Consider the following 72,089-nt stretch of genomic DNA (forward strand, 5'->3'; position numbering starts at 1 on the left):
AACATATAATTCACTCATGTAAAGTGTACAATTTAATGGCTTTGAATATATTCACAGAGTTGTACAACCATCATCATCATCAGTTTTAGAAGATTTTCATTATTCTGAAAAAAAGAACCTCATACCCATTCGTAGTCACTCTTTATAAGCCCCTCTCCCAATTACTAACAAGCACTGGTCTGCTTTATGTCTCCATAGATTTTTTTTATTATGAACATTTCATATAAATAGAATCATACAATATGTGAACTTTTCTGTCTGGCTTCTTTCATTTAGCATGATGTTTTCAAGCTTCATCCATGTTATAGTACGTGTTAGGACTTCATTTCTGTTTATTGTCAAATAACATTCTATTGTCTGAATTTGCCACATTTTATGTATTCATTCAGTACTCAATGGACATTTTTCCACTCTTTGGCTATTATAAATAACAATGCTATGAATATTTGTGTGCAAGTTTTTTGTGTAGATGTGTTTTAATTTCTCACAGGTGTACACTTAGGAGTGAAATTGCTGTGTCATAGGGTAAGACTACATTAAACATTTTAAGAAATTTCCAGCCTGTTTTCCTCCTTGCTTATTGATAGTAAGAAGTCCTTCTTAGCAGTTTTTGCAAAAGTGACTTTTCTCCTCTATAGAAGCACCTTGACATTAGAAGGCAAGGATGCCAGACCTTGTCTTCAACAAATATTCAACATCTGGTGGACTATAAGTGGCCACTTTTAGTAACAGAAACCAAATGGAAAATGTAGAATAATCTTGAGTAACTACCCCAACCCCTCTTAATATTAGGTCTTTTAAGTGACTGTATGAAACAAATTTAATAAATGATGAAAACCATAGTAGCATCTGTTAAACACTGTAGATGTATCAGGAGGTCTATGAAGCATTACAAGTATTTTATCATTCAATTTTAGAACCACTAAAATATTTTAGAATCTTTACATTCTAGAGAGTAAGATTAAAGCAAAATTATAAGAATGACAGAGCCATAGTTTTATCTATACTGATCACTAGGTAGCGGGAAAAGGTTTAGCTTGAAGTAAGAAAAACTAAAACAAAAAGATGAACTTCCCTGAATGGAAGACTATTCAAAAGACACTCACTTAGCTGGGTCACTGAGGCTGTTTTCAGGAAGCAGGAAGTAGAATGAGTTACTGTTATCTTTTTCTGGGTCTGTGTACTTATGATGCTATCTTATGGTTTAATTTTTCTATAGGTACACAGGATGTGTGGGTGGCCAAATAAAGTATTACAGAAGCTGGTAAATATTAACAGAAAAAAGAAAAGAGGAACTGTTCTATTAAAACATTTTATTAGCTTTTGTTAAAAAATTTTCCATTTGCAAAGTGCCCATCTCTTGCCTACTATGAAAATTTGTTTGAATAGGTTTATCCACCTAAGCCTACATGAGAGACCAGTGAGTAGACACAAAGTTAAACACACAAGAAACAACTCTTATGCAGTATTTTGTTGTGATGTCTTTTAAGTAAAAATTGGGAAATTTATATTTATTATAACAAATGATGGCCAAATGATAGCCACGAAAGCCATTGCTGGCAAATAATTATAATTCATACGGTAATGACATTTCCTGTGAAAAGAATTACAATATATGTCGTGGGATCCACCACTAGTCTTCCTTCTGGAAATAAAAATCAAACGGATCAATTTGCTTCAGTATATTAGGTAAGAAAAAAATAATGGTGTCTAACTGCAGAGGGCGTTGTGTTGATTCGGATTTTGTATAGAGGTGTCCATATAGAAACTTTCTAATGTGGATTCTGATTATACAACTATGAAAAAATTTGAAAGTATTATTATTCTCAATGAATTCTAATTTGATTTGAAGGCCATGGGAAGAATCCCTGTCCTACATTCTGCTTTAGTCCTTAAGATCCAGTTAGAAGCTGCTTGCAGTCGTCCTCATTGCTTGGGAAGACTAGGCTTTTCTATTTAGCAACCAATCCAGGAACTAGATTTCACCACACTAACCACATCTTCCTTCTCTGTGTCATACTTGTATGTTTTTGGTCCTGAAAAGAAGTAAATGTAGCCTAAAAGAGACAAAGTTGAAATTGTGGTTACTGAAGATGACCAGCACATATATAAATGGAAGGATTTGTCATTGTCACTTTCTTAAGGTGTCACCAAAGAGGAATTGTGAATTTGTCAGGTGGCAGTTAGCTTGTCTTCTGTCTTCATGCCCTAGAACCCGACTCCTCAACTTCTCAGTCATTTCTGAGCTTTCTCCTTGTTCCAGCTAGGGTAAGGCCTTCTCGTTGGGGTCATCCAATGTGTCATGCTCAGTTATGTGCTATGCTTCTGCTCAGGCTGTTCTCCAGGAAGCCCCTCCCCTTCTCTTTGCCTAGTTAAGCCTCTGGCCAATCTTCAAAACCCATCTGAAGTCTCACTATAAAATTTCCAATGATTGCTGCCGATTCTGATCTTTTAATTCTCAGATCGGCTCTTGCAATTATTGTGAGGTCTACCACATGACTCAATACTAAATTATAGATGGTCTGTTTTCCAGTCATTTCATCTGTGTTGGGTGAACCATTTTGTGAGAGCAGAGGCCACGTCTGGAATGGTCTTTGCACTTCTGAACAGTGTCCAGCCCTGTGCTATTTTTTTTCAGGAAGAGTGTGCTGACTGATTCAGAAGATTCAATTAAATTTATTCGACAAAGTTCTATTCAACTTTCCTAGCTATGTGTTAAATTGCAGGAATTGGATGATGGAGTGGGAAAAAGCACTGAGAAGCTTGAGAATATTTTTTTTTTTTTGAGACAGGGTATCACTCTGTTGCCCAGGCTAGAGTTCAGTGATGCAATTACAGTTCACTGCAGCCTTGACCTCCTGAGCTCAAGTAATCCTCCCATCTCAGCATCCTGAGTAGCTGGGACTACAGGTGTGTGCCATTATTCCCAGCTAATTTTTTCGTAGAGACAGAGTTTCGCCATATTGCTCAGGCTGGTCTTGAATTTCTGGGCTGAAGCGATCCTGCCACCTCACCCTCCCAAAGTGCTGGGATTACAGGTGTGAGCCACTGCCCCTGGCCAAGACTATGTGTACTTTAAAGATAGAAAAGGTAATCTTGACCCAGGTAGACTTTATGATCTAGCTGACTAATCGATTGAAGCTATACTTTAAAAACTTTCCGTTAGGTGGTCAACATGGTGAAACCCCATCTCTACTAAAAATACAAAAATTAGCTGGGCGTGGTGATACGCACCTGTAGTCCCAGCTACTTGGAAAGTTGAGGCAGAAGAATCGCTTGAACCTGGGAGGCAGAGGTTGCAGTGAGCAGAGATTGCGCCACTGCACTCCAGCCTGGCCACAGAGCGAGACTCTGTCTCAAAACACTCACACACACACACACACACACACACACACACACGAAAAAAACAAAAAACAAAAAAGGTTTCCATTAGGAAAAAGAGAACTACAATACCAGAACTTTTATAGTTACTCTTTCTAGTGGATAATCTGTTTAGATAAACTTATGAAAGGACCTAAGACCAAATATAAGAATCAATGACTGCCACTTGGAAATCCACTTTCTGTTGTGTTAAAGCAGAGCCCAGACTTCTTATGATAGTTTTCATGAAGAAAGTTTACAGTGGAAACACTCACCATTTAATTCTACAGCAGCATCGATTTGGCCATTTACTCCTGAAAATTCTTCTTCAGTATTCTTTGGATAGTCTTTTTCCATTTTCCTTTTCCGTTCATCGTAGCTAGAAAAAGTATTATTTCATAAATAATATTACTAAGAGGTTTTTACTGGTTGTAAATGACACTCTACTGATCAGGCATATGCACACTTATAACTTATTTAGGTTTCTCCCTCTGTCATATACTCATACACATGCACTTATGTTGTTGTTTGTTTATTTTTTCTTTGTTGTGTTTTTGTTTCTTTTGAGATGTGGTCTCACTCTGTTGCCCAGACTGAAGTGCAGTGGTGCCATCATGGCTCACCACTGCCTTGACCTTCCAAGCTCAAGTGATCCTCCTGTCTCAGCCTCCTGAGTAACTGGGAATACAGGCATGTACCACCACACCCTGGATAATTTTTTTTTTTATAGAGACAAGGTCTTGCCATGCTGCTCAGGCTGGTCTCAAACTCCTGGTCTCAAGCAATCCTCCCACGTCAACCTCCCAAAGTGCTAGGATTACAGGAATAAACCACTGGTCCTGGCATTTGTTGTTTAAATTGGGCTCTTAAAATACCTAAAAGAGATTATAGACCTTTATCACTATGCTCACATGTCCCTGAGATTCTGGTACCACAAGCTTGGAAGTCACTTGCTTAAAGCAGTCTCCAAAAAATTTCCACATACATTGTTTAGAATTATTCATTCTACATATTATAGCAACATGTTCTGTTAACTCAAAAAAACCTTGCCATTTGAAAGGAACTCTCTATATTTTTTATTGCCTTATTTATTGTTGTAATTAGTTCTCTCTCTCAATTCCTTGGTTCATCAAACAATTGAAAGCCTTTCATAGGGGCTTTTATTCATGAACTTATGCTATGTATCCATGCAGAAAGGGTTTAACAAATAATGCACATTGAACAAATAAACAAATGTGTGAACAATAAGTAAATAAGAACCAAGTAAATATGTAATAATTGAACTTCTGCCTTTTAAACCAATTTACTTGAATTTTGTTGCTTTTGTTTCCTGGAAAGCTTATATGACTGACTGAATAGTAGACCTGATTTCTTTTTCTGGATCAGCAACCAGCATTCAATGATAACTCTGAAGATTGATTAATACATCTCTTTGTGATCTAAATTACTCATTGTTAAAAAAGACTGTGACCGTGTGAGTCAGCATGACTTGTATGAGAATCAGACTTCATTTAAAGTTTGAGAAAGTCCCTTCTTCATTAGCACAGAGTTCCAAATGGGGACACTCCCAGGTGGACACCCCACTCCTTTCCCACCAAAAGGTCAGACAATTTCTCCCAGTGCCTGGGCTACTGAGAAATTTCCTGTGGCAGCAGATCCCACCCACCGTCTCTTGAAATGTGCCTTTTGTGTGGCTATGACTACACAGGACAGGGACAACTCTCTAGTGATGTTGAGCCGGAGGCAAACATTGAAAAAGACATACTCAGGCTGAAACTAAGTGCAAGTCTGAGCTGCTCTACAGAATGTCTGGAGCTAGGGGTGGAAGCTAACTGTCCCAGCATATTATCCATATTAACTATAACAATTAATGTTTCATGTGGACCTTATGTATAGACATTATGCAGTGGCCTGCATAACAAACACAAGGTTACCTACTTTTCATTTCACTAAGTGAGAACGTTACCATTTAACCTTGATTACCTTGATTACCACCTGTTTTCATAATCATTTCACAAAGAAAAAGAAACGTTAACACCAAAAAGGCAGAAAGGACATAAACTCAGAATAAAAGATGGTTTTCGCCAATAATCTGTTTTTATGCTGACATAGACTGCAGCTCCCTGATTTATAATATTGTGCTGTTCTTATTTAGCTGTGAACTGGTGAGAACTTTGTGATGATCTAGCCCTTTGTTTCTGGAAAGATATTTAAGGATTCCTGTTATAGTCCAAAGAGCTCAACATGTACAGTCTGATGGTACTGGGTTTGAATTTCTGACTCTGTTACCTGCTGACTCCGTGATCAGGAGAACGTACTTTGAGCTCTGAACCCTGGTTTTTCTCATCTGGAAAACAGTGGTCATGAGGGTAAGAGACAATTTACACACACACACGCACACGCACCACACACACACACACACGTGGCACATGTAGCACCAAGAGCAGACCCAAGCCAGCCGACTTTATCATTTATTTTGGCCCCAAGAACAATTAACTCTAACTTGTCAATATAAGGTTGAGTGAACTTTGTGGTTTGATCTGGGATCCTAAGTCATTAAGGAGTTTAATCTTTAAACTTACTTTACAAGGTAATATTTGTGGTGGTAGGCAAGGTTGAGAAGGGGTGAAAAAGGAGGGCTAAAAAATGTGGGAGGCAGTCTGGAGAAGCAAGTCAGAGAGGGGATTAAGATGAAGTAGGTCTGCTGGTGTGGTGAGGATTTTGCTGAGAAAGTAACAGAAAAGGAGATTATGTGATAGGATGAAGATCATGGGCATTTTGACTAACAACAAATAAATGATGAAGAGAATTGAAGAATGAACATATGTGGTGGTTGGGAAGGCCCACTGAATTTGGATTCAGAGGACACGAAATGCAGCTTCAGATGGACCACTGTAGCTGTGTGATCTTGAGTGAATCATGTAACCTCTCAGAGACACAATGTTCAATGGAAATAAAAGAAATACCTACTTCTCAAGATGGTTGCAAAGGTAGATGGGACAAAGAGAGAATATGAGAAAATGCTCAGCATGATTCCTGGCACATAGTGAGCCAGTCGTCAAGAAATAGTAACTGAATTTCAATATTAAGGAAATAAATGCAATTTGTATTGAGAATCAACTATATCTTGAGTATCTGCTAAAATCATTGCATATATCCTCTCATCACTTAGGTCTTATTTGTGAAACCTAAATACCAAACTAGAAATAGTGATCTGAATTATGTTTATTTCCTTTGTGGGCATTTGTTACATCATTTAATATTGATTCAAGGTATTTACATTTAATATATATTAAATAAATCATTGTCTACAACAGATATGTGATGTAGTTTTTCAAATATGTTATCTTACTCTCCACAATTGTATTCTAAGGACTCAGAGTCTGTTTTGATAAAGTGCCTGCATTTTTGTTTAACCTCATCTGTATGCTTAGAACTTAGATTTGTTAGGTATTTTTGGTGTTTTGATTGTGCTGATTTCAGTCATATGTCAAGGGCATAACTGACTCCATTCCACCCTCTTAGAAGCACTAAATGGGGATCTGAGTTTGCAAAAGGATGCTTAAACAGAATGCAAGAAAGGGCGGCAGAAAGGGGAATTTATTGATAAGGTTTCTGAAATGGTTTCAGGGAGTTTTCTCAAGGTGACCTTTCCAGTATGGGTCAGGAGGGACAGGGAAATAGAAATCTGAAATTCCAGTTTGAAGTTAATGATTTCAGCCAGACATCACATGACTTTCATGAATGAAGTGGCCTTTGTGATCTATACTAGAGAAGGGCAGGTAGGAGAGTGATCGAGAACGAAGGGAAGGCAGGAGAGGAGGAAGTTGCCATGTACAATCCCAGATGAGAGTCCGGAAACAGGACCCCATGAGGAAAATGATTGTGAGGAGATTCTGGGACAAATAATTTATAACAACATAGAAAAATATGTATCCTACAATATTAAGTAGAAGAATGTCAGGACACAAAATTGCATATGTAATTACTTAAAAATGGGGAAAACTGCCAGGAAAAAACTAGAAGAAAAACATTAAATGAGGATCAAAAGATGTTGCAGGTGTTGGCCATTGAAGAATTTCTTTCCCTTTCGTATATTCTGTGTTTTCTGTAACAAACATCACGTGCTGCCCTTGGACTCCATCTTCCTGGGCAGGCTTATATCCTCACATGGCCTCAATCACCACCTGATTACATGATGAATTCCAAGCTTATCTTTCCAGCCTGAGTGCTCTTGAGTTCAAGACCTGTATGTCCAAATCTCTTTTTGATATTTTTCTTCTCAGTTCTCACCAGCATGTCAAACTCCATATGTACAAAATGAAACTGCTTCTTGTTCCCCTAAATCTGCTTCATTTCTTAAGTTTACTGTCTTGATAAATGCCAAAATTGAAAACCCATTTGTTAAGGAAATTACCCCCAACTAGTCAGTCACCCACACCTATGTTTTCTACCATTTGAAGAACAATCAAATCTCCCCCAACTCCCAAACTCATCATCTTTGGCAGAATTCTTGCAATAGTTCTCGCTCTTATTTAAACAATTCAGTGGTTTTTTAGTGCACAGTCATTTGCCATATATTGACATTTCAGGAAATGACAGACCATGTACATAATAGTGGTCCCATAAGATTATAACACTGTATTTTTACTATACCATTTCTATGTTTAGATACACAAATACTTACCATTGCATTACAATTGCCTACAGTATTCAGTACAGTATCATGCTATACAGGTCTGTAGGAGCTATAGGAGAAATAGGGTATACCATATGGCCTAAGTGGGTAGTAAGCAATACCATCTAGGTTTGTGTAAGTACACTCTATGATGTTCGCTGATTGACCAAATCACCTAATGACACATTCCTCAGATCACAGCCCCACTGTTAAGCAAGTGATGTATGACTATAGTCACAAAATTGTGCTACCATCAACACAATCAATTTTAGAATGTTGCCATCACCTGCCCCCACAAAAACCTTATACCTTTTCACTATAAGTCCCCATATCCCACACCCCCATCCCTCCATCTCAACCACACCTAGACAATCACTATCTACTTTCTGTCTGTTTAAACTTATCTATTATGGACACTTTATATAATATGCAGATTTTCATGACTGACATCTTTCATTTAGTATAATGCTCTCAAGATTCATCCATGTTGTACCGTGTACCAGCACTTCATTCATTTTTGTGGGCAAATAATATTCCATTGTATGAATTTATCACATTTGATATATCCATTCAACACTTGATGGAGATTCGGGTTGTTTCCAGCATTTGTCTATTATGAATAATGCTGCTATGAACATTTGTATACAGCTATTATGTGGACTTATGTTTTTACTTCTCTTGGGTATATCCTCAAGAGAAAGTGGAATTCTGGGTCAAATGATAATTCTATTTTCTACTTTTAAAGGAGAAGGAGACTGCTTTCCAAAGTGACTATACTAATTTGCGTTTCTGCTACCAATATATGAGGGTTCTGATTTCTCCATATTCTCACCAACACTTATTATTATCTGACTTTTTGACAATGCATTCTAGTAGGTGTGAAGAAGTATTTCACTGTGGGTTTCATTTGCATTTTTCTCATGACTGTTGATGTTGAAGCATCTTTTCATGTGCTTACTGGCCATTTGTATATCTTTGTTGGAGAAATGTCTATTTAGATCTTTTGCCCATATTTTAACTGAGTTATTTTTGTTATTAATTGAATAGTCCTTTATATATTCTAGACACAAGTTCTTTATCAGACATATGACTTACAAACGTTTCTTACCATTCCCTGGGTTGTCTTTTTACTTTGTTGATTGTGTGCTGTGAAGCAGAAAAGTTTTTAATTTTGAGTAAGCCCAACTTGTCCATTTTTTCTTTTTGCTTATGCTTTTGGTGTTGTATCTGAGCATTCATTGCTAAATCCAAGCTCATGGAGATTTATCTTTATATTTTCCTTTAAGAGTTATGTTATATTAGCTCTTATATTTAAGAAATTTGATAAATTTTGAGTTAATTTTTGTATATGTTGTGAGGTAGGGGTCTAAGTCCATTCTTTTGCATGTGGCTATCCACTCCTTCCAGCACCATTTGTTGAAGGTACCATTTTTCTCCATTGAATGACTTTATATATTTGTCAAAAATCAGCTGCCCATAGATATATGGATTTATTTCTGAACTCTAAATTTTATTCTACTAACATATACGGCTATCCTTATGCTAATATCACAGTCTTAGTTACTGTTTCTTTGTAGTAATTTTTGAAATTGGGAAGTACGAATCCTCCAACTTTGTTCTTTTTAAAGATATTTTGGCTATTCTAGGCCTGTGAGTTTTGAGTTTCAAGAAAAACTTATGAATTTCTACACAGAAACTAGTGGTATTCTGATAGAGATTGTGTTGATTGATACAGATCAATTTGGGGACTACTATCATCTTAAAAATATCCTGATTCATGAACATGAGATATCACTCCATTTAGATCTTGCTTAATTTCTTTCAACAATGTTTTGTAGTTTTCAGACTACAAAACGAAATTTTCCATTTCTTTTGTTAAATTTATTTCTAAGTATTTGACTCTTTTTGATGCTACTCCAGGTGGAATTGCTTTCTTAATTTCATTTTCAAATTGTTTGTTGAGGTGTATAAAAATGCAATTGATTAAAACATTGAACTCATTCCTTTCAACCTTTCTGAACTCATTTATTATTTCTAAGAGTTTTTTTAGAGTATTCTCTAGGGTTTTTCTATTTAAAAGATAATACCATATGCAAAAAGAAATAGTTTTACTTTCTTTCCTATCTGGATAATTTTTATTTCATTTATTCTTGTTTAATTCTCTTGTTTAGGTCCTCCAGTACAATGTGAATGGAGAGATGAGAGCAGAAATTTTTGTCTTGTTTTTGATTTTAGGAGAAATGCATCCAGTCTTTCACCACTGACTATGCCATCAGCTATGGGTTTTCATAGATGCTCTTTATTGATTTGAGAAGGGATTTTTTTATTCCTAGGTTGTTGAATGTTTTTTATTATGAAATAATGTTGAATTTTGCCAAATGCTTTTACTGCATCTATTGAGATAATTATATGATTTTTGTTTTTATTCTATTGATATGGTACATTACATTAATTGATTTTTGGATATTAAACCAATCTCGAATTTCTGTGACAAATCCCACTTGGTCTTGGTGTATAATTCTTTTTATATGTTGCTGGATTTAGTTTGTTAGTGTTTTTGGAGGATTTTTGTAGCCATATTTATAAGATATTGGTCTGAAGCTTTATTTTCTTGTGATGTTTCTCTCTGGTTTTGGTATAAGGATAATGCTGACTTCAGTGAGTTAGGTAGTGTTTTCTTCTTTTCTATGTTTTGGAAAAGTCTGTGAAAAACTGGTATTAATTCTGTTCTCTTCTAAGGTTTGGAGGACTTTGTAAAAAAATGATATTAATTCTTCTTTAAATGTATTGGTAGAATTTACCAGTGAATGCTTCTGGGCCTGGGCTTTTCTCTGTGGATAGTTTTTGATTACTACTTTAATCTCTTTTCTTATTGTAGGTATATTCAGACTGTGTATTTCTTTTTGACTCGGTTTCACTAGATTGTGTCTTCTTAGGAATTTGTCCATTTCATTTACGTTACCTAATTTATTGGTATACAATCGTTCACAGTATTCCTTTATGACCCTTTTTATTTCTGTAAGGTGGGTAGTAATGTCTCTTCTTTTATTTCTGATTTTAGTAATTTAAATTTTTTCTTTTGGCCAGGTGTGGTGGCTCACGCCTGTAATCCCAGCACTATGGGAGGCTGAGGCAGGCGGATAACAAGGTCAGGAGATTGAGACCATTCTGGCTAACAAGTGAAACCCCGTCTCTACTAAAAAATACAAAAAAAATTAGCCAGGCATGGGGGCGGATGCCTGTAGTCTCAGCTACTCGGGAGGCTGAGGCAGGAGAATGGTGTGAACCCAGGAGGTGCAGCTTGCAGTGAGTGAGCCAAGATCGCACCACTGTACTCCAGCCTGGGGGGGAAGAGCAAGACTCTGCCTCAAAAAAAAAAAAAAAAAAAAAAAAAAAAAAAATTGTTTTTCTTTTTTATTTGGTCAATCTAGTAGAAAGTTTGTCACTTTTGTTTATTTTCTCAAAGAACCAAACTCTAGTTTTGTTGGTTTTCTCAAATTGTTTATTTATCATCTATTTTATTTATTTGCATTATAATGTTTATATTTCCTTCTTTCTTCTTGCTTTAGGTTTAATATGTTCTTGATTTTCCATTGCCTCAAAATGGAAGGTGAAGTTATTGATTTCAGATTTTTCTCCTTTTTAAATATAGGCATTTATAGCTATAAATTTTTCTCTGAGTTCTGCTTTCACTGTATCCCATAAGTTCTGGTATGTTGTATTTTAATTTTCATTTATTTCTAAGTACTTTCTAATTTCCCTTGTGATTTCTTCTTTGACTTATTGGTTGTTTAATAGTGTGTTGTTTAATTTCCACATATTTGTCAGTTTTCTAGTTTTCTTTCTAGAACTGATTTCTGGCTTTATTCTATTGTGATCAGACGAGATACTTGTATGACTTAAGTTGTTTTAAATTTGTTGAGACTTGTGTGGTGGCCTAACATATAGTCTATTCTGGGGAATGTTCCATGTTCACTTGAAAAGAATGTGTATTCTGCTCTTTTTGGGTATAGCATGCTATAGATGTATGTTAGGTTTAGTTGGTTTATAGTATTGTTCAAGTCTTTTATTCTTTGTTGATCTCTCTAGTTGTCCTATCCATTATTGAAAGTGGGGTATTGAAATCTTTATTATTGTTTCATTACTGAGTTCTCCCTTCATTTCTGTCAATTACTGCTTCATACATTTTTGGGGCCCTGTGTTAGATGCACATATGTTTATAATTATGTCTTCATGGTATATTGACTTTTTGTCATTATAAAATGTCCTTCTTTATTGCTAGTAGCATTTTTTATTTCAAAGTCTGTTTTGCCTGATAATAGTATAGCCATTCAAGCTTTCTTATGGTTTGCTATTTGTATGACGTATTTTTTCCATTCTTTTACTTTCAATCTATTTGTATCTTTGAACCTAAAATGTATCTCCTGTAGACAGCATATAGTTGGGTCTTGTTTTTTACAATCCAATCTGGCAGTCTTTGCCATTTGATTAGACTGTTTAATTTATTCACATTTAAAGTCATTGATAAAGTTGGATTTATGCTTGCCATTTTACTTTTTGTTTTATATATAACTCATGTCTTTTTGGTTCCTCTATTCATCCTCACTGTTTTCTTTTGCATTAGTAAAAATTTTCTAATGTAACATTTTAATTTCTTTTATAATTGTTTAACTATATTTTCCTAAGTGATTTCCTTAGTGGTTGATGTAGGGCTTGCCGTATACATGTTAACTTACAAAAATCTTAAGACTTATACTAAATTAATTCCAGTGAGATATAGAAACATTACTCCTATATAACTCTATTTCTCTTCCCTTCCTTCTGTGTTATTATTGTTATACATATTATATCGATATACATCTGAAGCCCCAAATTAATTGTTACAATTATTATTTTATATAATTTAATGTCTTCTAAAGAAGCTGAGAAGAGAAAAGAGAGGATGTATATATTTGCAGCTTTTGTTATATTAATTGTCTTACTTGCCATTTCTGGTCCTGTTCTTTCGTTCCTGTGAAATTTAGTTACCATCTAGTGTCATTTTTTTTTAAGTCAAATACAGTTTTGCTCCCACCTACTTCCTTCATGTTATTGATAAATATATTTCTTTCTACATGTTGTAGCCTTGACAATACAATTATGCAATAATATGCACATTGTTTAATATAATTGATTTTCCATTTTTAAATTAAGAGAATAAAGAAGAAGAAATGTGCATTTATGCTGTCTTTTACATAATTACACTTACTGATGCTCTCTGGATATTTGTGGGGGCTCGAATTGCTATCTAGGCTCACTTACTTTCAGCCTAAAGAACTTTCTTTAGTATCTCTGGTTAGGCAATCTGCAAGTAACAAATTCTCTCAGTTTTTGTTTCTCTGGGAATGCCTTTATTTCTCCTTCATTTTTGAAAGATAACTCTGGTGGATGTAAGATTCTTGGTTGAGTTTTTTCTTTGAGAACTTTGAGTATGCTTTCCACTGCCTTTTGGCCTAACTAGTTTTTCTGGTTTCAAGTCTCATTTCCCTCTAATTCAGTCGCATTGCTGGCAGAGTGTTATTTTTATAACATGAATCTTACTGAGTTTCTCCCTTGTCAAAGATATTTAACATGTCCCTCTTCTCTGCAGAATAAACACTGATCTCCCTAGAAAGGCATTGACCCTACCTGATCTGTACCCTGGTTTCCTTGGGCCACTGTTTTGATTTTAGTCTATATTCTAGTCATACTGAACTGCTTGAGGTTTTCCCCATGCTCACATGCTATTTTGTGCATCAGTGCCTTTGCTTTAACTGCTTTCTCTGCCTGGAAGCCACCCACCTGCACCTCAGCCTCTGTCTGGGAAACTCCTACACAACTCTCAAAATGGAGCTCAGCCATCACTTCCTCTAAGAATTATTTCCTGATAATTTTGCTAAGTTGGCCATATCCTCTTTGTTTTGACCCACTGATCTCCTTGAAGTCTTGAGTCAGGGCACTTTTGGCACTTGGATTTCTGTTAGTTATTTATCTGTATATTTACCCTCAACTGTAAGACCTGTTCACCCAACATGAACTGAATGCTTATTATGTGACAGGCATTTCACATTTTTCTCTTTCAATGCCATAATTCTAGGAAGTGTATAGTATTTCTACCCCTATTTTGCAGATGATGAAACTAAGGCAGAAAGGTGATCCAAATTGCCAGATGATTGTTGATAGAGTTAAGATGAACACTAGGACTCTTTTACTTCTGCCCATTCTTAACCAGCAAACTCTACACCTTCTCTTGAATATCACTAGTACACAGGCTGACACATAATATGTCTAATAAATGTAGGTTGAATGTGGTAGTTTAGTCATAAATTTTTTAAAATTTAAAACATGAAAAAACAAGATTTTTTTAACCCTATTTCATCTTACTTCTTTTTGTTACTTATTATTTATTTATTTATGGTGACTATAAAATCCTCAAATAAAAACATCTATTTCTAGTATTTCTGAGGCATTCAGGAAGGAGAGAATGTGGAAGACATATTCTACTTTGCAGCAATGATGTCCTGAGTCTGACTGTATAGAAAGAGTGATTCAGGGTAGAGGGGCAATATGATTGAAAAGGGGTAGGACCTGCAGATTTGCAAGTCACTTTGCATAAAATTCAGAAATCATTGATTATCTTGAAGAATTATGGAGGTGTTGACATCCCCTTCCCCCAGAAATTCATTGATGTAGCCACTGCTGTGCTACTGGTAGGCGAGGGAGAACCTCTAAAAGAAGAAATTAGCCATAGGAAGTGGAAATAATGTAAAAAATGAAAAACTGATTGAACCATTAGGGCCTGCTAGAAAGAGAAAAGGAAGGAATAAAAGTAAGGGGAAGTGGCTCTAGTTGGCAAAGTTTAACCAATATGTCATTTGCTGATGTAGCATGTAATGGCATCAACATAGTAGAGCCTCCTATTTGGATTTGACATTGTGGTCCTCTGCGTGCTGCTCCCCTGTAAGTAACCACCACACAGAGACATGGGTTCTCCCTTTTAGAGTCTAATCCAACCTGTCCCCAAGCCAACCTTCAATCCTCTGTGGAGGAAGTTCCTCAGTCATTTCCTCATGGCATTTCATTCACTAAAACTGGGTCCAAACTCTGGGAGTTCTTGGAGAATTTCCAGAGACTTTTCTTCCCTTGGCACATTCCTCTGTCACAGACTGAACTAGCATGAGGGGCAAGGAAGAACCTGATAAATGTCTAAGATGAGTAAGACCTAACACACTTTCAGTGGATGTCAATGTAGTGAAATTCTTATTCCGTAACTTGAGGCTTGGGACCTTCCACATTTTTGAGTGTGGCCATGTGCTTACCTACAAAACTTCATTTGTCTCCTTTGTCCTTTCTTTGCAGTTGCATCCTTCTACAGTAGGGATGTAATGACTAAAGCTCCCCTGGCCACCACGAGTCATGAGGCAACCATGAGAATGGAGGTATGTGTTAAGAATAGCAGAGCAAAATGTTTAAGGGAACTTGGGTCCCTGGTGATCACCAGTCAGCCATACCAAACTGTCAGACTTTTTACATATATGAGAAAAACAAACCCTCATGTGTTTAAGCCACAATTATTTTGGGGTTTCTGACACTAATGGCTAAATTAAATTTCAAACCAATAGAGGACTTCACATGACAATAAGATGTCACACATATGAGGCCCTGTAAAGCACACTGTGCAGAATTCAGGGGTGTTTATGAATAGGGCCAGTACAATAGCTTTCTCTACACTTTTGAGCTATAGATCAGGGTTGTCTTACTCCTTGGTGCATACACCAGTGTGTGTGTTGGAGTGTGTAAAGTAGAAGATTCCCATTGCTGATGGGAGTGTCTATGTTTTGCCAAAAGCAGCAATTTCAGTCCAATGTTTGGGGCCTTCAGTATTTAAAAAGGAAATTCCCTTTGATGAGATTTTTGACTGAATCGCTGCTCAGAGAAATATTGAGGTTTAAGCAATTTGCTAAGCATCACAAGTTGTTAAGAAATTATTTGTTAATTACCATATAAGTTCCTACTGTTGCTGAAGAATAACTCTTTGAGCACCTACTTTGTGCAGACACTGCTAGGTGTCTGTGTCTGCATGCATTGTATCACTTAACACTCTCCATAACCTGGGAAGGTTAGAAGTGCCTACCATGGTTTCCTTTCTTAACCAGAAAAATGAGCTTGTTAACATTTTAGTTAATGCTCTAGACCAACTTTTTGGTGAATCTATTTATCTAGATTATGAAAGACTTCTCCTTAGTAGATACTCACAGAGAGCCAGTTGGAAAGGTACAGTGTGATTTTCTCTGGGAGCAATGAGCATCACTAAAATCAGAGAGCCTTGACCTCCCCATCCTAAAACTTACAGAGAATTTTGAACCTCTGCCCACATCTCTTAACTTAGCTGTTAGGCTTCAATCCAGCCTGACTGAAGGTATATGCTTTACTGCAGGTGCTGGTGGGTGGTAGATTAGACCAAAGATCAGGTGATAAATGGGCAAGAGAGACAATGGGAGAGTGGTTAATTCCCCCATTGAGAATCACACTGTGAATACCCTTTAAAACATTAACTGAATAATCCTAACATAAACGCCCTCATACTCCAACACACATGCTTACACATGCTTCTCTTGATTTTATTCTCTGAAAATTCACCAGGAGAATTGGATTTCTCAATACCTATCTTCCTGTATATCTGCTCTGTGACTACAGCCACCTTATCTTAAAGAAAGACTTTAGAGAATCATATTCTGTTCTGCAGATATTAGGGCCTCAATAAGTGAATTCCTGTTATCACGTTTTAAAAAGGAAGGTCTGAGAGAAAAATAGCTGGCCTAGTGGTTTAAACACTGGTCTGGAAGTGACAGCTCATGACACCACATGACACTGAGCAATGCTTCCATGGCTCTCAGTGGCCCAGAAGAGTCAGCAGAGTCCATATTTGTTTGCAATTCTTTCTTTATACAAGAAATTTGCTTTCTTATGAAATATATGTGTGCCTCACTTATATTATTTTCTCAATTCCAAATTGGGGAAGAAAATATGAATCAGAATAAGATGACAAATATCTGTTTTAAAATTTCTTTTATATCACAAAAATGGTTATTTAAAATATGTGATAGGAAATAAAATGAAAGCTCTTGGAACAAAGTTGGGTGCTCTCCTGTTTTCTTCAAGACCCTTTCATGAGCCTAAGGTGTCTAGCATTGTCACCTGCTTAGAATCTGCTTTTGCTTTTCTCTTCGGATGTTTAGGTAAACAGGCAAAAAGAGAAAACTGGGAACAGAGGGAAGGTGTGCAGAGGCAGGGGTGATCTTTGAAGGGGCTCCACTCGTTCCTCAACATGAGTCAACTAAGGATAGAAACTCAGTAGCTAAGATAAGGTGTGACCCTATGTGCAGTGATTGGATGACAGATGACACCTGATTCAGATTTGCTCATACAAAGCCCCTGAGGATAGGAATTGAAATTATATGGTTTCCTTTGGATAAGAAGGATCCTCATATTCTAGGCTGGATAAAAGGACTAAGAAATACGGCCTTTTCCTTCCAGCAGAACTATACTTCAAAGAGACCCACGGTCAGGACCATCTCCATTTTGCCCTAAATCACGGAGTATTGTGGAATGCATTTTATGCTCACATAATAGCAAAGTCAGGCATTCTCAGAAGGTAGTTAGGGATTTGGTGATGCTGCATCTACTCTTTTAGGCCACTAGGTGTCCAGTTAATGAGTGCATTGAAAGATCAGGATGTGTCATGTCCTAGAGATCAAACAATGGGATTGTTGAATGAAGGTTTCACTCATTATTTGGATGATTCCATATCTTGAAGACAGTCAACCATCTGTCATTGGCACCCCAGTGGCTGAAAAGAGTCAACGGGCCTATTGCAAACTTGCCTTGCACTCTTTCATGGAAGGGTTTTGTGGTTTTTTTGTTGTTGTTTTAATCCTTCTCATTGAATACATATAGACAGTCAAAAGGAAAAAAGGCATACCTGTAGTATTCATCTCCCACAAAGAAAAGGGTCTTCTGTGGCTCCCTGAGGTAGACAGCAGCATCTATTCGCTGCACGTGCCTTGGAAATCCAAAGTCATAAATAGTTCGAGGAGGACCTTGCATTTGGAATCCTCTTGTTATCCAGTAGTGGGGACCTGAAAACAGAAATTAAAGTTTAGGAAAACTCTGCACCACATGTTGATGCACTTCTCTCATAAAGATTTCTATGAAGGCTCATAAATGGTGTTAGTTTATGGGATATTTGCCATGGCTACAACCCAACAGGAGATATAAGCTTCTAACTACTCAGTTCAGTACAAGACTTCAAACTTCCCTGGAGGCAAAATTCCCTAGTTATGCCTTAAGAAAGCAATAACATTGATACAATTGTGTTTTACATTTAACATGTTATGTCTTTCAAGATATCCTTCATTTATAATCTCATTTCACCTTCAGAGATCTACGAGAGAGAATGGGCAAGTGACATGCAAATGCCATGATTTTTACTTAAACTGGCACTTGCTTTCTAACTTTATCTCTCCGTATCAAGAACATATAAGCTGAAACTGCTAGTTATTACCTACTGGATAACTTCCATTGACTAGCCATTGTCACACCACATCTTCAAGGTTTGTATTGCCATAATCACTTTGCGGAGGAAGAATTGGAGCTCAGAGCCATTAGATAACTTTGCAAAGTCACTCAAATAGTAAAGGCTAGAGCCAGAGATTGGTGTGTGTATCCACCTCCTGAAGTCAAAGGTGTCCTCGTCTCCTGGCTGCTTCTGACCACAGCATAGAAGGAAGGGTATTGTTTACCTCCCACTGAGTTCCGCGTTGGCTTTTATTTATTAAAGTGTCCCAGTAGAGTATACGCTGTCACTCTGAGCAGAGGTCCTGTGTGGCAGGGACCAGGTTTTTAGCTCTCTGGGCGCTATCACCTAACACAGTGCCTTACTAGCCTAACAGGCGTGGTTCCGAGAAGCTTAATGGCCACTGCCATCACTTTCATTGTTACACAATGTCGGGTATAACAAATGTAGGTGGCATTTCATACCCATTCTGAGGACAAAGAGCCACTGAAATGTGCTCCATGATGACTGGAAAATGCTGGCAGGGCTAGATATGCCAAATGGAGGGGGCACTGCAGCCCTGCCATTTCTTTCATTGAGAGATCTGGAGGGTACCTTTGAAGAAGTAAGCAGTGCCCCTCTCAGCCACTTCATAAGCTGCATCCACATTGGACATGAGCTGGGGGAAGGAGCTGGTAATAGTGCTGGGCCGAATTCCTGTCCGCAAGTGAACCTGCCGTCTCCAGAAAATCCTATGGGACATATCAAAAAAGAAAAAAAAAATCAAGATCAATGATTGATATACATATAAAATTACACTTGGACTGAAATGTACTCAGAGGCCACTTGCTAAATGCCCTTTGCCCTCGCCTTGCCTTGTTTTTTTTTTTTTGGGATGGAGTGTCTCTGTGTGACCCAGGCTGGAGTGCAGTGGTGTGATCTTGGCTCACTGCAACCTCGGCTCACTGCAACATCCACCTCTCCAGTTCAAGCGATTCTCCTGCCTTAGCTTCTGGAATAGCTGAGGCTACAGCTGTGTGTCACCATGCCTCGCTAATTTTTGTACTTTTAGTAGAGACAGGGTTTCACTTTACCACGTTGGCCAGGCTGGTCTCGAACTCCTGACCTCAAGTGACCCACCTGCCTCGGCCTCCCAAAGTGCTGGGATTACAGACATGAACGACCGTGTTCAGCCCACTCTTGCCTTGTTTTTAAGGAAGAACACAACTTTTTGGACCTTGGTAAACAGTTTCTACTCCCTTTTCATTGTCTTAGCATTTCTGTGATCCCCTCTCCTTCATTTATTTAAGGATGTTCAAAATAATGAAAGAATATAGCGAAGTAATAGTATCAGTTATTTACGCATTTAAGTTATGCATCCCCCCCATTCCAAATATCACCTGATATAAATTTCTCTTTCCTTTTCTGATCTTTTAAAAGTTAAAATCTTACAAAGGTAACTATGATCCGGAAGGTGGACATTATAGATAGTATGTAAATGAACCAGAAGTCTGTGGTTGAGTCATGCTGATTAGACCCTGTAAAAATAACAAAAACATTAATAATCATAAATTATGGTGTTGCCTACATAATTGTCTTCTGGAAGTGCTTGCATGCATGAACCTGATATCTAGTTAACAGAAAATCTAGTACACACATATTAATTTAAGGTTTAGCAATTCATCTATCCAATTACCCAATATTATAGTCATAAATTTGTGGCAGTATATCTGTGAGGGTACATTATTGAAACTGACAATGTAAATGTGCTCTATTTTATAGTTTGAAGATGAAAATCATTTTGATAAAACATGAATAATTTACTTGGCTTCTTAGGAACCCAGAATTAATGCACAGGATTATTTGGGGACTGGGAAACTGTAATAAAATTTTGACATTGAACTTTCTTAGTGGCTAGTTTAGGAATTCTCCAAATTTTATGCTGAGTTTTCCTATTCAGTTAATCTAACAAATATTTACGGAGCACCTATCATCAGGCACTGTGGTGGACATCAAGAATGAAACACTGAGGAAGATGTTGGCCCTGCCCTCAATATGTTTGCACTCTAGTAGTAGAGACTGATTAGTAATGATCAGAGTGATTGGTGCTACAAAGAGTTAAGTTCAGGATACTCTGAGAACACACAAGAAGGATATATGCCATTGCATTTAGGGGCTTAATAAAGGTATCCCCGATGAGGCAACTTAAGCTGATGATAAAATCAAAAAGGGGATATATTGAGAAAAGATAAATATTTCCTCATGTTTCATAAGAGGCATCATGGTGCAGAAGGAAAAGCACATTGTGTTTCAGAAGATGTGGACTAAAGTTTTAACTCCACTGCTAACCAGCCTCTCCAAGCCTCAGGTTAATCATCTTAAATGGGAAAAATAATTTCCTGGCCAATATCATGAGATCATTGTAAGGACCAAATGAGATAATGAATATGAAAGTGTATTATAAACTGTAAGGTGCCATATGGATAGATACCGTTTGTTTGAAAAGGTATTATTTGTTTAGGCCTTAATTACCCACTAATTGGGCACCCACCATAGTTGATACACAAGCTCCAAACATCACAGCCTTATCTAAAACGCATGTATTAACTGATGAAAAACTGAGATCCAGAAAGGCTGCTGGGCCCAAAGGTCACCAGGTGGTGAGGGGGCAGACAGGGCCTGGCTCAGGCTTCAGCTGCCTTGATGTTGGTCACATGTCCAATCTCACCCACTTGCTCAAGCTCAGTCTTGTGATCTCTGGTTTTTCTTTGTTTGTACTTTGACCCTTTGTCCAATCAGACGTGGACTTTTCTGAAGTCCAGAGGGACCACTTCCCTTTTCTCTTTTCTCTCACCACCTCGTAATGAACACATTTTTGGGTATCCGGAATTCAGCAACTACTTCTTGGATTAATTGAGAACCTGGGATGAAACCTGAATAGCAAATGTGTTCCAATTAATGCAGTTCAATACACAGCTCTGAAATGTTGTCTCTTATAAGTTGCTGTGCTAAGACACAAAGTGTGCATTTCAGAATATTATAATGATGAGGCCATGTGGGGAAAGTGGGGAGGTAGAGGAGCAGATATGTCTTCCCAAAACTAGGCTCTGTCTGAATGATCTCTGATGAGGTATAGTTGACTTCCAGCTGCTTTCTCTTTGATCACTCTAAAGCCAGATGCATTTTCTTTCATTTCTCACTTAAAAATCAACAAGCAACTCTAGGCAAAGCTAAGTCCTACTTTTTATTTGAAGTTATGGGACAGTGATGTCCTGAATGACTCAACGTGAGAGGTAGTAAAGCGTAGTAGTTAAGAGCTCAGGCAAAGGGAAATCGTACTCTTGAAACTTTTCACAAGTGGTAGACTCTTAAATTCCTCACTAAAGAAACTTTGATGTAGGATATTGTGAGGACTAAATTGAAGTAGTCATTCTAAATCAAGTGTGATTTTGCACCCCGGGGTACATTAGGCAATATCTGGTGACAATTTTGGTTGTCATAGCTGGGGATGGGCAGTGCTATTGGAGTCTAACGCGTGGAACCAGGGATGCCACTAAACATCCTAATGCAAAGGACAGCTCAACACAACAAAGACTTATCTGGTTCGAAATACCAGTAGTGTCAATGTTAAGAAACCCTGCTTTAAACACCACTATGACGTAGTATAATGTATATAGTGTGCACATAGGATAGAAATAAATGCTATCCATCACTTATATAAATTATCACAAATTTGTTTCTTTTCTTTTTGTGAGATGGAGTTTCACTCTTGTTACCCAGGCTGGAGTACAATGACGTGATCTAAGCTCACGGCAACCTCTGCCTCCTGGGTTCAAGCAATTTTCCTGCCTCAGCCTCCTGAGTAGCTGGGATTACAGGCATGTGCCACCACGCCTGGCTAATTTTGTATTTTTAGTAGAGATGGGGTTTCTCCATGTTGGTCAGGCTGGTCTCGAACTGCCTACCTCAGGTGATCCCGCTGCCTTGGCCTCCCAAAGTGCTGGGATTACAGGCGTGAGCCACTATGCCTGGACAAATTATCACAAATTTCAAAAATAATCTGTAGTCATGAAAAACTTCAGTAAACTAATGAAAAAAATGATGTGGCAATAAAACAGTAACATACTCAGAGAATTTGCATCCTTAGAGCTATAGATTGTAGTAATAAGTGAAGTAAAACTCATAAAAACAATTATAGCAAGTAACTTCCTTATACATCTGTGAATGGATTTAAAATATAAACAAAAAATCTATAAACCTCTTGGAAAAGAACAGCTGCAGGATGTATTGGAATGAAAATAAATAGATTATATCACTAGTCCATAATTTGATCTTTGATGAGGAAGGCAAAACAATGGAGTTTATTGATGTTTTAGATCTGCTGATTAGACATTTAGCTGCATTATTTACCTTCATGTACCCACATCTAATGCTGTGCTGGCACATAGTCAGGATTCAATACATATTTGTTGGCTAAATGAATGGGTGCCAGAGAGATGACTGGAACTTACTTGATCCGTTGATTTTTCATTCAAAGTTTCATATTCTTTGAAATTTTAATTCGCTTTTACCAAAGAACAGTAACTAACTCATCAAATTTGAGATTCGGTCTCTGGTAACTTTCACCTGGCCTCTTGCAGCTCTTTTCTAGTTCCTTGAACTCCTCCTCCAGCATCATGTGTTATTCATCTTTTTATCCTTGGGCTTAGCATGGTGCCTGGTGTATCCAGGGACTTGATGCATGTTGTCAAGCCTTAAAGGTCTTCTTTTGTTATACCCAGCCATCATTCTCCACCTACCTAAGCTGATCCCATTAGTCTTTCATTTTCAGGAGATGCCTTCACCCTTTATTTGCTGGACAATCAAGGCAACTTAGCACAAGCTGAATGAATGGCCCACTTTTCATCCTCTTTAGTCTCACACTCTCCTAGATTCTGATCTCTGTCATCCTCTTTCCTACTTGTGGGAAGGGGTGTCTTTTCTCCACCTTTTTTTTTTTTTTTTTTGAGATGGAGTCTTGCTTTGGCCCCTAGGCTGGAATGCAGTGATGCAATCTCAGCTTACTGCAACCTCTGCCTCCTGGGTTCAAACAATTCTCCTGCCTCAGCCTCCCAAGTAGTAGGGACTACAGGCACGTGTCACCACACTTGCCCAGCTAATTTTTGTATTTTTTTCAGTAGAGACGGGGTTTCACCATGTTGGCCAGGCTGGTCTCGAATTCCTGACCTCAAGTGATCTGCCCGCCTTGGCTTCCCAAAGTACTGGGATTACAGGCATGAGCCACCACACTGGCCTCTATCTTTTTGATGCTCTATTTAATTACTGCTCACTCCCCTGAGATCAGGCAATGTGATGCAGTGAACAAAACAAGGAATGCTTGAAGCCTTGTTTTATAACTGGCTGTATGACCTCGTGTGAGTCATTCAATTTTTCTGAGACTCAATTTCCTACTGTCAGATAAGAGTAAGAATAATATCTGCACAAACACTTCAAAGGATCACCTGAGATAAAGCATATGAAAGTGTTTTATAAACTCAGGACTACCCTTATTTGTAGATACTTTAAAAAGACATGTTTTTACTCTACAAATTTATTAATAGGTGATATGCAGAATATAAACTTAGAGTTTATCAATATAGCTAAGTTTCCTTCTTAGTTTTTTTCCGCTGGAAACTTTGAAGTACAAACTGTCATGTCATTGGCTGAGAAGCCATTCATTCTGTGGGACTCATTAATCAGGGTTGCTTAGTTCAGGATGAATCAGAATCCAAGAAATCAATCATGCATCATCCATCTCACGGAACCCAAGAAAAATATAGCTCATACAACTAAAAACCCATGTGTAGCCAGTGGTGTAGATTAATGGTAGTCAAAGCTGTGCATAGTGTCCTTAAATTAAGAGTGTTTGTACCCATCTGAAGAGCCTGTGAAAATCCATATTCATAAACCATAACCTGTGAACATGTAAAGGGCCCCTCCTCTCTCAGAATCAGGTGGTTCAGAAGAAATGACAATGAGTCAGGGATCTTAGTTGACCTCTGCTTCTTTATCTGAATTATTAATAGATCACAGAGAACTGCTCTAAGTAAACACAATGCCATTTGTTGGCTTTCAGGGAAGCAACCTTCCAGCCAGAAAAGACACATCGCCAGGGAGAATGAGAAGGAGGAAGACTTCCTCCTGTTCCATGGTGGGCTTACCTCAAGCCCATGGCATCCTGGAAATTCCCAATTTCAAATCTACTCTCCAGAAATAGTGGTTACTGTTATTGTTTCCCTTCCTGTAGCATCTCGTATTTGTTTTTCTCCATTGTCTTCAAACATGAACAGTTTCCTCTTTGAAATCCTCTCTTGGCCCTGCTGTTACTGCCAACTATTATGTTAACTTCTTTTGTGGTCAACAAGCTTCTCAAGTGAATGCTCTATCTCAACTCTTTTGTTTCCCCTCATTTGCTCTTATTTATTTATTTTGAGACAGGGTCTTGCTCTGTCACCCAGGCTGGAGTGCAATGGTGCAATCTCAGCTCACTGCAACCTCCTCCTCCAGGGTTCAAGTGATTCTCCCACCTCAGCTTCCTGAGAAGTTGGGATTACAAGGCACCTGCCACCACACCTGGCTAATTTTTTGTGTGTGTTTTTAGTAGAGATGGGATTTCACCATGTTGCCCAGGCTGGTCTTGAACTCCTGACCTCAAGTGATCCACTTGCCTCTTTCCCAAAGTGCTGGGATTATAGGTGTGAACCACCGCACCTGACCCCGTTTGCGCTTTAATCCTTTTCCATGATCTGCTTTCTTCCTCATTGCTCTGCTGTGACTACATTCTAAATTATCCTGGCCACTCAGTCCCTTTTCTTCAGTCCTCAGTCTGGTGACCTTGGCAACATTTTCCACTGTTGATCACTTAAAAAAAAAATACACCTTTTTTCCCGAGATTTATTTGGGATTCCACTACAGGCATTTTGTCTCTGATATCAAACAGAACTAAGTTATAATTCCAGCTGAGGACAATGGCAGTGTGGATTAAATGAGTGAATGTCTGTAAAATGCTTAGCACAACACATAGCACATTGCAAATTACCATGAAGTGTTGGCTATTATTATTGTTATTATTTTTGGAGTGCTGAATCTCTCTGGTTGTTATTGAATCTTTTTCTCCCATTTCCTAGGCTCATTCTTTAGACTTTTTTTCTTTCTCCTCATTCTCTCTTCAGAGCTGTTTTTCATCTCTACATCTTTAACTATCTCCTTTATGTGGGAGATTCAAAACTCACAAAGCCTCCAACTATGACCTCTTCCCTGAGCACTAGCTTATTTCTATGAAACTCCGTGAAAATTGTCATTGTTTTAAATCTGATACATCTCACCCTGAGTTTTACATCGTGTTCCCAACAAATCCTCTCAATTTTTCTGAGAGAACAATGCTGTATATTATACTCTCAGCCATGAGGCTTCTACCTGCTTTAACTCTTCCTTTTCTATTGTTCTTCTCACCAAATTAGTGTCCTAATCCCGCTGGTGAGTCCTTAGAATGCCTTTTATTAATATATCCATTGTTCTCTCCAATTCCTACTTGCATAACCCTTAAAAATGTTTTTCTTTGCCTTCTAATTTAAGATACATAACATCTTTTGAAATTTGACAATTAGTTACAGATTAAAAAATATATATAGAATCCTATTTTGAAAAAAAAAAAACAAATGTGAAGAAACATATTAGACATTCTTGGGAAACCTAGATAGTCTATGAACATCCTCCTCTTTGTGGTTGGTTACCCCACCTGCAAGCAGAGGGCGTGAAAGCAAAGGAACAGCTTGAAAGTGCTCTTCCTACTAACTCAAATGCGTAACAGTCAATGGGCATATGTTAATTCAGGTTAAATTTCAGTGCTTTTCTTGGTAGTTCCATTTCATAGGCAGAAAGCTTTCTATATTAGTGCTAGGATAGACTCTGGACTGGAGTCAGAAGACCTGGGTCTCATGGGAGGGTCTGCTAGGGCTAAAAGACCTGTGCCTATTTTCCTTATCTCTACACTGAAGGACTTGGACATGATCGACCTTTATGCTTACTCTATTTGTAAAATCTATTGTACCTCTAAGATTTATAGATGATTATGTGTGATATTCTTGATTTTACCCTTAAAATTATATTGGGCCAAACCCAACATAATATAATAGATGCAAATATAATTCTGGTATGGTTACAATTCCAGTCATTTCTCTCTTATTTTCCCTAAGTGACTGAGGAAATCTGATATAGCCTTAATAATTTTGTCACCTATTATAAAAAGTAAGTGTGTGTTCATTAAGTCTATCTATCTATCTATCTATCTATCTATCTATCTATCTATCTATCTATCCTTCAACTTATTATAGCTAACACTTATTTCCCTTCACACGGAACGTATGAATGTACGTTTACACGCTATAGAGAATATCTGACAATCTCACGGTTACTTTAAAAGGTACTGCATTCCATCTTGCTTTGGAAACAAACCATGTGGTTATTATGCTCATAGCTTGAAATGTCCCATCAACAGACTATTGTTGGTGACGGGGAATTCCAGGCTGTTGAGTGGGAGAGAACAGACTGGGAGCTCTTTCATAATCAGTGGCTCCCTGGTTGCCATTATAACTGTGGCTTGAAAGAATTCTTTGTTCTTTGTCCAGGCTTAGCAAGCACTCTGGGACTTTTAGCGGCAGCTGGTAGGGGATCGGAGCTAAAAAGTCATGGGATTCCAGCTCTGGACAGCATCTTAGGAGGTAGTACAGCAAGGTAGTTAGGAGCACGGGCTCTGAAGTTTGCTAGTTTGGGTTTGAATTCCAGCTCCACCCTTTACTAGCTGTGTACTCTTGAACAAGTTGCTTATCCTTTCTATCACTTGTAAAAGGAATGATATTTCAGGCTTCACAGGGGAATTGTAAGAATGTGATAACGTAGTGCTTTGCATAGTAAGCACTGAACGCTTTGCATAGTAAGTACTGAACACTTTGCATAGTAAGTACTGAACGCTTTGCATAGTAAGTACTGAACACTTTGCATAGTAAATACTGAACACTTTTAAGTCACTATTAGTAACAGAAAACTCCCTCACTTTATAGAAAAGGAAGAGAAGCTCCAGGTGCCACGGTGAGTTAGTGGTCCAGCGCTGGAAGGGACCACTCCTGACTCCCCATCCTGCTTATAGCTTGTGCTAGTTCTTTGGAATCATCTGCCCTACCCCAATAGCTCATTGAATCTGAAATGGAAGAAGATGAGAAGGTGGTGACTAAGCAGATACATACGTGGTAGCAGATCATCTCTCCTTCTGTAGCCCCTCTGCTGATTTTTTGTTTCTAGACGTCTCTTGCACCAATGCCTCACTTACTAGTCTGTTACTACCCTCAGTATTTATGAACAAGACTATGTCAAAAGATGTATCGACTTCAAGTTGTCATTAGTAATTGCTAAATGCTCACAGTTTGATAAACAGAAGGCTTTTTTTTTTTTTTTTTACTTTTTTAAGAAAACAATGATCATTGAATGAAATGGTATCATATCTTTGACTTCACTGTCTCCTTTGCCCCCACTACAACCCTGATATTTACCAGAAGAATAAGCTACACCCTGCATGATGGCTAGCAACTCACTGCTTTATCACTGAATGAGTGCTACATGCCATTTCAGTGTCTGGGAGAGTGGAGCCTGAATGATATCCCTTAGATGAAGCCAAGGTTACTAAGATCTGTGCTCCAAGCTCCTCCTGCCCTACCTGGTCTACTACTTCTGGGTCGTTGCCTACCAATTCCATTTGATGTACTTTTTGGTAATACTCAAGAAAAAGAACATCAATGGTCAGTGTCTTAAAAATAAATAATCATCAGAAAATTAATAACACAAAAGAATCAATTGGGTTCTCTAAATACCTGAAGCTGTTTATAAGCCTCCCTGCCATTATAAATATTTTTTGATTCCCACTCTTAAGAATAGTGACTGCCATTTATTGACACTATGTGTCTGGCATATTACTTGCTGGGGATCACCTCATCAGTAAGCGGTAGGGCCAGAACTTAATCCCACTGACTCTGCTGTGAAAGCCTGGGTTCCTGGGCCTGGCTCTAATTTGCATTTGAAAAGTGAATGTCTGTCCATTGTCAAAGATTTAGTTCAAGCTCTTTCTAATTTTTAAAAATTAGAAATAATCCAGTATGGGACTGATTAAATAAGTAATGATATATCTAAGGATGAGAATTAAAATTCATTGACAGGAAAAAATAAAATTTTGTGAGTGAAAAAACTTTATAAATCAACACCACTAGTAAAATTCTATTTTTGTGGAAATCATTGCACCCCACTCCCATATGTACAATATCTAGCTCTCTATCCAGAGAAAACGTCTGGAGGGACACACAACAATATGGTTAACAATGGGAATGCTCTGCGTTATGTGCCCTCCAGATTCCTATGTTGAAGCCTTAACCCCCAGTGGGATGGTATTTGGAGATGGGGCCTTCAGGAGGTAGTTAGGGTTAGTGCTGGAAGAGGACATTCCTGACTCATGAGGTCATGAAGGTAGGGGCCCCATGATGGGACTGGTGCACTTATAAGAAGAGAAACTGGAAAGCTTGCTCCCTCTTTCGCTGTACATGAAGAGGTCATGCGAGCTCACAGCAAGATGGCGGCTGCCTACAAGCCAGGAAAAGAGGCCTCAGAGTGAAACTTACCTTGCAGATACCTTGATCTTGAACTTCTTACCCTCCAAAACTGTGAGGAATAAATTTCTCTTGTCTAAGCTACCTGGTCTATGGTATTAGAAAGCAGATCAAAGAGAGCAAGTAAGTTTCCCAAGGTGACAGTTAAATGGCTGAGCTAGGACATCAGCCTGAATTGACCTGATGTCCACTTTATCCCTAGTGAGTGTGCATAGCAAATGCTCAATAAATATTTGGTGAATGAGGGTTGGCTAGCTGGACGGATGGACAGATAGGAGACTGGATAAAAGGATGGATGGGTATCAATCCCGCAGACTGATACACTCCAGGTGGTGGGATTCTGGGTAAATTTTGCTTTTTTAAAACTACTTTGTTACTTTCTGTGCGGAAGGAGCAAAAAGTATTCTTATAATAGTAGCTCAGCAATATATCCCCAAAAGCATACAAGATAAGGAACATCACATTTCTCAAACGTCACCTCCTTGGGAAACTCTCTCTAGATCTTCCCAGATACTTGCTTCTTGTTTTGTTTCATGGGCCTAACTTTTAGAGCTCATGTCTCACTATCTTGCAGGGCTTTTGGAGTCATATACCTGAGGGTTATGTAAAGGTGGGGGGCAGGTATCAATCCATCTTTATACCCCTAAAGACTACACTGCTTGAAAACCACAATGGGCTCCATAAACACTTTTGCAATATTGAAGAAGTAGAAGGAATAACGCCGCACATGAATGCTCCTGAGATGCCTCTGCCTATTCTGGTGTGATTGAATTCTGTCTCCAGCAAAGGGAGGAATAGGGTGAATGTTGCTATGTTTCTCTTTGCCTCCATGGGAAGAAGTAATTAGAGTAACCAGCATCATGGAGAAAACAGCCATACTCCCCAAGAAGCCAGAGTTGGGGGAGAATAGGGATCTGCCTTCTCTGTGCTACTTGACGGGTGAAAGGCCCAGAGGCATTGAAGAGGAAGAGTTTCAGAATGTTGGCCTTGGAATTATCCACCCACTTATCTATCCATCTGATCATCCATCCCATCCATCCATCCTTTTATCCAATCTCCTATCTGTCCATCCATCCAGCTAGCCAACCCTCATTCACCAAGTATTTATTGAGCATTTGCTATGCACACTCACTAGGGATAAAGTGTTAAACAAAACGGACATCAGATCAATTCAGGCTGGTGTCCTAGCTCAGCCATTTAACTGTCACCTTGGGAAACCTACTTGCTCTCTTTGATCTGCTTTCTTTATGTGCACATTAGGGATTCTAATCTCTACAGTGAAAAGGGTTAGAATAAATATTGTCCATTTATGGAAATCACTTAGCACAGTAGCAAGACCACAGTAGGTGCACCACAAACAGTAGCTTTGGCAGTTCTCTATCTCCCCCAAAGACCCCTGCCTACCACCCTCCTGCTGCATAGGACAGCATTTCTGCATGATCTTCATACACGGCAGCAACAAGGACCTGTGGGACGACATTTATCTGGGAGTAGAGATGAGGCCCAACGAGAGTCGGTGGCGCGTCTGAGGCTTACCGGCCCTTGAAGAGCAGGAGCTCCTTCCCCAGCATTGTCACTGCGTCAAAGGATGAGCTGGAGTCACAGAGGTCGGGGGTGGATGGCTTGTGATGGGGGGCATGGGGCACCATGGGCTTCCCCAGGAATGGTTTCCGAGGTCCTAGGATTCAAAATGACTTGGTCAAAATGGTAACGGGAATTTGGAGTTCACACACTTCTGTTCTAGATAGAGCCCCAGGGGAGGTTGTACACTTTCACCCTGGACATGTGATCATGGCCATGGCTGTTGAGGGCAGGTAGACCGGGGTTTGAGTCCTGGCTCTCCTGGTTGCTGAGCCGTGTGATTTGCCGCACATTATTTAACTTTTTAAGCCTCAGCTTCCTCACTTGTTAAAAGGGAGGGATGAAAATAGTACTCACCTCAGAAGGCTGTTGTGAGAATTAAATAATTCCTGTAAAGCGGGTAGCAGAGTGCTTGGCACATAGTAAGTCTTCTAAAGATCATTATGTTATTATAGAACTTCTTTGATATCTACAAGTGTTCCAGATTAGAAATGTAATTTAAAAATTGGCATGGATTATTTCTTTGTAATTAAGTTCTCTTTTTCTCAATAAGAAAATTTTCTTATGTGTTTTCCTATTATTTTCATAGACTCCTTGGCATCCTGCCCTGTGCTTTTGTCTTTTACTAGGCATCCAGGAAAAACTGAGCGAATTCTTGTGGAATTGAAGTACACTGAAAGTGTTTGTTACTTAAAGGTATCTTCTGGTGGATCGTCTTGGAAAACATGGACCCAAATCTTGCGAGAGCTGTCAGTGAGTCTCCCCTCCTGCTCTGCATCTCTGAGGACCTTGCCCCAGCTCCAGAAGAATGAGTCTGCACAGCTTGGACTGTCGCCTCTGGCGGGTCCCTGCTCTTTGATGAGGCCTCGTCATAACCACAGGTGAGAGTCAGGGAAGGAATGAGGCACAGGGAAGGGAAAGGTTCAGGCCTCTGATAAGGGTCAGATGAGGTTTGAGATCAGGGATGGAGTAGGGTTAGCAGCAAGGCGAAGATCGGAGGCGGGGTAAGGCTTTGGGAGAAGATGGAAGCTGGAAATTGGAGAGGGTCAGCAGCGGAAGCGATCATCTGGGTGATATGAATGCTCCCTTGTAACATAAACCCATGTTTTCATGTTTCATTCACCTGTGTCATAATAGCTGTGCCAAAATATGTGCTTTGCCTCCTGGCCGAGTGACAGTGGCCATCCGAAGGCAGTGACTTTCCAGAGCACAGGACCTCTAAAGGCAAGTGTTTGAGCTCAGCCCTTCTCGGTGGCCCACAGAAATTGCTTCCCATTGGAGCACTGCCACCAAGACTCTGGAGCTGAGTTTGTGACATTCATGGTGTTTTTCCTGTCCCTCAAGGGTCAGGCAGATCTGGTGCTTTCCCCCTCCTGGAAATGGATAGAGCTGGCTGAAGACTTCTTGGGATGAAATTTGCCTTTTGTGGGCCGGGCGCGGTGGCTCAAGCCTGTAATCCCAGCACTTTGGGAGGCCGAGACGGGTGGATCACGAGGTCAGGAGATTGAGACCATCCTGGCTAACACGGTGAAACCCCGTCTCTACTAAAAAAAATACAAAAAACTAGCCGGGCGAGGTGGCGGGCGCCTGTAGTCCCAGCTACTCGGGAGGCTGAGGCAGGAGAATGGCGTAAACCCGGGAGGCGGAGCTTGCAGTGAGCTGAGATCCGGCCACTGCACTCCAGCCTGGGCGCGACAGAGCGATACTCCGTCTCAAAAAAAAAAAAAAAAAAAAGAAAAAGAAATTTGCCTTTTGTGCCTCAGGTGAAATCTGACTGATTTTGAATGGTGTGCCCATTTCTGGGCTTCCCACCCTCCAGATCCCCTGGGGCCAGATTCCTAGTGCCCCAGGAAGGTGCTGGGGGATCTGGGTCTCTAGGCACTGAGAAGATGGGGAGAGGCTCTGATAAGCAGAAGCCTAATAACCAGGTCTCCAGGGCTCAAGGGAAAAGCAATTTCCTAGATCTTTTTGCCTTTTATCCATTAAAGAAAAATTGTCAAGGTCTAAGGATGTTTCAAGATTCCTTCTGATGGATTAATTGGCTTGTTTCCCTTAAGGAAAATTGGATACAGAGTTTCTAATAATCCCTCATTACCTTTTAGAAGAATGCTAATACTTGAGGTAGTTTATCTCAGGATACTTACTGCCTTTGAACCTCAGCTTTCTCAGCTATCAAACGAGGAAAACACTTCACACCCCACAGGTTAGTTGTGAGGCTGGTGTAAGACTACACACATGAACCTGTTTTGTAAACTGCAGATCGGCTACATGGCTGGGCGTGGAGTTATTTTAATCATGATTGCTATTTTTAGGGAGATAAGGTCACTTATCTGCAAATGGGTAAGCACCACGTATATGAACTATAAACTACATCCATCCTCTCCCAATTTGTAAATTCTAACCTGCACTCAAAGGAAAAACACAAACAGACAAATGACTATATATTTTTAAGGCTATCCAGGACTAATATGCTCTAAAGGAAAGGTGTAAAATTTAATCACACATCACACACACATTTATAACTGGCAAATGAGCTCTTCACAAGAAGGCATAGTTGGGGCTATGGTTTCTAGATTGATCTTTACCAATGCAGATAAAATGCACTTTCTTTAAGTTTGAGACTGAATGCCTGCCAATTTCAGGGTTAGTGGTCAAAGAAGGTAATAATCTTACCATATAATGCCTGGATCCCTTTCACATCATCTTTGGGGAGGTGGAATCCATAGGGATTCTGGTACTTATAAGTTGGGTACATCAGTGCTGATGGGTCTGTGGAATGGGCCAGGCCCAGGGCATGACCAAATTCATGAGCAGCAACGGTAAACAAATTAAAACCTAGACAATATGACAGAGAAAAAACAGTATCACCACAGGTTTTTGTTTTCTCCATCTTCCATCTTTATAGGATAATTTATGCCCACATCACAGTTAACTCATCTCCTTTTCCTAACTGGATTATTCAAATTTTGGTAAGTTATTCTGGCACTTAGCTTTGGTGACTTAAATTTTCCCCCTCTTGGCTAGAAGGGGGTTGGAGGTGGGGGAGGATGGAAATGCACATCAATCCATTTTGCTCATCATCAGTGATGTTTGGTAGACTGATAAAGGAGAGCCTTGGAGCAAATAGTGGCAATGATATTTGGGAATAATTCATAAATTTAGACCACAAATGCCTTAATAGTTCCCTGCTATTACAGCCTACACCTTTTGATCCACATGTTTCACACTGAAGATTTCCAATGACCTGTATGATATTCTGGAACCTTTATTCCCATCCCCATCACACTTCTCAGGACAGTACTGATTCTCTTGGGTCATTTCTGAATGTAGCCTATTTCCAAGAACAAGTAAGAAATCATAAATACTAGGTTGTTGAAGGAAACGAGAGCAGTGCGTTGAGAAGGGGATGACCATTTCTTCAGATGATATGCTATGAAACAGATCAGACAAGTCTACAACACAATTTGGGGTGGATTTTTTTCCCTTATGTGATCCCTTTTGGATTTTTGGCTTACTTGTTTTTCCTAGCCAGCCCCCCTAGTTAAAGGGTGGCTTGGGACGTTGAACCTCAAGGTTTCATGATGGAGCCCAGAAGAAGGTACAATATTTTCCAGGTTATGGTGAATTGTGCATATATACCATTCGTTCCCATAGTCCACTTCTCAGCATTGTCGAAATGTGTATCTCCTCCCAGGCCTTCTCCAGGAGCAAATGCATGGGCTAGAGTCCCCCGAGGCCCATCGAATGGATAGGAATCCCCATGATCTAAACAAGTGGGGAGAAAGGCCAACAGGATTGAGTCCTTCTAGCAATTTTGAGGGCACATCATATTACAGAAAATGGACATTTTGAATAGCATTGACACTTCAATTTACTTTTCAGTATTTATTTGTTATAATAGGAAGTTCACTTGTCAATGAGTAACTGCCCATTGAAAAATAAAAGAGGCTAATTCATACTGCAAAGATAGTAAGCATTAAAAATAATAATTAAAAAACACCTTTTTTGGGTTATTGTTGCTATCACAACATCTGTTAACTGACACATAGGATACTGTGGACTTTGCACATGCCATGGATTACAAAACGAGAACTAACCGGGGGGCATTGGATGGAAAAACCTACTCCACTGATTGAAATGTGAACCTGTTGGCAGAATGACCTTTCAAATTTGATTCAGCTGAGATAGTGATAGTGAATTGAACAAGTGTGTGCTTTTTGTTTCTATAGCACAATACAGTTTAAGAAAGTGTCAAAAATTTATCTGTAATTTTGACATACTTTCATGTGGAAAACTTATGAAAGTCATAAAGGCATTTATAAAATCCTAACTTTTGAAGCTTTTTTATGTTTTTGTTTAATTATCTATTTTAATTAACAATTCATTACAGATTTAATAGAAGAGGAGGAGGAAGAACAAAATGAGGGTTATAGTTTACCACTTTAAAAAACCTTAGTAAGGATACCCAGTTTTAGTTAGTTGTTTTTTTTTTTTTTTTTCTTTTTTTTTTTTTTTGAGCCGACAGAACAAAGTTCTGGTATGCCATTTCTCAGGTTTCAGTGACATGCAGTCTACTCAGGTGCATGCACAGAGGACTTCATGCAATGGCATCACAACTAAGTAGACTAGCACAGTCCCTGTGTTGGCTTATGTATTAGGGGACAGACTGCAAGCTTGAAAGATCAAGAGAGAGCCAGACATTCATTCCTTGGCCTTCAAAGCTACCCCAAGTCACACTGCCCTCCCTGCCACTTCACCAGGGGTGGCCTTTGTCCTTTGGGAGGAATAGGACCTGCCCTGGGCCAGGTTGCACCCAGGACCATTTCTAAAGGCTCTATTCTCAGAACTTGCTTGATCTTCTCTCTCCTAGCTCCTAAGCGTGCTTTCCTCCCAGTGACATCAGATTCAAATTAAGATCTGGATTTGAAATGACAAGGACACTTAGAAATCTTATCTGAGGAGGGGAATAGATAGTAGCTGTCACTTACCCTGACTATTACGAAGCTGAGAAGGAAAAGAAATTTCATGAGCCATTTGGCCCTCCCTTTATCTATTTCCTAGACTTGCTTCTCTGAAAAGGGATCAGAGCTCTCACCAATCCCTGTGCAAACTTACGCCTCTACTCCTTACCAGGGTGAGCAATGGAATGGAGAAGAAGTGGGAAAGTTGGAGGCAGACCTCTCACACATCTCCCAAAAGGTGGTCTGCAAGTGTGGGCAAGACAGGAACGACACTTTCCTAACCATTGCTGCAGGGGGAAAGCTGTATCAAGGTCACTGTGGAAGGTATTTCCTTCAGTGAGGATTCATGGTGGGATATTCTTGGCTAATATGGAGGGGGGTATATAAGTGATAAACACCATCATGGGAATGGATGAGGTCATGTGGCTAACGGGAAAGCAAAATCTGCAAGAATTTGTCCCCTAGTGGGGCAAAGTCATAATGAAAGTTTGTTACAGTGAATCTACTCTACAGCTGTATCTGATGATGACAAGACATGCTAAGAATTCCTATTTTCTTGATTCTATTTTCCGGCCAGAGGAAGATCATGGCTTTGTCATGGTCTTGGCCTTGGCCCATCACAGTACGGTGTGAAGGAGAAGTGTGTGATCACTCGAATTAAAGATGTAGAAGGAACAGTATTGGGACAACTCTCCTTTGAATTAGTAGATGGAATCCAAGTACCACAATACCTCCATTTTCAAAAGATATCATAATATCCGCTTCTCCTGAGTTTATTCTGACAAAGCTCAGAGGGACGGCGCTACTCCAGGCCTGCAAGGCCATCTGCACTGCTTTTTCCACCTCGGCAGAACTCATGGAGGTTGTGTATTTAGATACTCTGTGAAAACGGAAGAAACATGTTTTCTTTTCAGTAACTGCTCCAAAGAAGGCAAGAATTATATGTTGTATTCAAAAATTGTTAAATATAAATCTACAATTTAGATTTTTTCTCTGAAGTGATAACTCTTGTTTTGCTTTATTATATGTTAAATTGCTTTATGTGAAACAAGACAAATGAAAGGGAGAGATGAGAGAAGTTGGGATAATCTGGTACTGAAACCGTTTAACTTTCTTTGTTATTATACTACCTCTGACTTAAAAGAATAAAATTTGTGGCCAGGTACAGTGGCTCACGTCTGTAATCCCAGCACTTTGGAAAGCTGAGGCGGGAGGATCACTTGAGGTCAAGAGTTCGAGATCATCCTGGCCAAGATGGTGAAACCCCGTCTCTACTAAAAATACAAAAATTAGTTTGGCGTGGTGGTGCAAACCTGTAGTTCCAGCTACTCGGGAGGCTGAGGCAGGAGAATCATTTGAACCCGGGAAGTGGAGGTTGCAGTGAGCTGAGATCCGGTGATTGCACTCCAGCCTGGGTGACAGAGTGAGACTTTGCTCAAAAATAAATAAATAAATAAATAAAACTTGTGAAATGTCACAGGTAGTAAGTAGTCAATTTTTCTTAAAGTTGTTTCATTGAGAGAGGACCTCTTTTTCCCCAAAGGGACTGGATGTTTTCAATATGAAAAATAGAAATGTAGAGTTTTGAAGTTTTGCTAATTCTTATTCAGAGCTCATCAGGATTTCCCCAGGGCTGTTGGGGAAGATTTTTTTCCTCAGAATAATGCATTCTTTTTTTCTTCTTCTTCTTTTCTCTCTCTCTCTCTCTTTTTTTTTTTTTTGTTTGAGACGGAGTTTTGCTCTTGTCACCCAGGCTGGAGTGCAATGGCATGATCTCTGCTCACTGCAACCTCCGCCTTCCAGGTTCAATTGATTCTCCTGCCTCAGCCTCCTGAGTAGCTGGGATTATAGGTGCCCACCACCATACCGGGTTAATTTTTATATTTTTGGTAGAGACAGGGTTTCACCATGTTGGCCAGGCTGGTCTCGAATTCCTGACTTCAGGTGATCTGCCCTCCTCGGCCTCCCAAAGTGCTCAGATTACAGGTGTGAGCCACTGCCCCCCAGCCCAAAATAATGCATTCTTAAAGAGGAAGGGCTAGCTTTAAAAGTGGAGGCTCACTGGAACTGAAAAAAAGGGTGAGACTTTCAGCAATTACTGGTATGACGATGACACCTGAAGGCAGAAAAATGTAGTGCTTTTTGGACTGTGAGTGGAGTCAGAGTTGGTGATTGTTAGAACTTTCTGCTCTGAAGCCCAGGGTCTGGGGATTTCTGGCAACATACAAAGGAAAGGCAGGAAGGGCGACTTCTACCTGAGACCTTGGGCTGGGCTGGAATATGATGAAAGTGAGAAGCTGTGTCTGTGAGAGCCAACCCCATGAGCAGGGACCGGCCCTGCTTTCTCTCTCTCTGTAGCTCCTAGTCTAGTGCCTTGCACATAGCAAATGCCTAGCAATTGCTTGATAAATAAATGAATGAATTAAATAAGTAAAGCTAGCTGTTTTAGGGCCCACTCAGTGGCTCTCAAAGTTTAGGACCTGTGATAATTACCTAGGAAGCTTGTTAAAGATACAGGTGTGGTCCAAAAGTCTGTGTTTTGAAAGGTATCCTAGGTTATTATAATGCAGATGGTGCAATTTCAATGAGAAACCAACAGCAATAATGCTGGGGTCCCAAGTGAAAGGACTGTGCCCACAGAAAGGATAGCAACTAGCTCAATTCAGGACTTGAGAGTGAAGGAACAAGGAGCTCTTCAACCCCAGGAGTTGGGGCCAAAAGAAGAGAGCTATAGAATTGAAGGGGGAGACCAGAAAGACCCTCAAAGGGACTATTTAATGCTTTCAAAATATGCCAAGCCCACTGTGTAATATGAGTCTGCAATTTATCACAACTAGGTAGACTTATTACTTTGACATGCCCTCGCATTTTTGATAAGTCAGCTGTATCTTTGAGCTGACAGTGTGTGTTGGCCTGAGAAGACAGGGAAGGAGAGAGGGATAGCACCAGAGAAGAAGAGAACATGGAAAAATCCCCGACTCAGGGTCTGGAGCTTGATAAAGCAATAATAATACTAGCTAATATTCTTTGAAGTCACACTATGTGCTGTTGCTGCATACACTTTTTAAGTGGCATTTATTTAATCCTTACTATGACCCGTAAGAGGAAGATCATCTTCATCATCTACATGTTATGATTAATGGGGTTTAAGCCCAGTTCTGTCTGACTCCAAAGCTTATGCATATAAGCACTATGCTGTATTTTTTTTTTCCTTTTTGTAACCCTTTGGGTTATATTGTAAGAAGTTATTCTGAAAGTCAGTAGCTACACGGGCAGAGTACTGTGATAGCGTCTAGTGTCCTTTTTCATGGGGAGGGGACGGTGCAGTTGTTGGGGAGCAAGAGTGGATGGACAATGTGTGTGTTGAGGGGTTTTAAGATTGCCCACCTTATCGCAAGAATATTATACTTCCCTAAGTATCACATTATCTTGACCCATGCTTCTCGTCTTTGTTGTATGTACATAGTCATGGACTAAAATTCCGGAACACAGTTTAAGAAAACTATGAAAAGACTCTGTCGATGCATATACATTTTTCTTGCCTTATTCTTACTATCTCAGAATCACTTTTGTGTTCAACTCCCTATGAGGTTTTTCTTCCCCAATTGCTTTGATGTTTTTGTTCAGCCTGCCACCTTATGGATTTATTGGCTGATAGCAGGTAACAAATGGCCTAGGGGATTCATGACTGTTCCCTGGGTTCTGGCCCCTCATTTAATCAAATGGACTCACTGGTGTGCCGGAACAGTTTAACAAGTGGCTCTACAAGGAGGAAAAAAAACCCCTTGATTTGTATGACTTGCTGATTTCTGTGTTGTAAATATTCTCACTATGGCTAATTCAAGCTACCAATTTACCATCACTGAATGCCAGGTTGTGAAGAGATGAGCATGAATGAACCATTCAGATTATACAGATGTACATAGCCTCATGAGCAGAGAAAATAATAAAATGTAGTGAAATAAGAGGCAATATGTTTTTATTACCTTTGTTTTTAATATACTTTATTTAATATAATTATTTAATATAATTTACGAAGTAATTATAAATATTAAATAATATAAAATATAATAATATATTTTATTTATTGTTAGAAAATAATATATTTTAATAATATATTAATAATAAACAATATATTTTATTTATTACTATAAAATAGTATATTTTAATAATAAATATAAATATTAAATAATATAATTATTTAATATAGTTTAATATAGTGTAATTTAATTTAATATAATTTAATGTGATTTATTTAATTGTAAATTTACATAATTCAACAATGGCTGTCTTAGCAACCAGCTCACAAAATTCTTGGGAGCTTAACAAGTGGCTGCAACCTTCCTGACATTTTAAGGATTGGCTTCAGTGAGCTATTAGGAGGCAGCTCTAGCACACCACTGCTTGGACTATTGCACAAGCCCAGCCTTTCCCCATCTCCAGTTATCATCTAGACGTGCTCATCTTAAAAGCGAAATCTGATCCCCGTCCTAGCTCTCCACTGCCCTGGAGATAAAGTCCAAACTCCTTAACATCACGCTCTAGTTGCCCTTAAGGCTGCCCCTCCAGCTTATTTCCTGCCATTGCCCTTCCTGGACCCTCTGCCGCAGCCGCATGCCCTAGGCACTGGTGGTGGGAATGCTGCCCATCAACATCCAGTCTGTCCACTCTCTGCTGCTATATGCTTGGTCTGGTTTTCTTCTTAGAAAACTCCTTACATGTGCAAGGCCTGGGGCAGGACCACAAAGAGTGGAGGCCACTCTTCTTTTCTGACCTGCACCCATCTGGCATGCGTGAGGCCCACGCAGGCAGGCACCGTCCACCCCTACCTCAGGCTGAGGGGCAGGTACCATGCATAATTTGCCCTCGATTGTACCAACCTGGGGAGGAAGTCTGCCCTGGCCCCAGAATCAGGTCTGGCTCTGGGAGAGGGAATTCCAGCCTCTGTACCCTGAGCACTGCAGGGAGGGACAGAGGTTCTGGTTGGGTGTGTTCCCTTGGTTTACACAGGATGAAGTCAGAGGATTAGTTGGGGGAAGAAAGAGGGCAGGGAGGGTGTGAGGGGAGCTTGGGGCTAAGAGTGGAACTACTTCTACTTTGCCTTTGAATCAGGCTCAAATGTCACTGCCTGGTCCCTGGGCCACTTGCTAGCTCTCTCCATGTGAACTGTGTGGTCCCACAGTTCACTGCTTAGAGCTATGATTTTGCACGTTTCACACAGAGCTACAGCTGTCTGTTTGCATGTCTGTCTCTCCTTAAAGGACTGTGAGTTCCCTAAGGTCAACAAAGTTGACCTGTTCACCTTTATGTCCCTCAAATGGAATGCATTTTTTGAATCATCAATAAAAGAGTTTTGGAGTCAATGAAATAAATTACTTTATTAGTAAGTTACTTTTTTCTTTCTTATTAAGCAGGTTGTTTTAAGAAAACTGGTTTTTACTGCCAGGTCATTAATCCTAGACTAGATTAAAGATAGTTGTGTTGTTTCTAACTGATGAAATTGTTTGAAATGCCTAAAATAGCCAGTCATTATGATAATCCTAAGACCATATTTTCTGGTGAATTGCCCATTGTCATTGCCTGACAGATGGACGTAAACAGTTCTTACTCTTTCTTGCGGTTGTGAGGCGTCAGGATTTTTATACAGATGAGAAGGAAGATTTTTTTCAAGAAAAGGGAAAAAGAGAGAGGGGCTGTTTTTTCTCTGAATTTGGAAAGACTTGATCTCATTACCTGTATGTCAAAATATTTTTTTTCCATTTGGGTTCACCAGGGAAGAGGCGATAATTGGCCACATCAGGAACTCCACAGCGCGGCTTCTTGATCACGTCCATTGTGGTCTGGTCTAACTTTCCGGTGACTCGGAGGCCAAAGAACGCTTGTAGCTCCTTAATCTTCCTTACCATGGAATTGCCTCCTCTTGCAACCATCTCACCAATCTGGTGTCCTTCTTTATTTGTGTAATATTTGTCAAGATACGCCTGAAATGGAGAGGCAGGCTGACATGTCTACAGTGTAGTCTGGGAAATACTCATGCTCAGGTAAGGCAGGGGACAGCATTCCTGATGTATTAAAAGCAGTGTGTAGAGTATTTTCCCATTTATGAAAAAGGCAGACATATTTGTATACATATAGCTTAGCTATACTCCAAATTATTAACGATGATCGGTTTTGGGTAGTGGGGATTATAGATTATTTAATTATTTCCTTTCATCCACCTGCATTTTATAGTTTTTCTACAATGAATATAACAAATATGCATTTTTGCTTTAATTTTTTTAAAAGAAAAAATTCAGGGAAGGAATCTGATGTGAACATTATTTCCGTGGATCACTTATTTGTCACTGAAGTTCTTTACCCAGTTTGCAAAACAAAGGCTATCTGGTTTCTTTGGTAAGCAGTTATTGGTATCATCTTTCCATTGTACATAATGCAAGATCAGTATGCTTTTAACTCTTGGAGGCATTGTATTCCAGCCTGTCATACTTTACAAAGGCAGAGGGTCCACCTGTTTTTCAGCTGAGGATTTTAATGAGTTCAGATGTGTTCAGTATGTGGGCTGGAATTTGTTTCCATGAGACAACTTTCCTAGGCAAGGCTCTTTGTCCCTTGAAGCAAATAAAATAAGCCATAAATTATAAGGCTTTCATTTGCACAAAAAGACATAAAGCCCCTCAGTATATATTGTTCAAAACACTTTTCTATGACTCACGGCTGGGATTAGGGTTAAACGAGTGATGCAGGGGCATGCAAATACAGGGTTGAGGCCTGCCTTTGGCCCAGGAATTTCACCTACCCAGCTGATTTTAGGAAAATAACCAAAGAGCTGCTAAGGGTTCAGTCATCCTTTCATATCCATGGGGGAATTGGTCCCAGGACCTCTCTCAGATACCTAATCAACAGATGCTCAAGTCTCTGATATAAAATGGCATAATATTCACATACGACTTAAGTACAGCCTCCTGTATGCTTTAAATCATCTCTAAATTACTTATAATACCTACTATAATATAAATACTATGTAAATAGTTATTACACTGTATTGTCTAGGGAAAAGCTACAAAAAATGTATGTTTTGAACATGTCTTCCCTGAAACAGATGCAACCGTCGATTTTTTTCTTGAATATTTGCAATCCATAATTGGTTGATTCCATGTGTACAGATCCCATGGATACAGAGCACTGATTGTATTTAATTACCTACAATTTTGTATTTATATAGTATATATTTATTTATTAGATATAAATTACATACTATTCACCTATATATTAGCCATATATTACCACATATAAACTATGCAAATTGTTTACTTACATATCATGCACACGTATTTTTAACATATATATAAAGATAATAATTGGAAGTAACCTTAATGTCTTATGTCAGGGGATTTAGTATATATATTATCCTATATTCATATGAGGCAATACTAGGCCTCTAGTAAGATCAGTTTTGAAAAATAAATATTTAATGTTATGAAAGAATGCTCTTTATGTAATGGCAATATACTGAGAAAAGAAGAGAAGAAATCTTTATAAGGTTACAATAATAATTTTCTGAGTAAACCATACATATACACACATGCACACACACACAATAATAAAAGGAAGTCTGCCTGAATATTAATGTTGATTATGTCTGGGTAATGAAATTATGGATGACTTAATTTATTCTTTATTCCTTCCTATATTCCACATTTTTTTACAATGAGCATGAACTGTTACTGTTGGGGAAAAAATAAAAAGGAGTAAGTCTCACTCATATGTTTGGAGAGGATACTCTATTTTTTCACTGCAGGATCAGCCGATCCTTCACTCCCTGCCCTGCTTGTGAGAGAAGATCACTTTCCCTGTTGTTGTCCCTTATAAACACCTTAGGTGAGATGAGAAGCCAAGAGGAGGAAAAGGGAAGGAAACATGGGGTGCCCAGGCTCTGAAATCTAGCCTAGTATTCTGAAACAAAACTGTGACTATTTGGTTCCATTCCACCTCTAGTTAGACCACCTTAAGTAAGTATTTATGTTTCTCATCCTTTTTTTTTTTTTTTGGCAAGATGAGGTGGATTGGATGAATTGTTCCTGTCTGTGCACGTTGATGCTGTGATAATGCGATGCTTGTGGTAATGTCTGAATTATACTCCTCAGGGTTAAGCTCCATGTATAAGACCAGGTCCTCTGTGTCTCTGAGATCATTGATTTCAAATATTTTGTTCTCCTGTTAGATTATGTGTTACACTCTACGTTCTAGTTTTTGCCTCACAAAATAGGTTATATAAGGGAAGATGTGCATGATAAATTAAGTGGAAAACATGTTTGCCGTGTTTACCACTGCTATTACAATATGAGCCATGTTTATAAACGTAAGTGATATCTAGTCATACCATCCCAGTCATATCACCAGGGCTGAGATGTGGTCAGTGGTGGTTACCAAAAACTCTGTAATCAAGATAATAATTTAATGCAGAATTAAAAAAAATAAAATCAATGCCAAAAAATCCGTGATAAACAAAATTTCAAAATTTTAAAAACAGGATGCATTTCCTGCCTAGGTTGCCTCACACTAATCCTGGCTTTGAATCATAGAAAAGTGTTATGAAAGATACAGTCTAAGGGACTAACAGTGGTTAAACCTTAATAATGGAGTTAAGATGATATATTTTTAAAGACAGGGTTTTTACTTTTTTTTTTTTTTTACTACAAACCTGCATAATTTTTATAACCAACAGTTTGTTTCTTTAAAATATGCACAGGATGTTATTCTGAGAGCACGAAAGGTTTATGGCTGGTCATACAGGAAGGATTAAAACAGTACCTTTTAATGAAGTAAAAATAAAATTAGAAACTATTCCTTCTTAAAAACAAAAATTCATCACTGCAGTGATATAAACAAAATCTCTCCCTAGTTGGTGCTTCCATAAGATGTGATTCTTGTACTAGTAAAACACGTGTCTCATTGCACTGTAAACCATCACTTCCAACCAATTTCTTATTGCTCTCACCTGCTTGTTTGCAACCTCCTTCCAATCAGGCACCGTTTTGCCTTCACAGATACAAACCCTGTGTTTGACTCAGTTCTAGGCTCAGAGTAGATGCTCAGTTAATGTTTCAGCTCTATTTCTTTAGGCAAAATATGAAAGTGTGTTTCCTTGAAGAATTATCAGATATCCTGAAGTACTGAAAGCTTAGAACTCTGGGCACTTTCCTGCTAAAGTTACTGACAAGGTTTTGGCATACTTTTCACAGTCACAATATTCTATCAGGCACTTAGGGGTGTGCTTAGAATTGCTCTCATGTGATACCCTAACGCTTGCATACTGTTGGCTCAGCACTTATTGTTGGCGCTGAGACAAAGAATTCAGAATTTACCAGAATTGTCCCATTTCCTTCCAAGCTTCCCCACTTCCTCATTGTTAAAATTATAGAATATTGAGATCAATTATCAGGTGATCCTCTCTCCACTTCTCTTCCAGTATCTGACAGATAAAAGTACAGGAGGCCAGGGGTTCCATTCCTGCAGGCTAGCAGCTTAGGGCTCCCTCCCAAGCCCTCATTCAGTTCATTTCCTTAGTGTCTTTCCTGAAACTTAAGAGTTTAAAACTCAGTTTAAGTACGCTCCAGGACAGGGTGAAACTTAAGGTACATTTCGTCAACATTTTTCTTTTTTGGCGAAGTCACTGTCAGGTTCCAGGGTCAGGTTTGGGGCCACCACTACACCAAATGCACTGAATACACTGACATGCTCAGTGTCAGGTTCCAGCCCATGCTGAGGTCTGAGGGGAATGGGTGGGTGGCAGATAGCTGAAAGAATCCTCAGGGAGGGGGTGCGGGCATAGGCAGATGAATATGGTTTTATTCAGCAGCTCTCTCTTCAGCAGCTTTCTCACACTGTCCCCCCTGTTTCAGCTGCTAGAGCCGGCTGCTCCCACACACAGCTGCGTGGCTGGCCCGCCCTTCAGGGTCAGCAGCTTAACTCTTTCTCTCTCTGGGCACAAGCCGGTTCCTGGCTCCCCTCCACCCACCCGCAATATGGATAGCTTTGGCTGGCTCTCTATTTCTCTGGGTGAGAGGACTCCTGTACAGTGTCAGCAGGGCAATTATACCTTTTACAGACAATAGTGGCTTAGAGCTAAGTGATGGCCTTCCCCATGTTGTGGCTACACGGCTGTGATAACAAGTGGAGATATATGCCTGCACCCTAAACTCACCGAGTCACACAGGATGTTTACCTCGGCCTATGCCTGCTTGGCTGCAGCACAGCCATGTTCCTTACAGTCACACAAATAGATCTGTGCGAACTTTTAAAGCTGTCTGAAAAATCCTAGGTTCTAGTCCAGGCTGTGTCACTAACATGCTTTTGCAATTCTTTTAATTTCTTGTGGTTTCAGCTTTCTCATCTATAGAGTGGTTTCTGCCCTACTGGCTACACGAGTGTGAGGATCCAATGAGGTCCTCAATGTGAATGCTTTTAAATGTGTCAGAATACTTTAAAATGCCCTTTTACTCATTAAGTCCATGTCTGGAAACCTATCCTGAAAAAATAATTGTTTAAATTAGCTTGATGTACAAAGATGCTTATAGAAGCTTTATTCATATGGAAGTAATCTATTTGCCAAATAAAGGAAATGGTCAAATAAATTATAACTTATATTCTGGAATATTTCTGAGTGTTTAAAGTGATGTTATGAAAATAGTATAAAATCAAAATTTTCTTATTACATAATAGTTAGAAAAGTAAAAACCACATTTTGAAGACAATAACAATTTTAAAAAGTCTTTATCATAGAGAATAAAATGGTAGTAAAACTGCCTGAATTAACAGTGTGTATTTTCATTTTCTTTAGTTATGAGTTCATAATAATGGGGTAATTAAAATTTTTGTTATTTTTAAACATAATTTAAAAAATATGTTTTAAATGTCATATTAATACTCATTTTTTTTAAACAAACAAATCCAGAATAAAATCCTGGATTATGAAAATAGGTAAGCATTTTGCCGTCTCATCATTTTCAAAGCACTTATGCAAATTAGCAAATCAGAATTTAAAGGACACAAGTGACATTAAATAAATCAAGAAGCTGTTTATCTTCTCAAGTACAGATTTTTTGGTGGGAGGGAGAGGCGTATGGTGTTTGGAAACATGACCTCTTTGGTGTTTCCAGGAACCGTTTGTTCTTTCTTAGCGAGTGACCTAACAGATCACTTAGCAAGAAGAGAGCATCTCTAAGCATTCTCTCTGCTTAGCGTGACCCAGGCCACCAGGCACCAGAGGACCCGCTGGCTTCGCCTGTCCTTGGGACCCTCTTCCCTGACCTCTTGGCTCTAGTCACATGGGCCTGATGATCGCATTCCAAGCAGCTGCTGTTTCCTCTGCCAGGACTGCCCCATCTCCGGGTCTTCATGTGGCTGGCTCTTTCATGCAGCTCAGGTTCATCTGAAAGGTCACTTCCTCTGAGCAGCCTTCCTGGACTACTTCATTTAAAAATACTCCCTCCCCAGACCACTTCCCCAGTCAGTAACTCTCTGTCATCCTGATTAACTGCTTTCCAATCTCACCGATCACTTTGTGAAATAATCTTGTGCACTGATTGGCTGACTTGTTTAGCTTCTCGCAGCACCTTCCCACCAGCTCCCTCGTCCTCATGGAAGCAGCATAAGAACAGCGGCTTCATTTGTTTGATTCCCTCATGCTTTTCCAGCACACACCACACTGGAAGCATTCAATACATGAACTTTTGCTGCCTATTTTACTGCTTTTGTTCGTGACTTTATGAGGCTGATGAGGTTGTTATATAACGTTTCTATAAATTATAAGGTAGGATGTTATTAAATACTTCTTTCTTGTCACTGTGATCCTCATTAGAGGTTCGGCCAGATCATTCCAGACTCCTACGGAGTGATGAGTGTCCCTGCCCAGAGCTGAGGGCCAGGGCCATTGCAGGCAGAAGGTGCTGTGTGCCAGGTGAGGAGATGTGGACAAGTTTCCCTGCTCCTTGGTCTAAGATCTTTCTAAGAGTATGTCATAAGGGAGACAGAGAAGGGCTGATTTATTTTGGAGAGGAAGAAGTAAGGAATCATTAAATGTCCCCAACATTCCCAGGCCATGCCATTGTTTCTAAAGATGCCCAGCTGACTCCTGACCAGCTAGAACAGCAAGAATGGCTCCACCCAAGAGTGTGTAGCCCAGGGATCCGCAGCTCCTGGGCTGCACGCAGGAACCCGTCTGTGGCCCGTTAGGACCCTGGCCCCACAGCAGGAGGTGAGTGGCGGGCCAGCATTACCGCCTGAGCTCTGCCTCCTATCAGATCAGCACAGGCATTAGATTCGCATAGGAGCAGAAACCCTATGGTGAAATGTGCATGTGAGGGGTCCAGGTTGCACACTCCTTTTGAGAATCTTAAGCCTGATGATCTGAGGTGGAACAGTTTCATCCCCAAACCATCACCCCCCAGCCTCCTGCTTCCCATGTCCATGTAAAACTGTCTTCCATGAAACTGGTCCCTGGCTGGTCTAGCCTTATTCCTTCATAGACTAGTCAGGGGTGGCTATTTTTTTTCTGCAAAGGACAATAATTAATATTCTTTGCTTCTAGGCAAACCTCTGCCATTGTGGCACAAAAGCAATCCTAGACAATCTGTAAACTAAGGGACAGGGCCAACTGTAGTTTCCCTGAACCGTGGATTAGAAGATTCCCAACACCTCAGATCCATTCTGGCCTCAGCATGGCTCTCCTTCCGGAGGTCACAAAACCTCTTTAGTTTCAGAATCACAGTGGCATGAGGCAGGGTAGGGAAAATTACATTTGGGAAGAAGGCACCTAAAACTAGGTGGCACGGACAAAATACAATTGAATAAAGATCCCAGTATCCTGAGTTACTTTGAAATGAGTTCATCTAAAAGTGAGCTAAAGTCAAAGGAAGTTCAATTCAATATGGCTGTGCTGGGCATCAGCTGTGCTGTTCATCTGTGGAGCTGATATTTAAGTGTTTAATGACTGGTACGGCTGGGGAACTGACCAGTGAATAAGGATGAGTAGCAGAAACAATCGGTAGGGACATGCCATTGCACATGGGTGGAAATCAGCTCTATGATGCAGACAGCCAAGCGGTACACGGGTGCAGCCTGGCAGGCAAGAAAGCAGCCCTGAGGCAGAGCTAGTGATCACAGGTATGCTATAATGTTGGCAGACTCTTGAATAGGCCTGTGTACAAAAACATTTCCTCTACATATCTTTCACTAATGTTGGAAATTCCATCCTTAGACATCCATTTCTTAAGGTTAAGGATGCCACCCTTCTTTTAAAAACAAAAAACGCTTGGAAGCATATATATAATATATATATTGAATCATTTTGAATCAAGTAGTCTTTGCAAAATTTCTAATATGAATCATTTCTATCAGACCCTTTCCAGCAGTCATATAGGAGAGATGTTAAAAGAGGAAAATACACAAAGTTTAAGCACATAAACTTTGTACTTTGTACTTACTACATAAACTTTGTTATGTACTTTGTACAGAAACTTTTACTTCGTTGGGGAATATGCTTTAGGGAGAAAAGGCCCTCAAATGAGAAGTGGGTTGGCACCCAGGAAGAACTTAGTCCACTTTAAATTTTGATCAGGGTTACCTTGAATATAAGAGCCTTTTAAAAAGTGTAAACAGAGGAAATCTCTTCATTGTGACTGCTAAAGCTGCTAAGCTAAATTCACAACCTGCCTCTAGCGTGCGGATTATTCCTCGGTTTTTATTTTTCTGCTTCTGTTTTTCATCCTACATCATTCCTGAGAAGTACTTGTTTGGTCCTTTTATATTGTATGGTTTTCACAAGCCACCTGGAATTCTTTATGAAGCAAGATAACTAGGTAGATATATATTTATGTATTTATTCAATCATGTAACATGGTACACCTAATATGCACCAGACACCAATCTAGATGGACAGAAGATAGCATCGATCATACTTCAATGGACTCACATAAAATGATTTTAAAAGAACAATAGAATTTTTTTCTTATTTTCTCACTATGCCCTTTTAGGTTTTCTAGGGCAAAGGAGCAAGAAGGAATTGGGCAAAAGTTCACAAACCTGTGCGAGGCGGTAGTTGTTCCTCCAGGTCCTGGGGGAGGCTGCAACTAGGGAGGGGGCTGCAGTGGAAAACTTCAAAGCCATGATGAGGAGGACAGCAAGGCCAGATGCAGGGAGCACCTTCATCCCCTCACAGTAGCTTGGTAATTATATCAGCCTGGGGGATGGCAGACAGTGCACGTTTGCACTTCGACCTTGAGCTCCTTTTATAGAGTCAAACAGGTCTGGACCCTCTGAGCAAGGATGATTCATGTCTCAAACAGTAATTATACAGCTCATTTCTCTCCCTGATGATGGGGTAACACAACTGTACACAGAAATCAGGGAAAGCTTCATTTTTTTTTTTTTTTTGTTATTTGCCAAGTGGCAAAAGGAGGAGAACAGTCACTTTTAATGAAGTTTGTCAGCTAGTTAAACAAATTGAAGTAAACTTGATTGATTTGAACCCAATTCAGCTGAAACATTTGATTAGTCTTAATTTGGGGACCTTTTGCCATTCTGATTACAGAAAAGATAGATGATTACAGTATAATTGAATTTGTCCTCCAAGTAATCCCAAACTCCCCATGCATTCAACTCAATCGCCTCTATCTTCTGCATTCACTTCAAAATTTTTCAGTAGCAACTGCTGTTCATAATGACGGCTCTGAGACACATAAGATCCTGAATCATCAAGGCAAGATTACATTATACTGTGCTGACGTAGGGTGGAAAGCGAACCGATAACTGTTAGAAAGCCTTTGAATAAATTAAGACAAGAGTTATGTCTTAGTTAACCAAAACATTAACCAGAACTCCCCAATCTATGCGCACTCTGGTTAATTGGAGTCATATTGTTTTTTTCTGGTCTGATTAAGATGGATTTTGATCCAGAGATGATATGGTGAAATGGTGTCATATGGTGGGAAAAGCACTTAGAGTCAGACAAAGCAAAATTAAATTTTAAAAAAGATATTTCCTAGCTGTGTGATGTGGGGCATGTCATTTAATCTCTGTGAACATTAGTTTTTTTAAAATCTACAAAAGACTGACAATACTACCACTAAGTATAAACTTTTCAATGTTATGGAGTAACACACATAGCATGACATCTGCTAGCACCACTTGGCATCTCTTAGATGTGGATTCAAATCCTAATTTTGATTTTAGACTAGATTCAAAGTTATTCCTATAGTGAATATAGTGAATTCCTATAGTCTTTCTCACTCTGTTGCATTTTCATATACTTTCTTGTATGGAAGACAAAGTGATGGAGTTATAGCCAATGTGTAGTATCTAGTGTACAACCCCCGGTACTCAACAAGAGTTTGTCACATATTGATATGGTTTGGCTCTGTGTCCCTAACAAAATCTCATCTCAAAATGTAGTCCACGTGTGAGGAGGGAGGTGATTGGATAATGAGGGTGGTTCCTCCATGCTGTTCTCATGATAATAAGTGAGTTCTCAAAACATATGATGGTTTTATAGGTGAAAGTTCCTTCTTTGTTCTTCTGTCTCCTGCTGCCTTGTCGAGAAGGTGCCTGCTTCCCCTTTGCCTTCCGCCACAATTGTAAGCTTCCTGAGGCCTCCCCAGCCATGTAGAACTGTGAGTCAACTAAGCCTCTTTCCTTGATAAATTACCCAGTCTCAGGTATTTCTTTATAGCAGTGTGAGAATGGACTAATACACACATGCAAACAGAATTTCTGGCATGTACTGTGAGATACACAAAACATGTGTTTCAGAAGAAGAAAAAAGAAAACCACAGATTAGATTAATTCAACTAACTAAATTGTAAGCTCTTTGAAGATTGTATTCTAAAAAATATCACTTAATCAAGTTTGTTAAGAAAAGAATGAATCAATGTACAAACATATACTAATCGTCGCTTTTTGGTTTCAGGAAAGGAATAGGATATTGCAATACTTTTTCAAAATTTGTGTTTATTTGGTCTCCTGTCTTCTAGAGCCCTATCTTCAGCAGCTGCCAAAATTGAAGAACAAAGAGAATCCTTGAAACTTCCCTTCAACTAGTCATCCTCTTCCCTTTTTTTCTCCTTTAAACACTGTTCCAATTCATTATGAAGGCCCCAATGCAAAAAAGACATGGAAGTGAACATTGGAGTGAAAGTAATGATGGTAAGAAATTCTGGGGCCAATAGAGAGAAAATATTCTCACCTCTAGGACTCTATAGAGTAATCTAAGTTCTGTTTTTGGAAGCACATGGAAGTTTAATAACTGCCTGTAGGGTGTGATCTAGATACTTCTAGAAGGTTCCAGTATCCACTTTTCTAACACATAAATGCAATCAATCCCAATATTCTTAAGTGCAACATTTTAATTATCAAGTGCAAAACTTTTGAAGAGGAATAGCAATTTATGTTCTTATAAGTCATTTATATATTAGTGTGACTAAATTTCACCTCAGAGTCAGCCCTAGGCAACATCTTTGACCTTTCCAGAGAGAGGATAATAAAGTAAATGTCTGGTAGTTCCTCACCATGATTTTCCTTTCCTGATTTTTCTTTCTTCATAGGGGAGCAAAGGTCTGCTTTTTTTCTATCATTCTTGTATCAACTCTAAATTAAAACCCAAATCACTGAAGTCTAAAAAATCATATCAAAGCAAGTCAATGACTAAAAGAAAATGAAATGAGAGATCCTATCAGAGAAATATGAAAGGGAAAATACCACTGATTAAATAACAGTTAGGGGAAAAATAAATCATTACACCATTAAATGTATATGTTGACATACTATATGTTGTTATGTGCTTATTGTCTTTCACCAGTAGAATGTAAGTCCCATAAGGGTAAGAACTCTATATATTCTGTTCACAGCAGCATCTCTAGTGCATAGAACAGTACCTAGCATAAAATAAACAGCTGTTGAACAAACGAATGTATAAATGAGTGATTAATTGAATGATTAAAGATAGAAAGAAGAAAAACAAGATTGTCCTTAGAGGGATAAATTTTAAATCAACCCATATAATGGATCAAATGAAGGTGTATAGCATCACTCTAAGAAACTAGAACCTTTATTAAACTCACATTATATGCCAGACATGTAGCCAAGTACCTTATGTACATTTTTCACACAACTTTGTGATGCGCTATTTTTCAAGTAAAGAAATGGGCTCATGGAGGATAAATGATTTGTTAATTTCACATAGCTATTAAGGTGGTGGCTCCAAGATTTTCACCCAGTTCTGTTAGACATCGAAGCCTGTGTTCTTTACAGGAAGTGTACGTTGGTGCCTTTGTGGAGCAGTGCCTTGGGAACATGGTATTTCAAGTTGGCTGTCAGGGAGATCCCTAGGCTTATTCTAGCTCCCCGGCAGCTCCCTGGCACTCCCGTGTATCTGGACTGAGCAGAAGTTGGGCCAGCTAGACTGTGCAAGCTCCCTGGCTGGTGATGGTGTTTCTTATTGCAAATGACTCCTATGTTACTCTGGTTTCTGTTTTTCAACCTTTAGTGAATTTAACTTTCATAAATGATTAAATTTCTGGATTTCCAAAGAATTCAGTTACAACCTGGTAAATTTTTCAGAAAAAGGGATGCTTCTCATTGAAGCAGGATTCTGAGTGATCAGTCACCAGCTACATTTTATTCTATATCCAACCTTACCATGGCCATCCTTTCAAATGACTCCAGTAAATATATGCCACTTTGAATGGCTGACTCTAAAAAATGTTTATTTATGAATGGCTGACTCTAAAAATTGTTTATTTACATAACTTGTATATCACATCATATTCTATTTTGTAATGGTATTTTTTAAGTTTAGAAATTTATTATTAGAATACAGAATAACATGAACCATATTCTGAATTTCTAGAGCACACATATTCTAGAATCAGATGGAATAAAAATAGAGAAAAGAAAAAAGTGTATTTAAAACCAAAGACTACCCCCAGAATCTCATACAAAAAATGAGTGAATGATCTTACCTCATTTGTGAGAATGAGAAGCTCAGAGAGGACCTTGGCAAGCTTATATCCAGAAGCCAACTGGTTTATTTTCACCAAGAACAGAAAAAGAAAGAGAAAAGGGAAGAGAAGGGAAGAAAAGAAAAAAAAAAACAACATTTACTTTGTACTGTAGGTAATTTTGGTTAGAGAGGAAGAAGCAAACAGCCTTCTGATTCGGCAATCATTAGCATTAAAATGAGCTATTAAAGAAGGTTGTGAGGTTGCCTTCAGCAGTCTTTGAGTACAGGGTAGAGCATCATGCTTTTAGAAAAGATTGGGTTCAGTGGGGTTCTGCCTGTCTGCTCAGGCTTGGGGTATGTGCACAGAACTTAGATTAGATTGCTCTGCCAAATTTTATTCATATATATATACACACACAAATATATATAATTTATAAATACTTATTGATATAATTTATATATACACAATAAGTAAAATATCTTCATATTTTCAATAAATATTTATTAAGTATCAATTATTTGTTAGGCACCAGGAATACAGAGATATGAGACACTGTTTTAACACTCTGGGAGCTCAAAACTTACTGCTGCAATAAAATTGAACTTGGAGTAAAATCTTAGATAAAGATCGACTGAATCTTAGTGACAAAAAACATGTCTTTACATTACAAATTGGTAGAATCCTTCTAAAGAGCTATAAATGATTTAGCAATGTATAAAATATTAAAAGGACAATTTTAACCAAAACGGCAAATAAAAATTACACAACATTTGATTCTATATCTGCTAAAGAGAAGTATATAGGAAAAAAAAAAAAAGGGAAACCTGGGGTAGAGAAAACAGTAGTGTGAGAGTGTTAGGGCCTTACACCTATAATTCTTATACAATTTCCTTTAATGCTACCATGCATTTTTTCAAAACAGTAAGTGAAAGTGTGAAAGACTGTGTCAATGTACCCTTTATATTTGTATTTGAGTAAACAGAAGACATAGATAATGAACCCATTGGCATATTTAACTCATTCATTTGTTCGGTTGTGAGTCTTCTTTCTATTTACTCAGTCTAGAACTCTTGTATTTATTCTATATGCTGGCACTAGGCTTAGTCCTGGAGGTACAAAAGGCAAATAAAACCTGTCCTTAACCAGAGTCTTAGAATCTCCAGGGAGAGGCTCAGATATAAACTCAAAATATGTTACAGTGTAATTAGTAACAAAAGAAAGGTACTTAAAGGTCCAAATGAGGGCAGAAGAGGGAAAGCCGTCTCTGCCTGAGCAGTTGAGAATGAGAGTAAAATGGAAGAAAGTAGGGGCCAGGGTGGACTTTCCATGGGGATGAAGCTTTAGTTGAGGGCTGATTGCCAATGGAGTTAGAACTCACCTGCAAGAAGGGTGAGGTGAGAAGGAAGGAGAGTGACAGGTAGTGGGGAGGGGGAAATTCCAAGCAGAGGAGTCAATGAGGAGATGTTAAAGAAGAGGTTAAAGAAAAGCCTCTGTTCTTAAGAAACTGAAGATATTTCTACGTACAAGGCAGTTTGGGGGCAGCCAACAGGAGGTAGGCGGAAAAGAAAGGCAGAGACCGGTCTGTTGGAGGACGCCTCTCACCCACAGTTCCAGGTACTGACACAGAAAAACAGAGGCCAGGAGTCATTTGCTGGGTGAACCTTGGTCAAAGGGAAAGCCAGACAGCAATTTCCAGCCCAAGCTGCAGATCCAAAGGGCAGGACTGACATGAGGCTCCAAGGTGCAGAGCTGGAATGTGGTTGGCAAAACAGAAAAGGCAGTAGATTGGCAGAATGGCATGGAACAAATCCGGAGCAGCCACAGTGCAGCAAAGGCTTGGAGGGCTTGTGGGGTTTTATTTAAAGGGCCTGGAGAGGAGTGTGCTAGGTAACGTCACAGGCGTCTTGTGTGCCAGGCTAAGGCATCTAGACATTAATGGTTTGTGATGGGAAACCACTGGAGAGTTTCTTCCCCAGCAATGACATGATGAGGTTTGCATTTACAGAAAGATTGCTCTGAAAAGAGCATGCGGGATGGATCGGAGGAGAGTGAGGATGGAGGCTGCCAGGGGCACCAAGGGGAGGGTAATAGGAGGTCCAGTCAGAGGGCTTACTGTTACGTTTATCTTAGATCATGAACTGTGAGAGATGAGCTGTCAGTATAAATAACATTTTGTTTATTCTTGTAAAATCTCTGGACTGTATTGCAACGATCACCAATGTGAGCTTTTGAGATTGGATAGTAAATGTGTTTACAGCTGCCTGTGTAGAGGGCGGAATGTCAAAAGTCCCATTAGAGCACATTCCACTTGCCCATTTTAGTGAGTCAATTTGCTAAATTATAGACTTATTTCAGCATACAAATCAGCAATTCTGGAAACTGATAGTTTGCCTGGCAGCTTCTTTTGAACATCTCCATTTTTTCCTAGAGTGTTGTCTACAGGTAAAATCAATTTAACTATTTTGAAAGATCTACCATATCCCCAGTGCTATCATCTGAATGTTTGGGTCCCCCTCCAAATTTATATGTTGAAATTCTCGCTACCAAGGTGACAGCACTAGTAGGTGGGGCCTTTGGGGTGTGATTAGGCTATGAGGTTGCAGCCCTCATGATTGGAGTAAGTGTCCTTATTAAAGAGGCTCCAGGGAGCTGCCTTGCCCCCTCCAGCAAGCAAGGACACAGCAGAAAGGCACCATCTATGTATCAGGGAAAGCTCCCTTGATCTTGGGTGTTGCAGGCTCCAGAACTGTGAGAAATTAATTTTTGTTGTATATAGGCCACCTACTTTATGGTATTTTGTTATAGTGACCCAAATAAACTAAGGCAAACCTGCAGCATATTGTGGTGCCAGGTAGTAGAATGATGAAGGAATGTTTAAAGGACACTATCCAGTTTTTTGGAGCCCCCTCTGGCCTAATCTAAGATACTTTGAGCATCAAAATCCATAATGATAGTAATGGGTGTGGTCCATTGAATGAAATAACTCATGAGTCTGTACTGATATAAACAAGCAATAATGGGGAGAAGAGAAAGCACTTCCTTATGGTAAAAAGGTAACTAACAAATACATGTAGAAAAAGTGAAGGCTTTAGAAAATACGCATTTGGTCAGCAGGGAAGTGCAAACCAAAACCACAGTGAGATATCATCTTACCCCAGTAAAAATGGCTGTTATCAGAAAGACAAAAAATAACAGATGCTCGTGAGGATGCAGAGAAATAGACAAGCTAATACACTGTTGCTGGGAATGTAATTTGGTACGGCCACTATGGAAAACAATATGAATATTTCTCAAAAAACTAAAAATAGATCTGCCATATGATCCAGCAATCCCACTGCTGGGTAAATATCCAAAAGAAAGGAAACTCATATGTTAAAGGGGTGTCTTCATGTCCATGTGTATTGTGACTATTCACAATAGCTAAGATATGGAATCAACTAACGTGTCCATCAATGGTTGAATGGATAAAGAAATGTGGCATATATACACTATGGAATACTATTCGAGTGTAGAAAAGAATGAAATCCTGTCATTTGCCACAACGTGGATGGAACTGGAGGTCATTACCTTAAGTGAAATGAACCAGGCACAGAAAGACAAATATTACCTGTTCTCACTCCATAAGTCGGAGCTAAAAAAAGTTCATCTCACAGAGGCAGAGATATATGCTCTGGAGGACATTATGCTAAGTGATATAAAGCAGTCACAGAACAAATACTGCATGATTCCACTTATTAATACATGAAATACTTAAAATAGTTAAACTCGGCCAGGCATGGTGGCTCACACCTGTAATCCCAGCACTGTGGGAGGCCGAGGTGGGAGGATCACTTGAGGTCAGGAGTTTGAGACTGGCCTCGCCAACATGATGAAACCCTGTCTCTACTAAAAATGCAAAAAAATTAGCCAGGCGTGGTGGCGCGCACCTCTAGTTCCTACTACTTGGGGAGCTGAGGCAGGAGAATTGCTGAAAGCCGGGAGGAGGAGCTTGCAGTGAGCTGAGATCATGCCACTGCACTCCAGCCTGAGCGACAGAGCGAGGCTCCGTCTCAAAAAATATTAATAATAAAAAGCTAAAAAATAAATAAAATGGTTAAACTCGTAGAAACAGAGCAGAATGCTGGTTGCCAAGGGTTGGGTTGGGGTGGGGGAGAATAGAGAGTTGCCGTTTAACGAGAATATAAATATCACATATGTGCTGATGAAACCTTAATTTTTATCGTCAACTCAGATTTTTGTTTTAAGATATATTCAAAGGTTTCCTGCAATCTCTACTTGAATCTCTCCCCACAGGGACTGTGAAGTGGCCACCTACTGTACTGTCTGCTTAGAGTAGCCACACTGGTCCAATGGGAAGCTATCCTTTCAAACATGTAATTTGAATGAAACTTCTTATTGGCTCTGTCTCACTGAAAGAGAGGGAAATGCTCCAGGTAAGAAAGGCCCCTGACCTGTGCTGGGCCAATAATAGTTCCTCATTTTCCTGGCCACCTTCCATTGGTCCAAGAATGGGCCAATCAGTGACCCAACTGGATTCATTAGACTGGTGTCCCAGTATTACTGAATTTGGGATTAGAGATTGGGCTCTTTCTGGGGATGGAGAAGTAAGGCGCTTGAATCACTTGTGGTCATGTTCCCTGCTCAGTGGAAATGCCAGCTGGTAGTAGAAGAGAATGAAGCAGAGATGAGAGAAAGAAAGAGAAAGGGAGACTGAAAGCGTTTCATCCTCAGTAAGGCTCAGTAAGCATTCATTTTCTGCAGTTATGTGAACCTCCCAGTAAATTTCCCCTTGACCTAAATTAATTCTAGTGGGATTTCTGTCACTTGCATTTCACCTTCAAATTGAGGTCAGTCCAGAATAAAACCTGCCATCTTTTGCAACATGCCTTTTCTGCCCGTTCCCCCACCACCTTCCCCGCTTATTTCTCCTCTTACATTCTCCAGTTTAGCAATGCCACTAGCCTTAGCTGATGTGTACTGGTAGAACTGTCATGGTTGCTCATGGGCTTTTGCTGTGTCAGTACCAATGCCATGCTGTTTGAAAAATACTTTGACTATTACCCCTGCCAACGTCTATCCAGAAACCAGGAATTTATTCTTGATTCCAGCTTCCCTCTACCTCTATGTATTTTTCCTCAACTTTTGAAATATGAAATACTTTACGTATTTGATGTTTACTACTTTATTTTTTAATTTTGCATTTTGAAATGCTTTCAGGCTTACAAAAAAGTTGCAAAAATTGGCTGGGCGCAGTGGCTCACGCTTGTAATCCCAGCACTTTGGGAGGCCGAGGCGGGCAGATCACCAGGTCAAGAGATCGAGACCATCCTAGCCAACATAGTGAAACTCCATCTCTACTAAAAATACAAAAATTAGCCGGGCGTGGTGGCACGCCTGCAGTCCCACTACTCGGGAGGCTGAGGCAGGAGAATTGTTTGAACCTGAGAGGCATACTTTCAATAAGTAATATACTATTATTTTCAAATGAACTATTAAATATTAATTGTCAATTTTAATTTACAATATGCTTAATGTGACAACTATAGCCAGCCATAAACAAGAGCTTCTGGGGTTCTTAATATATTTTAGAAAGGCAAAAGGATCGTAGGACCAAAATGGTGAGAACTGCTGATCTAATTCATGGACTCAATTGTCTTTCTAATTTTTTTTTTTCTTATCTGGGATCCAATCCAGGATTTTACATTGGATTTAGTCATCATGCCCCTTTATTTTCCTTTAGTTTGAAACATTTCCTCTTTCTTTATCATTCTTTATTTGTCTGTCTTGATACTTGATACCTACTCTTGATATCTTGATACTTTCAAAAAGTACTGACAAATCCAAAAAATAAATAAAAAGTATTGGCCAGGCCAGGTGCAGTGGCACACGCCTGTAATCCCAGCACTTTGGGAAGCTGAGGCAGGTGGATCACCTGAGGTCAGGCCTAGCCTGGCCAACATGGCGAAACTCCATCTCTATTAAAAATACAAAAATTAGCCGGGCGTGGTGGCATGCACCTGTAATCCCAGCTACTCGGGAGGCTGAGGCAGGAGAATCACTTGAACTCGGGAGGCGGAGGTTGCAGTGAGCCAAGATCACATCACTGCACTCCAGCCTGGGCAACAGAGCAAGACTCCATCTGAAAAAAATAAAAAAGTATTGGCCAGTTATTTTAAAGGATGGTCCTCGATCTGGAATTTTTTTATGCCTCCTTGTGGTTAAATTCAGATCATACATTTTTTATAAGAATACCACAGAACCTGTGCTATGTCCCCTTGGTACATCACATCAGGAGACAAATGATATCAATTTCTTTCATTACTGGTGATGTTAAATTATAACTTGGTCCCCGTGATGTCGGTCAGATTTTTTCACCTGTTGTTTTCCCCTTGTGAGAAGACACTATGAGACTTACAGAGCTATTCTGTATGTCATTCATGATACTCCTGTCCACTGATTTTAGCATCTGCTGTTGATTCTTGCCTGAAACAATTTTTCCAGAGGTGATTTTCTATTTCCTTTGTTCCTTCTGCATTGTTTTGTTGGAATTCAGTGGTAAGGAAGTGCTTTTTCTTCTCCTTCACCAGTTTACTTATTCATTCCATTATAACAGTTATAGAATCAAGGATTCTCATTTTATTCTCTAGATTATAATCTGTTGGCATGATTATTTTGTTTATGAAGTGTAAAACAATGCCACTCTTCACAGCCAATTTTTTTGAAAACAGTTATTTTTTACAAAAATATGTGACATGAACAAATAATGTATTATTATTTTAAAATGAACTATTAAATATTATTTTTCTATTTTAATTTATAATATGCTTAATGTGATAACTATAGCCAGATAAACTTGACCAATGACTGTCCAGACTTGGCTGACGGAGGCCCCTGTTTCCATTTAACATGCCTCCAACATTTTGTCAGGCACTTTATTGTGTTCTGGCATCACAAGATATTTTGGGCTCATCTTGTACTTACCCTGGCTCATCCCTGGAATCAGCCATTTCTCCAAGGAGCTCTATTTCCTCTTATTGGAGGACATTATCTAGAAATCAAAATCTGGCTGGCTGTGCCAAATGGTACTGTGCTGCCTTTACTTATTTTTAGTAATTATTTTTTGTTATTACAAAATTTATGCAAGGTGTCTGTTAATAATTTATAAGAAAACAGATTTTTAAAAGTAAGGAAATTAAAAATCACCTATAACATTACCACCTAATAATAACCGTGTTATTTAAAAATAACTGTGTTATTTAAAAATATTTTTAATATGATTTTAAATATATATGATATTTTGTATATATGATAAAGAGTAACAACTCAATTTCTAAATGGTTTACTAAGTCCTGTGGAGTCTAGTTTTGTAATGTCTTTAGAGTCTGTTTACTTCTTTCCTCTTTCACTGCCTCTGTTCAAGACCTCATTATTTCTTACTTGGATTCCTAAAATAGCCTCCTTACAGTCTCCCACCATCAGTCTTGTACTGTTCTGATGCAAACTTTATCCTGTTACCAAAGTAACATTTAAAAAAATAAAATATAATCGTGTCACCCTGTACTTGGCCTTTAAGAACATGCCCATCATCCTTTGCCTGACATTGTTCTCATCTTGCAGTCTCCAGCCTCTTTTCCCACTCTCCCTGCTTGCAGCCTCTGCTATGGCTGTAATGAACTCCTTGTCGCCCCTGAATTGTGCCACGAACTCTAATCCCGCCCTGCCTTTTCAGTGTTACCCTGTCTACCAGGGACACTCTCCTCCACATCCTGCCTAGCCTACCTGTCCCTTGAGACTCAGCTTAGATATCATCTCTTTATCTGTCGCCTAATACTTCTCATGCTATTGGGGAAATTGTCTTTCTTTCTATTATGCTTTGAGCACCTTAAGAAAGGAAATTTGGCATCAAGTAAATATGTCTGTTGAATAAATTATAAACAATTTAAAAAGTGAACAAAATATATTTGTTCAAGCAATTAATGAAATGACTTGATTAAAAAATGGAAATAGAACGAAGATTCAGTATGTAACAAGAATATCATATAGTAGTTTCTTTAGATTCCAGAAAAAGGTTAAACGTAATGTTGTTTGGAATTGAAATATTTAACAAATTAAGTTTTGTGGTACCTTTGTCAAAGTGAGGATTTGTCTGTTGTCATAGATCGAGTTCCCCCTGGAAGCCAACTCTGAGAGGGACACGAGAGTGTAGGAAGTTATTGGGCAGTGCTCTTGGAGCACCACATGTAGATGGGAAGGGAAAGGAAGCAGGATATGGAGAGGAAGAAGATGGACTGTAATGGAGTCTCAGGATTGTCTCAGTGTCCCAGGGGTTGGGAGCTGACATAGCCCTTGTATTAGTCTGTTTTCACACTGCTGTAAAGAACTTCTCTGAAACTAGGTAATTTATAAACCAAAGAGGTTTAATTGACTCACAATTCTGCATGGCTAGGGAGGCCTCAGGAAACTCACAGTCATGGCAGAAGAGGAAGCAGGCACCTTCTTCACGAGGCAGCAGGAGGGTAAACAGCCAGTGAAACCACCACATAAAACCATCAGATCTCATGAGAACTCACTCAATATCATGAGAACAGCATGGGGGAAGCTGCCTCCATGTTCCAATCACCTTCGTCCTTCAACACATGGGAATTACAATTCAAGATGAAATTTGGGTGGGGACACAGAGCCAAACCATATCAGCCCTTCAGAGTTGTCCTGGGTTGGAGCATGGTTGAAGGGCCTTATTACCCCTACATGGACCAATTGTTGGATGTGGTCTGCTCTGGATAGGGGATACGGCCTGGGGAGAGGTAAATTCTCTTCAGTTGAGGCAATTCAAAACAGGAGGAAATAAACTCTTTAGTCCAGCGTGGGGAACATCTAGACATTGTACCATAGCATCCACTACATCCACAAATACTATGAGCTAGGTGGATTGGACTCCATTATTACTCAGTGTAGTCACTAGGGAGGGCACATAGTTTCTTAAGTACGCTCTAGACTTCAGCCAGGGGCACAAATCTGGCCTTTCTGTTGAGCTTGAGGGCAGTAAAACAACAAAAAAATCCTCCAATTTGGAGTCAGGTGGGCAGAGCCTTTCTTTCACTGAGATCGCTATGAAGTAGGCATACTGGAAGCTATCAGTCAACTCGAAACATTTTCTATCTGGGAAAGAACAATGCAAGGAAGACAGAAGAGTACTAGGTCATACAATGCCAGAACCATCAGCCACAGTTTCTGTGAGGGAGGACAGAGCAGAACTCAACAAATCTTCCATTGAGAACTGAATTGAAAATAAATTTTGATAACAACGACTTGAAACAATTTAATTGTTGCCTTTTAGTTTTATTGCTCATTAGTGCCCATTATTACAGTTAATGTTTCTGCTCAAAGAATATAAAAGGATTTTAAATATTGAATTCTGCAAAAGCAGTCATTTCAAAATTTTGAGACAGAGGATTTTAATAGAATTAAGAAGTCACTAAACATAAAGATTTACATTTTTAGATATGAAAAATGATGAGTAAAGGGCAATGTGGGTAGCAGTGATTTCAAAGAAGTATATATAAATAAAAATAGGTTGTCTTAAACCGCATAATCATGGTAATTCATGAGCACACAATGAAACAACCACAGAACTTCCTGCTCAGTGTAACCAGCAAATAAAAAGGTATTTTGCATTCATTAAGCTTCTTAAATAGTTTTATTTTAATCTTTAACAGTCGGAGCCCTAGATCTCTCTATTTTGTAATTATGAAGTACTTACATCAATAAATGTCTCAAGACCCACATAATGGTTAAATAAAACCTCAATTTTGTTTTATAAACCTTTCCCTAAAAATTTTGGGACAAATTCAAGGAAACAATTCACTAGTTGTGATTCATTTATAATTAACCAGAATCTAAATAAAGGTAGCATTCCATTTTGAGGAAGAATTATTGGTGTGTTTGAGACACGGGTGATGTTTTTGTAAAAGACAATAGTATCAGCAAACTCTTTCCAAGAACATCTACTGTTTGAATAAGTCAGTTTATGTATGGTGATGGGAAATTTTAGTTAATTAATTTATTTATCTTTTTGATTATTTATACATATGTAAGATAGGTAGGCACTAAAGCTGTGTGGTCATGGGTAAGTTATTTAACTTTTCTAAACTTTAGTTTCTTCATTTATGAAGTGAGGATATTAATACCTACTCTATCAAGTTGTGTGAATTAAATGAGAAAGTGTGTGTAAATGCTTGGCACAATGCTTGCAAAGTGAAAAGTACTGAATACATGATTGTTATTATTATACAGCATTATATATTATGTATACATATATAACAATTATATTTTAATATCGTAAATAGTCATTATTGTAATCATAGGATATAATTTATCTGCAAAGCGCTTCTCAACATCATTCCTTTTTGACTTGAACTCCTTCAAACATGCTTAGAACTGTGAAGCAAATGGCTACAGCTTAATGAGTGGTTATAAGAGTATCCTGTTTTTCTTCTCTTTCATACTTTTCTCCTTCCCAAACTTCTAAACATATCCTAAATTTATCTCCTCTACCCCTACCCAACCACCCACTCCACAATTAAAAGGCATTGTCTTCAAGGACACAGGGCTCACCATGGATTCCCTCCCCTCCCCTCCTTTCCCCTCCCCTCCCCTTCCCCTTCTCTCCCTCCCTTCCCCACTTCCTTTCTCTTTTCCCATTACCCTCACAGTCCCTGGAACATTGCTTAGGAGGTTTTTGCCAGCAAAAGTTGAATGAATGGCTGAATGAAAGTTTACAAATATTCCAGTTATTCACTTAACGAAGAGCCACATGCCCGGAACCAATGCTGTTGTAGTAAACATTGACCCACCCCTGTCCAGGTCACTAGCTGATCTGACAGACAGTCACACAAAAGTGCAATTACAAAACAGGGGTCAAGGGCAGAGATAGGATGTCATTGTTATGGGATTACTGGGACGTGAGAGAAGACTTTCTAACCATGAGAGGATGGGCAGCCCAAAAGCAGGCAAAGAAAAGTGGCATGGCAGGAAGCAGGTCAGATGAGGTGGCCTGGTTTGTGCAAGAACATGACAAACTAGTGTTCCTGAAGCCTAAAGGGAAGGTGAGACAAGGCAGAGGAGGTTGGCGGGGCCAGGTCACGGAGTCTCCTGTGCCACACTGGGAGTCCAGACTTGATGTGGAGGTGAGAGATAAGCATGGAGCGGTTTTGACCTTTCTTTCGTTTTTCACTTTAACTTCTTGATTTTTTTCCTGTTTGTATTGACTTCCCTCTATTGCCTCCAGTGTCAAGAATAGAATCATGGCTCTCCCTGAAAATGTGTATTCCTGAGATATTGGAATCCACAGGGAATGGAAAGAAGCTATTGGTGTATTTGCTTCTCCTCCTGCCTCTAGGGCTGAGTTTACAGTGCACTGCTGGACTTGCCCTGGGGACGTGTGGGTTTCTTTTGGGTTCAGAGCTTATTTTCACTTTTTAAATGATCTATCATTAACTTTATTTTTCTCTACTCAAGTGAAAAGTTTCTAGATTTTATTCTCATGTTTCATATTAGTTATTGCTATTTTAAAAGAAAATTTCTGACTCTTAAATATGATTATTCTATTATTAAAGTGAGAAGGCTGGGCGTGGTGACTCACGCCTGTAATCCCAGCACTTTGGGAGGCCGAGGTGGTGGATCACCTGAGGTCAGGAGTTCGAGACCAGCCTGACCAACATGATGAAACTCCGTCTCTACTAAATAAAAAAATTAGCTGGGCATGGTGGTGCATGCCTGTAATCCCAGCTACTTGGGAGGCCGAGGCAGAAGAATTGCTTGAACCCAGGAGGCGGAGGTTGCAGTGAGCCAAGATCACACCATGGCACTCAAGCCTGGGCAACAAGAGCGAAACTCTGTCTCAAAAATAAATAAATAAAGTCAGAAAAACAATTATTCAAAGGCACTTATTTACTGTAATAAACAATTATATTTATTATAAAAGTGGCCTCTTCAAGAGCTACTGCAATAACAATGACAACTTGGACTTTAGCTAAAGTTATGTTTATTTACTCAATGAATTCTTTTTTCTTTCTTTCTTCTTGGAGATTGAGCTTAAGGGAAATTGAATCCTAGTTAATGCTTTCATTTTTCATTTTGTCATTGCTGTTGGCTTTGTTTTCCCTCAGAACTGGTTGTCAAATATCTATATATTATAGTCTTTGTCTGTAACTTCTTTTCACAGTTTTTTTTATTTCTTTTTTTTTTTATTATTTGTTTGTGTATTTATTTTTGAGACAGAGTTTTGCTCTTATTGCCTAGGCTGGAGTGCAATGGCACGATCTTGGCTCACTGCAACCTCCACCTCCTGGGTTCAAGTGATTCTCCTGCCTCAGCCTCCCGAGTAGTTGAGATTATAAGCACCTGCCACCACGCCTGGCTAATTTTTATATTTTAGTAGAGATAGGGTTTCACCATGTTAGTCAGGCTGGTCTCAAACTCCTGACCTCAGGTGATCCACCTGCCTCAGCCTCCCAAAGTGCTGGGATTACAGGCGTGAGTCACTGCTCCTATCCTCTTTTATTTCTTAAAATAGGTGTTCCTGGTTTTTTTTGAGCATTGAATTTTTTAAAAAGCATTCTTGTATGTGTAATTTAAAATTCAGTGTCCCCCTCGTCACCCCTAAATTTTATTAAAAAGGAATAAGTAAAAAGTGAAACAAGAAAGAAAGGGCACCATGAGTGATTTCTATTTAATGTGGTTTCATATATTAGTTAAAATATATTATTTTAATTAGGAAGCAAACTCAGCTGTGCTTTCAGATTATTAAGCAATATTAATTTTTTCCTTCCAGACAGTCCTTCAAATGTTAATCATTGGTTTATGATCATGGGATGAAGCTTATTTGTCTGCAAATAACCAGTTGACTTTAGTGTCTTTTGGTAGGAAGAGCAGAGTTAGGGTCATCTATAGGCAAATAAAGATGGTCACTTTGTGGGGTTTCCAAGTCCCAAGGTCAAGCTGGTAGTGCTGGGCATGGCATAATTGCCGGTGGAGCTAAAATGATCTGAAGCATTTGCATTTGTTGCACCCCCAAGACCATCATCACCAAACCTAGTCAAAGGCATTCTGTACTTCTACAGACCATCCTGAAAAAGTGGCAAATTCTCTCTTTATAATTTCTTTCTTTCTCCTCGGTGTTCATCTTACCCCGATTTCATCTGAATGAAGTGGTGGCAGCAGTGGTGAGCTACACCTCCTAAGGGCTGACTTTTACTAGGATATTTAGTATCTTCTGACCCTTTTGATCCCTTGAATGGTGAGACCATGCTTTGGCTTATACTGCAAAATAATCCGACAGCCAGGCTGGTGGCCCTTACGGAGTTACACTCCAACTTCTGGGCTCAGAGCCTTGTTCTTTCTCTTATTTGGCATTATCAGCTATTGTAGTATTTTTGGCTCCTTAAGGCTAGCTTGATACAGTGTCATATTTTGATATGAAAGATAACAGGATATGATAGTACCACAAAGGATAATGCTTAAGATTTGCAATGGATGAATTTTTCCTTGTCTCCAATAAGAATTTTTCATTAGGTAGCATTTTCACATAACTCCATTTTGATATTTATCTCTTTTATTTGGGCTATTTATTATATGTCTGTCCCTCAAACTAGATTATGAGTTTTCTAAAGGCAGAAAGCATATTTCACTCACCTTTGATTCCCCATTCCATAAGATCTAATATGAATTATAGAGAGCAGTTTAGCAATACTTGTTGTATCAATGGAATCACAGCAGTAAAAACACAGATATTGACCTGGAACCAGAATCATGTTCTGAATGCAGAAGTATGTACTTTCTTTTTCTTTCTTGAGAATGCAGGATCTTTTTAAAAATGCTAATTTGCAGTTTGAAGCTGTTTAGGTAAAAAAAAAAAAAAAAAAAAAAAAATACAAGAAGCAGCAGCAAAAGAGACCAAGTAGGCACTTTTGGATACTATAATTACATATAAGGCTTGTTTTTATTATAGTTCTTCAGGCTTAATCATGCTTTTGATTCCATGAAATGTCATAGAACCACAGGACTGAGAAGGTCTCAAAAGACCTTTTAGTCTCTGTCTCTAAAGAGACATGAGTTTAAACTTCTGCAAGCATTTGCTTACCCTATAGTTTTCTTTTAAAATATCTAAGAAAGAAAGGACACATAGAGGTCCAAACCATTTTTAAATAAATACTATTTTTTGTGCCTTTTCACTTATGGTTTAACCATCGGATATGCCTTTTTTTTTTTTTTTAGTTCTTTCTTTTCTTGCCAATTCTGGGTGATTTCTTTCTCTGATCTCTTTTTTTCTGAAAAAATTTTTATTGTGTATATTTGAGGTTTACAACATGGTGTAAGGGTCTAATTTTATTCTTTTGCATGTGTAAATCCAGTTTTCCTATTGAAGAAACTATCTGTTCCTCATTCTGTCTTCTTGGTGTCTTCATCAAAACTCAGTTAACCGTATCTATTTAGATTTATTTCTGGGATCTCTATCCTGCTCCATTGGCCTGTGTTTCTGCTTCTATGCCAGCACAATACTTTTTCCCTTACCCCCACCCCCCTTTTTTTTTGTTGTTGTTGTTGTTTTGTTGTTGAGACGGGGTCTCACTCTGTCGCCCAGGCTGGAGTGCAGTGGCACGAACATGACTCACTGCAGCCTCTACCTCCCAGGCTTAAGTGATCCTCCCACCTCAGCCTCCCGAGTAGCTGGGACCACAGGCACATGCCACCATGCCTGGTTAATTTTTGTATTTCTTGTAGAGACGAGGTTTGGCTGTGTTGCCCAGGCTGGTCTCAAACTCCTGAGCTCAAGCAATCCTCCTGCCTCAGCCTCTTAAAGTACTGAGATTACAGGTGTGACCTCTCACACCCAGCACTTCTTTGCTTACTATTGCTTTGCAATATAATTTCAAACCAGGAAGTGTGATACCTCCAACTTTGCTTTTCTTTTGTAGTACTGCTTTGGCTATTTGGATTTTTTTGTGTGTGGTTCGTACAAATTTTAGGATTGTTTTTTCTATTTCTGTGAAAAAAGCCATTGGAATTTTGGTAGGGTTGCGTTAAATCTGGGTATTGCTTTGGGTAGTACCGACATTAACAATCTGGTTTCTTTTCCGCTTACATAAATCTTTTGGCTTTTCTTCTTCTCTTTTCAAAGAGAACTTTAAACTCCTCACCTTTCTACTATGCAGAACAGTTTAACAGACAACACTTGTTTCTTGAGCATGCACCAGCAGCATACGGGGTGAGTCTTACACTTGACCACTAGTTATTAATCAAGACATCTATTCCAGGACAAACATGGTGCTTTCCCTAACAGGGATTTGGGTGAATGAGATTTTTCTTCATCTCTTACATTTTCACGTATTCTTCTAAATAAATGATTCCCTTCCTTTGTTCTTTCAACATAGTGCTTAATTTCCAGAAATACAACGTTGTTTCCTCTCTTTTTCGTTCTCTGCTCAGGTCAACACCCATCATCTAGTTTTAGACCCACGGCTGATTACATGGTTCCAAAATAAGTCAGACTGCTCCAGATTGTAGCATTTATAGGTTGTTGAAAGTGCTGGTGACTCAGTTCCTGGAGTTTGCCAAACACCACCACTGGCAACACAAACTATATTTTGCCATCATCTTCATTATTATTGTCATCATCATCCTCATTACCTTTGGCTTTCCATCGGATTTCTAGGTTTCCCACTCTACTTATTTTGTTCTACTAGTGGGCTGTTCTTTTTTTGGTACTCTTTAAAAGAATTCTAAGGGTTAAAATAGTGTATGTGAGAGTTGCCTGATGGATTCACTTTGGCCTGTTCAAGGCATATTGATCATATGAAGGCTGATCATTTGGTTGTGGACTTCTTGTCCTGCTGTCTTAAGAAAGACTTTTGAAAAATGTGATGATAGAAGCACCATGCAGCATGCTACGGGAGCCGTGCTACGGTCTGAATGTGTCCTCCTCAAATTCATGTGTTGAAACTTAATTGCCAATGTGATAGTATTAAGAGGTGGGGGTCTAAGTTATGAGGGTAGAGCCTTCGTGAATGGGATTAGCATGTTTAAAAGAGGTGTGAGGGAACTGGTCACACTTTCTGCCATATGAGGATGCAATAAGAGGTGCCATCTTGGAGGTAGAGAGAATTTCTCACCAGACACTAAATCTGCTGATGCCTTCATCTTGGACTTTCCAGCCTCCAGAACTGTGAGAAAATAGAAATGACATGGCCACTTTCCCCTTCCAACTCATCCATCAAAGGAGCAGGTAACACTACGTTATGGCTGTGGAGTTTTCTCCCTACAAAGGAAACACCAGGAATGACAAAGCAATCATTTCCCCCAACAGGCCTTTGCTTCTTTTTTTTATTTTTTCAATTGTTTTCTTTTCAACTTTTATTTTACGTTCAGGGGGTACCTGTGCAGGTTGTTATATGGGTAAATTGCATGTTGCAGGGATTTGGTGTACAAATAATTTTGTCACCCAGGTAATCAACATAGTACCCAATAAGTAGTTTTTAAATCCTCACCCTTCTTCCACCTTCTACCCTCAAGAAGGCCCTGGTGTCAATTGTTCTGTTGTTTGTGTCCATGTGTACTGCATGTTTACCTTCCACTTGTAAGTGAGAATATGCAGTATTTGCTTTTCTGTTCCTGCTTTAATTCACTTAAGATAATGCCCTCCAGCTGCATCCATGGTGCTGCACAGGAAATGATCTCATTCTTTTTTTATGGCTGTGCAGTATTCTATTGTGTATATGTACCACACTTTCTTCGTCTAGTTTACCATTGTTGGACATCTAGGTTGATTCCATGTCTTTGCTATTGTGAATAGTGCTGCAATGGATGTACATGTGCATGTGTCTTTATGGTAAAACAATTGATATTCCTGTGGGTATATATCAGTAACGGGATTGCAAGATCAAATGGTAGTTCTGTTTTAAGTTCTTTGAGAAATCTCCAAACTGCTTTCCTGTGGCTGAACTAATTTACACTCCCACCAGCAGTGTATAAGCTTTCCCTTTTCTCCATGGCCTGATCGGCATCTGTCATGTTTTGACTTTTTAATAATAGCCATTCTGACTGGTGTGAGGTGGTATCTCATTGTTGTTTTGATTTGCATTTCTCTAATAATTACTGATGTTAAACATTTTTTCATATACTTGTTGGCAGCATGTATGTATTTTGAGATGTGTCTTTTGCCCATATTTAATGGACTTATTTGTTTTTTGCTTGTTAATTCTGGATATTAGACCTTTGTCAGATATGTAGTGTGCGAATATTTTTTCCCATTTTGTAGGTTGCTTGTTTACTCTATGATAGTTTCTTCTGCTGTGCAGAAACTCTTTAGTTTAATTAGGTCACACTTGTCAATTTGTGTTTTTGTTGCAATTGTTTTTGGAGTCTTCATCATAAAATCTCTGCCAGGACCAATGGCCAGAATGGTATTTCCCAGGTTTTCTTTTAGGATTTTAATAGTTTTAGGTTATACATTTACGCCTTTGATCTATCTTGGTTGATTTTTGTATATAGTGAGAGGAAGTCATCCAGTTTCAATCTTCTGCACATGACTAGCCAGTTATCCCAGCGCTATTTATTGAATAGGGAGTCCTTTCCCTTTTGCTTGTTATTCCTGGCTTTGTCAAAGATCAGATGGTTGTAGGTGTGCGGGTTTATTTCTAGGTTCTCTAACACATTCCATTGGTCTAGGTGTCTTTTTTTTTTTTTTTTTTTTTTTTTTTTTACAAGTACCATGCTATTTTAGTTACTGTAGCCTTGTAGCATAGTTTGAAGTCATTTAGTGTGATGTCTCTAGCTTTGTTCTTTTTGCTTATGATTTCTCTAGCTATTTGGGATCTTTTTTGGTTCAAAATTATTTTTAGAATAGTTTTTTCTAATTCTGTGAAGAAGAATGTCTTTGGTAGTTTGATAGGAATAGCATTGAATCTGTAAATTGCTTTGGGTAGTATGACCATTTTAACAATATTGATTCTTCTTATCCATGAGCATGGAATGTTTTTCCATTGGTTTGTGCCATCTCTGCTTTCTTTCAGCAGTGTTTTAAAATTCTTCTTGTAAAGATCTTTCACCTCCCTGGTTAGCTGTATTCCTAGGTTTTTTATTCTCTTTGTGGCTATTGTGAATGGGATTGCAGTCTTGATTTGGCTTTCAGCTTGGATGTTATTGGTGTATAGAAATGCTACTGATTTTAGTATATTGGTCTTTTATCCTGAAACT

At 39.1% G+C, this 72,089-nt stretch overlaps 1 protein-coding gene across 1 annotated transcript; it reads right to left on the minus strand.

Moving 5' to 3' along the window:
• Positions 1–1,239: 1,239 nt before the first annotated feature.
• MMP20 (matrix metallopeptidase 20) lies at positions 1,240–50,147 on the minus strand. Its single transcript, XM_050758282.1, has 10 exons — positions 49,924–50,147; positions 41,575–41,822; positions 36,573–36,721; positions 34,520–34,645; positions 33,554–33,715; positions 30,836–30,977; positions 19,227–19,363; positions 18,039–18,195; positions 3,636–3,739; positions 1,240–2,057 (listed from the first exon to the last, which is right to left on the minus strand). The coding sequence occupies exons 1-10, from the start codon at positions 50,047–50,049 to the stop codon at positions 1,957–1,959; spliced, it is 1,452 nt and encodes a 483-aa protein (XP_050614239.1). The 5' UTR covers positions 50,050–50,147; the 3' UTR covers positions 1,240–1,956.
• Between the last annotated feature and the right edge of the window lie 21,942 nt (positions 50,148–72,089).

Source organism: Macaca thibetana, chromosome 14, assembly GCF_024542745.1.
Source record: "Macaca thibetana thibetana isolate TM-01 chromosome 14, ASM2454274v1, whole genome shotgun sequence".
In the NCBI taxonomy this organism is placed as follows: Eukaryota; Metazoa; Chordata; class Mammalia; order Primates; family Cercopithecidae; genus Macaca; species Macaca thibetana.

What these genes read in the sequence shown, in the direction of transcription:
- MMP20 (XM_050758282.1), bottom strand. Translation starts at nt 50,049, where the DNA reads ATGAAGGTGCTCCCTGCATCTGGCCTTGCTGTCCTCCTCATCATGGCT. An exon ending in ACAACTACCGCCTCGCACAG is followed by an intron (nt 41,823 to 49,923) that starts GTTTGTGAACTT and finishes TCTCCATTTCAG; the next exon opens with GCGTATCTTGACAAATATTA. An exon ending in GTGGGAGATGAATACTACAG is followed by an intron (nt 3,740 to 18,038) that starts GTATGCCTTTTT and finishes TACTTTTTCTAG; the next exon opens with CTACGATGAACGGAAAAGGA.